This window comes from Manis javanica, chromosome 3 (assembly GCF_040802235.1).
Source record: "Manis javanica isolate MJ-LG chromosome 3, MJ_LKY, whole genome shotgun sequence".
NCBI classification, from domain to species: domain Eukaryota; kingdom Metazoa; phylum Chordata; class Mammalia; order Pholidota; family Manidae; genus Manis; species Manis javanica.
The window spans coordinates 178,902,127-178,968,272 of NC_133158.1; the positions used below are offsets into that span (position 1 = coordinate 178,902,127).

General features: G+C 40.1%; 1 protein-coding gene and 1 long non-coding RNA gene across 8 annotated transcripts; one reads left to right on the forward strand and one right to left on the reverse strand.

The window, feature by feature from the left end:
• Positions 1-4,889: 4,889 nt before the first annotated feature.
• Positions 4,890-51,066, reverse strand: LOC118970945 (uncharacterized). Of its 6 annotated transcripts, none has more exons than XR_012129568.1 (5): positions 50,974-51,053; positions 24,925-25,114; positions 19,588-19,657; positions 6,232-9,172; positions 4,890-5,543 (listed from the first exon to the last, which is right to left on the reverse strand). It is a non-coding gene; the product is annotated as an uncharacterized lncRNA (long non-coding RNA). The 6 variants fall into 6 exon arrangements; XR_012129566.1 differs by lacking the exon at positions 50,974-51,053 and adding an exon at positions 50,344-50,474; XR_012129565.1 differs by lacking the exon at positions 50,974-51,053 and adding an exon at positions 50,344-50,428 and having other exon boundaries at positions 24,925-25,146.
• HIGD1A (HIG1 hypoxia inducible domain family member 1A) lies at positions 50,467-58,130 on the forward strand. Of its 2 annotated transcripts, none has more exons than XM_017641657.3 (4): positions 50,467-50,602; positions 55,557-55,671; positions 56,301-56,435; positions 57,128-58,130. In XM_017641657.3, exons 2-4 carry the CDS (start codon positions 55,575-55,577, stop codon positions 57,175-57,177), a joined length of 282 nt encoding a protein of 93 aa, XP_017497146.1. In that variant the 5' UTR covers positions 50,467-50,602; positions 55,557-55,574; the 3' UTR covers positions 57,178-58,130. The 2 variants fall into 2 exon arrangements, with proteins under 2 accessions (XP_017497146.1, XP_017497147.1); XM_017641658.3 differs by lacking the exon at positions 50,467-50,602 and adding an exon at positions 50,673-50,829.
• Positions 58,131-66,146: the final 8,016 nt, after the last annotated feature.

Sequence of the window (66,146 nt, forward strand, 5' to 3'; positions counted from 1 at the left end):
ATTGTGTGTTACAGTGTGTATACCTACCTACTGCCTGAGAATCTTTGTAGAAACCTAAAACCTTAAAGTTTTGCTAAGTTAAGAAGATATACTCTATGAGAGATTGTGCTGTAAAGCTCATGGTTACAGAAATTATAAAATGTGTTCATAAATTTGTCAATCTAAAGAATGTTAGTTTAACAGTTTACAATGGCCTGCTTCTCGGTGTTCACTGGAAATTAAAGTTTCTAATGGTTTTAAATTTTAATTAAAACTACTTAAAGTAATAAAACATTTCTCTATGCTAAAAAAATGTATGTTTTAATAAGAAAAAGTATAAAGAATGAAAAGTCTTCTGCATGCTAAAGAATGTGTTTTGTGATAAAGAAAGTAACTTTGTTCTCAAGTACAGCTATTTGTTTAAAGAGAGAAAACAGCGTGGTGCCTTTTGTTGTGGAAGACCCGCTCAGCCTGTTGCTTTGGGGGGGGAGGGTCAGGATGTTTAGAGAATAAGTGAGATAAACCCAGTCAAGCCGCAGGCAAGCCCAGGCTAATTCTCACCGGTTTATGTGCTTGGGACCATAGGGCAAATGAAGAATAAATTACTATATTCTTACAGATATAGTCGTGCCTAGTGAAATTAAAGCAAGTGAGTCTTGATATCAAGTGCACAGCAAAATTAGAATCTCGTTTCTAGTTAAACAGTTTTCTTTAACTGTTAGTCTGCTCTTAATGTTGAAAGATCAAAGCAGTTTCTCATGCTTAAAGTCTCAGTGAGTTGCCAGAATAAAAAAAAAAAAAAAGAAAGAAAAAAAAAATGAAATCGTAATATTAAAAGACTAAAAGCTAAAGTTTGTTAACAACTGTATAAGCTTTATTTGCCTTTGAAATATTTTGTTATTGAAAACGATTGCATGGCCTGAGAAATTGAATTATTTATTCTATATATTTTTATAAGTGGAAAAATCTCTAACCAACAAATGATTAAAGTTGTTACTGATTGTTTTCTTAATTTATCCTCCTAAGCAGAATGGTAACAAAGCTTTTTTCAGCTGATTAAATGCACTTAGTTAACAAACCAAAATTTATTCTTAAAAATTAAACTAGAATCTAGACAAGATTATGTTTCTCCCAGAAAAACAAGGTTCACTGTAAAAGTTTAAATGGACAAACGTGTGACCACTTTTGAGAAAGGTTGTAATAGATTTTTTTTGACAACCACCAGGTCTTCTTGTTTAATTTATATGCTGTATGTTTTTAAAAAAAACATGGGGGATGAAAGGAAAGGAGCGACACATAGCAGCAATTAACCGGAGAGTTCCGCTTTATTAGGGAAAGGTGCTAGGTTATATAGGAAGGGGCATGAATTGATTGAGGTGTCACTTCTACGGAGCTGGTGGCTGTTGTCTAGGTGCTGGGATTGGGAGGGGGGCGAGAAGTGATTGGGCTTCAGGTGGCGCCGGCGGAAACCAAGGACCCCCCCCCCCAAGAGAAGCCGGAAGTTTGCCATCTTACTAGTAGTAGTCCTTCAGAGGACTCTTCATATTTTTTAATGCAAATGATCTTAGAGCTTTTAATAGAATTTGCATAGCAGCTTATATCTACTATTAAAGAGTAAAACATTCTTGAAGCTTTCAGAGAAGACCTGTAGACTTAAGCACTTTCTCTGCTTTTTTTTGTATCTGGTCTTGGACACTTATGCTAAGTTCAAAAAAAAAGTGCTTTTACCTCTAGTTAACTCTGATATTTTCCAGAGGGCCCCTGGAACATGTCAGAAGAATTTTTTCTCATTAGAGAAAGTATTTGACTAATTTGGCTTATTTATCTGATATATATATATATATATTTATTTACCAGGAAAGCACTGTCAAAGAGAATGATGCTAAACTTTGTTACTAAATGTTTTGTATTACAGAAATATCAGAATTTCCTTATGTCAACTGTCTTACAGTAAGCTCTCATCAGATCTTTAACCATTGTCATTTGTAAGTCTTTTGTCATTTATAGTATTATCCCTAAACTGGTAAAGAACTAGATTTCAGCAGAACAGGTATTAGTTACATAAGATTACATAAACTAAAGAAAATGATTTTGTGTCTTTTTGTTTCAAATGTTGCTGATAAAGTGTTTTAACCTTGTTCTCTTAAACTGACAACAGTTTAGTAAATGACTATCTTTATGAGCAGAATTGAAACTTCCTTCTCTCTACCTGATCCCTCCAGAGTTTAAAAACTTTCAGTGACTGTTTTTGTATTCCATGGCAGTATGTTTATTTGCATGAGTTCAATAAGAATCTGCTTTCCTTGTGAGAAGACTACTTAAGAACACTGGTTATACTGCCAGGGCTTTGACTGGAATGTCATACCTGAGAGACATGTGCATGGACTCAGATGTGAACAACTTTAAGGAACTAAGATTGACTTTATAAAGCCAACAAAGCCCCTTGGAAGAACTGGCCTGGTACCTTGCTTACAGAGTTCCCAGCAGCCTTACCAGGTGAGTAAAGAAGGTCACTTCCTGGCAGGTTCAGAGACCTCGAGAAGAGAAGAATTCATCCAAATCTACAGGTACTGCAGGCAAAGCCTGATGGCAAGTCTAGCTTGGCTGTCTGGCCTCAAGAGGCCTTTAAAAGTTCAATCTGAAATTCCTTACAAAAAGTTCCAGCAAAGCATATTTAAAAGAGCCTGTGTAATCAATTGCTCTTCTTGCTGCACTTGTGCAAATGATCAAGCCAGCTGTTAATTATTTTCTTAACCTGGTTACTTCTAATAAAAATGAGGGTGATTTTAGAGAAAAGTATTGTTTCAATAACTGCAGCCTCCAGAATAGAAAATCCAACTCCAGATGTTGCTACATAACCTAATAACACAATTTGTTTTATCTTGCCTAGAAGCCACAAAACTGCAAATAGTAATAGAAGCACCAGCCTTCTGAAGCCCTCTCAACTGACCAGTAATAGAGACCTAGCTGCACCCTTTACTGCACCCCCTTCTCAGCACGAAGCAGCCCCTTTTCCCTAGCAGCAGCTAGAGTCCCTATCTGTAGAAGACAAAGACCGAGACTCACTTTATCCTCTGCAAGTAGGCAAAGAACCTGCATTGAGAGAGTTCCTAAAACTTACACCTCCCTCTACAACAAGACAGAAGTAATCAGCACCACCCCAGCTTATTCTAACAAGTAGTAGGCCCGCCAAACCGGAGTCACTCCATGTGTTACCTTTATCAAAGAACGCATTAGCACCGTGCAAATCATAGTGTTGAGACAGAACTATCAGAGTGTTAACCAAACAGATGACCCCTAATTTCATGATTGAAATAGATACAAGAAGAAGAGGGGAATGTAAGAATAGAAATAGGTTAGCATAAGCATAGCCATCTTAAAGGCCTAGAAGCCATTTTCTGAGTATGTGACTTAGAAAGAAAAACTGGAACTGGGTAAGGCCTTGAAAAACAAGTTAATCATGAGCACCGGGTGGTGGGCAGCTGTGACCCTTGGTCAGCTAACCTTGGTCAGTAAATCTTACATACCAAGCTTATCGTGTAGAACCTCCCTAACCATTGAGGAGTAGTCTTACCCTGCCCTTGCTTAACCCCAGGATATATGTCTTGCAAGAATAATGTATAGTTATAGAAAATTGCTATGAGTTAAGTGCTTTGAAATTGCTATATAAACCCTTGGCTCTGAGTGCTCGGGGTCCTTGTTGAGACCCGCTGCATCGGGCTGACTTGGACCCCAACTAGTTGGCTGAATAAAGACTTTGCTTGAATTTACATCTCTATGCCTGTGTAGTTTGTTCTCTGGGGAAGCCTCGGAAGCCTGGACCCTAACACTTTGACTTACAAAAATGACCATTTTATACTGCTCAAACTAAAATTTACACTCAAATACTTGTTGCAGGGTCTGCTGAGACAGTTATCTACCTACTCTATCCAAAGATTGTTCCTTCGAGGCAACACCCAGCCACCCCACCAGCACTGGGACAGTCAGTGGGAGGAAACTGTTGAACCAAGTCTGCGGGACAAACCCCTGGGGTCCAGAGAGGACCACTCTGCTTCCTCTGGTTCCACAAAACAGTGGGGCCCAGAGGGTTGGGGTTGGGAGGACAGAACAACACAGATGCTGCTCTACATGAGCACATGCTTCCCTAGATATTACATATTACAATGGGAAGTGTGGCCACAAAATGAGGAAACCATGAGAGATAAGGAAATGTGGAACTGAGGAATGCAATGGAATGTTTGGAAGCAGAAGACCTGGGTGTGGCCTGAAAGTCTGGAAAAAGGAATTGTGGATGAGATCAGGAAGCTGACTGTGAAAAGTCCCAGAGGCTTATTTGACCTGGTTCCAACCCTCCCTTCTAGAGAACTCAAGTCCCTCAGAGGTAAGAGAGAGCTCTGAGTATGTGAATAGGCTCAAGGACACTTTGGTTAAATCAGAGTCCCAAGCATAAACATGTCACTTTCACATCTCAAAGTGAGCCACCAAGCAAAATTAATCTACATCCGTGGCTCAGAGGCTATGGGGACCACCCCACTAACCAGCAGGACAGGAGTAGAACTTCGAGTAGAAGCCAGGCCCATTTCCACCCACAGTAGGATATGCATCTTACCTGGAGCTCCATCACACAATTTTCATAAAATAATAATTAACCTAACCGCAATGCATTTCAGTATTTTCTATTCTATCTTATATTTCCTAAATGCTGGACATGACCCATTAACTGATTTCACAACCCACTTTTGGGTGGCGACCCACAGTTTGAGTGTATCCTTCTGGGGTGGATCCAGAAATGAAAGGGTGTGGTATTTCTGGACTTCTCCTAAATACTGTCAGCCCCCACGTCCCATTCAGGACCACAGGGATTGCTGGGCTGTGCGAGGTGTTAAAAAAACAAAATTCAACCAACTAAATTTGAAGATCTAATTGGCTTTATTAAGTGTTTCATGGATCAAGCAGCATCCCACCTAGCAAGTAGAGTAATGCTCCGAAGGGCAACAGAAAGCTTTTTAAAGGCAAGACAAGGAAGTCATAAACAGCAAAAAGGGTTGTTTCAGAGGTCACCTCCATCTGGGGACAAAAGGGCCTTATTAGGTAGATTCCTTTGGGGAATGGAGAGGGCCCAGGTGACATTTTCTTATTGATGCTTACCAGAAAATTCCTGACTGACTACAATCTGCGGGAGGTTGAAACTGCAGCTAGGTGAGGTATTAAGCCCCAGTTTGGTGACTTTGCCTAACAGAAGTGACCCCAGGTTGGGCCTGTGTCTATCTTTTTAACGGTTCCCTCCCTTATGATCAGATTCTCAGCCTGATGGAGAGATGTGATCAGAATGTCAGGCGTCAGCACCACTGTCAGTTACTGCTCTGTAGCTGCAGCTTTTGTAGCTCCTCTTACGTGGTGGTGTCCATGGGTCATGACATTTGTGCTTTTACCTCTGTGATATTCACAGGTTAATTCAGATTCAATGAGAGCCTTAAGTCAGTCATTCTCTTCAATTCTCCTCTGAAGTTCCAGTATCAGGGAGGTCATCTGTTTGGTAGTTAGTTGTTTAACTGCATTTAAACCTTTTCAGAGAATACAACACATCAGAGATTATTATGGTAATTATAAAGCAGGATGATTCCAATGTTTGGAGTGCATTTCAGAGCAATGGTGCCCAAACCCAAACCAATCAAAATGAAATAAATCAAAGAAAGACACCTTTTTAAGCTAAGTGGCTTGTTCTGTGATCCTATTTAACCGAGTTTCAACTTCCCCAGAAGTGTTAATCCAGCTTCAGCAGGTGGTGTGGCCACAGCACAGACGATTCCCTTGCTCAGCTAAAAGATACTCAAGGGCTATACAGTCATCAAGAACAACTTTGGCCAGAGAGTCTGAGGATCTTTGTTGGGCAGCTATTGCTTCAGTAGCAAATTCTGCAGTAACTTCAGAAATTAGGAGAAGTTCCTGATCATATTCCCCTTACCTTTACCCCTAACCAGGGAAGCAGGGACCTACCTACCAAAAGAAACCATGAAAGCCTGTGGGAGGTTTTAAGCCCATGATATAAATGTAGGGGAATTTGCCAATGAGATACCTTATTTTGCTAGTAAAAAATTAGGGACACAGTTTTCTCCTAGCCTGAAATTAAAAACTGTTCTAAATTCCAGAGGTTACCACCCTTAGCAAGGGCTGAGGAGCTATGGATGAGAGTGTTATCTTTCCAGGCCAATGCTAGAGTAAAGGAAAGGAAAAGAAGAAGTAGTTTCACACCTAGTTGAAGTATAAAGTCTTGATCCATCATCTTGGGGTGAAGCAGTCTACACCAATGTCAGCTTCTCTTCCTCAATCTGATTCAGAGGTGGTCTCCTGTGTCTGTTCAAGACCAGGTGTCAATGTGAGCCGCATTTAGTTGTGAGATGTGTATCCGGGTTTCAATGCCCTCTAATTCTGCAACAGTGTCAGTGGTCAGGAGCACTCAGAAAGGTCCTTCCCAGGGTGACTCAAGAGCTCTCTTCCTCTGATGTTTCCAGTATACCCAGTAACCAGGCTCTAGTCTGTGACCAACTGGATCCTTTGAACTGGGTTGTGGTAAGGATTCTTTTACCTGCTGACGATATGCTTGGGCATAATATATTAGACACTTGCATTTTAGCATGATATACAACAAGGGACCAACAAAGGTTGTACACCAATAGACATTGTTCTGCTGCTAACTATCTCATATGGAGTGAGTTTATGTTTTCAAAAGCTGGTACTGTGAACAGTCAGCAAAACCAAAGGCAATACCTTAGTCAGGGAAGTCCAGTAGTTTTTGCAAGTTCAGAAACTTTAAGATTGAGGTCCAGAAGTTTGCGGGGCTTTCCTTAAAGCTTTTACGATTTGCACAGTGAAGTGAGGACCCCTATCATTGGAGATTACAGAAGGTACACCCTAAGTGGAAACATGTTCTAACAGTTTCTTTGTTACTGTGAGGGCACCAACTATGTAACAAGGGAAGGCTTCAACTCTCTGGAAAACAGAGTACAATAATAAGAACATTTTATAACCTATACTAAGTGGCAGTTGAAGTTCAGCTGCAGTTGTTCAAAGGGTCCAGTGAGAGGAGGTCTGAGGCCTCTGGAAAACAAAATGGTTTCTCCTTAAAGGCACTACGGTGAGTGAAGAAATGCAAAAACCAAAAGAAAAAAGGAGTCTGACAGGGATCCAGGAAGGGACCGCAGCCATCTTGGGGTTCCCATAGCCCTGACTGTTTAATTTGCAATCATTGTTTGCTCATCTTTCTCTGACTCTGGTGAAGATTGTTGCTACATCAGAGGAATATCAGGATGGCAAAAGTCTGGCAATAAAAGGCCAAATTTTGCAGAAGCTGAATGGACTTCATTTACATGTGCCATAATCTCTTTATAGATTTATTGGGTATTGAAGAGACTCGGTTTTCTTAAGAAATCAAAGACCTGATTAAGACAATGAGAAGCACAAGAAATTATTCTGATAAAACAAAAACACTAAGGACAAGGAAAACCCTTCACAATCTCTTAATATTAAGCAGACCAATAGTTCAAGAAAACTCTGTTCTTTCAAACAAGAAGTTCCAGTTTTACATAAGATCATTATTGATATTAAAGCTTACTTTTGACATTTAAATCATTTTTTTTTGAGAGGGCATCTCTCATTTATTGATCAAATGGTTAACAACAATAAAATTCAGTATAGGGGGGTCAATGCTCAATGTACAATCATTAATCCATCTCAAGCCCAATTCTCGTCAGTCTCCAATCTTCTGAAGCAAAACGAACAAGTTCTTACATGGTGAACGAATTCTTACATAGTGAATAAATTCTTACATGGTGAACAGTACAAGGGCATTCATCATAGAAACTTTCGGTTTTGATCACGCATTATGACCTATAAACAATCAGGTCAAATATGAATATTTGTTTGATTTTTGTACTTGATTTATATGTTGATCTCACATTTCTCCCTTTATTATTATTATTATTTTTATTTTTAATAAAAAGCTGAAGTGGTAGGTAGATGCAAGATAAAGGTAGAAAACATAGTTTAGTGCTGTAAGAGGGCAAATGTAGATGATCAGATGATCAGGTGTGTGCCTATGGACTAAGTATTAATCCAGGCTAGACAAGGGCAGCAAGACATCCACGGATGCAGAAGATTTCTCTCAAAGCAGGGGGGGTGAGGTTCTGAGCCTCACCTCTGTTGATCCCCAAATTCTCACCTGATGGCCCCCCTGCGACTGTGCCTGTCTTAGGTTGTTCCTCCCTTGAGGAATCTTACCAACCTCTGGCTAACCAGTCATCTTCCGGGGCCATACAGGGAAATGTAAAGTTGGTAAGTGAGAGAGAAGCCATATTGTTTGAAAAGGTTAGCTTTTTACTTCTTTGCAGATTTATGCCCTGTGGCTTCTATGCCCAGCACTTGTCTCGAGGTATCTTTACCACCTGGAGGAATTATGATACTCGGTAAATTCGATATGAGGCACGAATTCTATTTAAGGGTTGTAATTAGGAAGGAAGAAGAAAAGCTACAGAGGTAGCATATGGAAGAAAACATGGGAGGATTGATTATTTCTTTGACATATCTTCTTGGAGTACCTTAAGTATGTATAGGTTTTAAACTACTAACTAATTTGCACACACATATTAACATAATAGGAATACGGTGACATAAACAAAGCAAATCTATAATTACCATCCATCTCCAGTGAAGCCAAGAAAACCATTTAGGCACCCTAGGCATTTGTGAAAATTTGTCTATGATATGATGGATATTGTCCAACTGTACTTGAACAGTCTGAGAGAAATCAGACAAATTAAAGCAGCCCATTTCTCGGATCTGTTCACATCCCATATGTTCTTTTAACCGTAGATAGTCTATAGTCATAAGTTTTTGGAGTGCTACAACTTGCACCCCTCCCAACTCCTGGTTGAGTACCAACAGTACAGATCCGGTTAAATTCATTGTCTCACTGTATACACATGCCAGCCTAGACATCTCCCTCCTCATTCCTATGGCAAGTCCAGGAGATGGTGGGGTGGATGCAGCCACAACCGCAGCATCGTCCGGATCCCTGTGGAGGCTTTTTGATGATCATCCCCCGGCACAAGTCCTCCAGAGAGTGCTGATGCCGGAAGCTCCTCCTCATATCGTATCTTAGTTTATTTTCTGGGTATCCAAGCTAGGACTTGATCTTCTGCATAGAAACAAACAGATCCTTTGCCCACACTTTGACATGCCCTCCATACCAATGTGCAGAACTCATTGGAGGTCAGCACACAGTAACTGCTTTCTTTTTTTTTTTTATTAAGAGAAAGGAATATTATCAGAAAAGAGTACCTCCATAGCTGATCATCTGACACCCTTTAAGTGATCAACATTAAGGATATTAAAAGCATGCGTTGATCTTTGATTTACCAATAGTTTTATCCTATCAAGGAGTAATCCCCCTTTTCTTTCCTTCCTTCTTTTTTTTTTTAAATTTTAATCTACACTTACATGAAGAATACTAGGTTTACTATGCTCTCCCCTATATCAGGTCCCCCCTAACAACCACATTATGGTTACTGCCCATCAGGTTAGCAAAATCTTGTAGAGTCACTACTTGTCCTCTCTGTGTTGTGCAGCCCACCCTCCCCTTTCTCCCTCCCCCCATGCATGCTAATCTTAATACCCCCCTTCTTCCCCCGCCTTATCCCTCCCTGCCCACCCATCCTCCCCAGTTCCTTTTCCTTTGGTACCTGTTAGTCCATTTTTGGGTTCTGTAATTCCGCTGCTGTTTTGTTCCTTCAGTTTTTCCTCTGTTCTTATAATCCTCAGATGAGTGAAATCATTTGGTATTTCTCTTTCTCCGCTTGGCTTACTTAACTGAGCATAATACTCTCCAGCTCCATCCATGTTGCTGCAAATGGTTGGATTTTTCCACTTCTTATGGCTGAGTAGTATTCCATTGTGTATATGTACCACATCTTCTTTATCCACTCATCTTCCGATGGACATTTAGGTTGCTTCCAATTCTTGGCTACTGTAAATAGTGCTGCGATAAACATAGGGGTGCATCTGTCTTTCTCAAACTTGATTGCTGCGTTCTTAGGGTAAATTCCTAGGAGTGGAATTCCTGGGACAAATGGTAGGTCTGTTTTGAGCATTTTGATAAAACTCCACAATGCTTTCCACAATGGTTGAACTAATTTACATTCCCACCAGCAGTGTAGGAGGGTTCCCCTTTCTCCACAACCTCGCCAACATTTGCTGTTGTTTGTCTTTTGGATGGCAGCCATCCTTACTGGTGTGAGGTGATACCTCATTGTAGTTTTAATTTGCATTTCTCTGATAATTAGTGATGTGGAGCATCTTTTCATGTGTCTGTTGGCCATCTGTATTTCTTTTTTAGAGAACTATCTGTTCAGTTCCTCTGCCCATTTTTTAATTGGGTTATTTGTTTTTTGTTTGTTGAGGCGTGTGAACTCTTTATATATTCTGGACGTCAAGCCTTTATCGGATCTGTCATTTTCAAATATATTCTCCCATACTGTAGGGTTCCTTTTCGTTCTCTTGATAGTGTCTTTCGCTGTACAGAAGCTTTTCAGCTTAATGTAGTCCCACTTGCTCATTTTTGCTGTTGTTTTCCTTGCCCGGGGAGATATGTACAAGAAGAGGTCACTCATGTTTATGTCTAAGAGGTTTTTGCCTATGTTTTTTTCCAAGAGTTTAATGGTTTCATGACTTACATTCAGGTCTTTGATCCATTTTGAGTTTACCTTTGTATATGGGGTTAGACAATGGTCCTACATGTAGCTGTCCAGTTTTGCCAGCACCATCTGTTGAAGAGACTGTCATTTTGCCATTGTATGTCCATGGCTCCTTTATCAAATATTAATTGACCATATATGTTTGGGTTAATTTATGGAGTCTCTAATCTGTTCCACTGGTCTGTGGCTCTGTTCTTGTGACAGTACCAAATTGTCTTGATTACTATGGCTTTGTAGTAGAGCTTGAAGTTGGGGAGTGAGATCCCCCCTACTTTATTCTTCTTTTTCAGGATTGCTTTGGCTATTCAGGGTCTTTGGTGTTTCCATATGAATTATTGAATTATTTGTTCCAATTCATTGAAGAATGTTGCTGGTAATTTGAGAGGGATTGCATCAAATCTGTATATTGCTTTGGGCAGGATGGCCATTTTGACGATATTAATTTTTCCTAGCCATGAGCATGGGATGAGTTTCCATTTATTAGTGTCCCCTTTAATTTCTCTTAAGAGTGACTTGTAGTTTTCAGAGTATAAGTCTTTCACTTATTTGGTTAGGTTTATTCCTAGGTATTTTATTCTTTTTGATGCAATGGTGAATGGAATTGTTTTCCTGATTTTTCTTTCTATTGATTCATTGTTAGTGTATAGGAAAGCTACAGATTTCTGTGTGTTAGTTTTGTATCCTGCAACTTTGCTGTATTCCGATATCAGTTCTAGTAGTTTTGGAGTGGAGTCTCTAGGGTTTTTTATGTACAGTATCATATCATCTGCAAATAGTGACAGTTTAACTTCTTCTTTACCAATCTGGATTCCTTGTATTTCTTTGTTTTGTCTGATTGCCGTGGCTAGGACCTCCAGTACTATGTTAAATAACAGTGGGGAGAGTGGGCATCCCTGTCTTGTTCCCGATCTCAGAGGAAATGCTTTCAGCTTCTCGCTGTTCAGTATAATGCTGGCTGTGGGTTTATCATATATGGCCTTTATTATGTTGAGGTACTTGCCCTCTATTCCCATTTTGCTGAGAGTTTTTATCATGAATGGATGTTGAATTTTGTCAAATGCTTTTTCAGCATCTATGGAGATGATCATGTGGTTTTTGTCTTTCTTTTTGTTGATGTGGTGGATGATGTTGATGGATTTTCGAATGTTGTACCATCCTTGCATCCCTGGGATGAACCCCACTTGGACATGGTGTATGATACTTTTGATATACTGTTGAATTCTGTTTGCTAATATTTTATTGAGTATTTTTGCATCTACATTCATCAGGGATATTGGTCTGTAATTTTCTTTTTTGGTGGGGTCTTTGCCTGGTTTTGGTATTAGGGTGATGTTGGCTTCATAGAATGAGTTTGGGAGTATTCCCTCTTCTTCTATTTTTTGGAACACTTTAAGGAGAATGGGGATTATGTCTTCTCTGTGTGTCTGATAAAATTCCGAGGTAAATCCGTCCAGCCCCAGGGTTTTGTTCTTGGGTAGTTTTTTGATTACCATTTCAATTTCTTTGCTCATAATTGGTTTGTTTAACTTTTGTGTTTCTTCCTTGGTCAGTCTTGGGAGGTTGTATTTTTCTAGGAAGTTGTCCATTTCTTCTAGGTTTTCCAGCTTGTTGGCATATAGGTTTTCATAGTAGTCTTTAATAATTCTTTGTATTTCTGTGGAGTCTGTCGTGATTTTTCCATTCTCATTTCTGATTATGTTGATTTGTGTTGATTCTCTTTTTCTCTTAATAAGTTGGGCTAGAGGCTTATCTATTTTGTTTATTTTCTCAAGAACCAGCTCTTGGTTTCGTTGATTTTTGCTATTGTTTTATTCTTCTCAATTTTGTTTATTTCTTCTCTGATCTTTATTATGTCCCTCCTTCTGCTGACTTTAGGCCTCATTTGTTCTTCTTTTTCCAGTTTTAATAATTGTGATGTTAGACTATTCATTTGGGATTGTTCTTCCTTCTTCAAGTGTGCCTGGATTGCTATATACTTTCCTCTTAAGACTGCTTTCGCTGCATCCCACAGAAGTTGGGGCTTAGTGTTGTTGTTGTCATTTGTTTCTATATATTCCTTGATCTCTATTTTGATTTGTTCATTGATCCATTGATTATTTAGTAGCATGTTGTTAAGCCTCCATGTGTTTGTGAGCCTTTTTGTTTTCTTTGTAGAATTTATTTCTACTTTCATACCTTTGTGGTCTGAAAAATTGGTTGGTAGAATTTCAATATTGTGGAATTTACTGAGGCTCTTTTTGTGAGCTAGTATGTGGTCTATTCTGGAGAATGTTCCATGTGCACTTGAGAAGAATGTATATCCTGTTGCTTTTGGATGTAAAGTTCTATAGATGTCTATTAGGTCCATCTGTTCTAGTGTGTTGTTCAGTGCCTGTGTGTCTTTACTTATTTTCTGCCCGGTGGATCTATCCTTTGGGGTGAGTGGTGTGTTGAAGTCTCCTACAATGAATGCATTGCAGTCTATTTCCCTCTTTAGTTCTGTTAGTATTTGCTTCACATATGCTGGTGCTCCTGTATTGGGTGTATATATATTTAGAATGGTTATATCCTCTTGTTGGACTAAGCCCTTTATCATTATGTAGTGGCCTTCTTTATCTCTTGTTACTTTCTTTGTTTTGAAGTCTATTTTGTCTGATATTAGTACTGCAACCCCTGCTTTCTTCTCACTGTTGTTTGCCTGAAATATGTTTTTCCATCCCTTGACTTTTAGTCTATGCTTATCTTTGGGTTTAAGGTGAGTTTCTTGTAAGCAGCATATAGATGGGTCTTGCTTTTTTATCCATTCTATTACTCTATGTCTTTTGATTGGTGCATTAAGTCCATTTACATTTAGGGTGACTATTGAAAGATATGTACTTATTGCCATTGCAGGCTTTAGATTCGTGGTTACCAAAGGTTCAAGGTTAGCTTCTTTAGTATCTTACTGCCTAACTTAGCTCGCTTATTGAGCTGTTATATACACTGTCTGGAGAGTCTTTTCTTCTCTCCCTTCTTATTCCTCCTCCTCCATTCTTCATATGTTGTGTGTTTTGTTCTGTGCTCTTTTTAGGGGTGCTCCCATCTAGAGCAGTCCCTGTAGGATGCCCTGTAGAGGTGGTTTGTGGGAAGCAAATTCCCTCAGCTTTTGCTTGTCTGGGAATTGTTTGATCCCACCATCATATTTAAATGATAGTCGTGCTGGATACAGTATCCTTGGTTCAAGGCCCTTCTGTTTCATTGCATTAAGTATATCATGCCATTCTCTTCTGGCCTGTAGGGTTTCTGTTGAGAAGTCTGATGTTAGCCTGATTGGTTTTCCTTTATAGGTGACCTTTTTCTCTCTAGCTGCCTTTAAAACTCTTTCCTTGTCCTTGATCCTTGCCATTTTAATTATTATGTGTCTTGGTGTTGTCCTCCTTGGATCCTTTCTGTTGGGGGTTCTGTATAATTCCATGGTCTGTTCGATTATTTCCTCCCCCAGTTTGGGGAAGTTTTCAGCAATTATTTCTTCAAAGACACTTTCTATCCCTTTTCCTCTTTCTTCCTCTTCTGGTATCCCTATAATACGAATGTTTTTCCTTTTGTATTGGTCACATATTTCTCTTAGTGTTGTTTCATTCCTGGAGATCCTTTTATCTCTCTCTATGTCAGCTTCTATACGTTCCTGTTCTCTGGCTTCTATTCCTTCCATGGCCTCTTGCATCTTATCCATTCTGCTTATAAATCCTTCCAGGGATTGTTTCACTTCTGTGATCTCTTTCCTGACATCTGTGATCTCCTTCCGGACTTCATCCCACTGCTCTTGCATTTTTCTCTGCATCTCATCCCATTGCTCTTGCATTTTTTTCTGCATCTCTGTCAGCATGTTCATGATTTTTATTTTGAATTCTTTTTCAGGAGGACTAGTTAGGTCTGTCTCCTTCTCAGGTGTTGTCTCTGTGATCTTTGTCTGCCTGTAGTTTTGCCTTTTCATGGTGATAGAGATAGTTTGCAGAGCTGGTACAAGTGACCGCTGGAAGAGCTTCCCTTCTTGTTGGTTTGTAGCCTTTTCCTGGGAGAATAGCGACCTCTAGTGGCTTGTGCTGGGCAGCTGTGCGCAGACAGGGCTTCTGCTTCCTGCCCAGTTGCTTTGGGGTTTATCTCCGCTGTTGCTGTGGGCTTGGCCTGGCTGGGGCTGTTCCTCCAAAATGGTGGAGCCCCGTTGGAGGGGGAGCAGCCAGGAGACTATTTATCTCCGTAAGGGGCCTCTGTGCTCCCTGCTGCCCAGGGGGTTAGAGTGTCCAGAGATCCCCAGATTCCCTGCTTCTGGTCTAAGTGACCTGTCCTGCCCCTTTAAGATTTCCAAAAAGCACTCTCCAAACCAAAACAACAACAGCAACAATGAGAGAGGGAACAGAAAGAAAGTGAAAAAAAAAAGGAAAAAAAAGGAAAAAACAAGCGATTATTTTTTTTTTTTTTTTTTGTCCTCAGGTGCCGGTCCCAGGCACCCGCTCACTGTTCCTGCTGCCCTGTCTCCCTAGCACCAGGGTCCCTGTCCTTTCAAGGCTTCCAAAAAGCACCCACCCACCGGTCCCGCAGGGAAGGAACGCTCAATATTCTTTGTCCTCAGGCACTGGTCCCACGCACCCGCTCACCAGTCCCGCCGCCCTGCCTCCCTAGCACCGGGGTCCCTGTCCCTTCAAGGCTTCCAAAAAGCACTCGGCAAAAAGAGAGAAAAAAAAGGGGAAAAACGCGCGATTTCTTCCGTCCTCAGGTGCTGGTCTCAGGCACCCACCCACCGGTCCCACAGGGAAAAATGCGGGATATTCTTTGTCCTCAGGTGCCGGTCCCAGGCACCCGCTCACCAGTCCCGCCGCCCTGCCTCCCTAGCACCGGGGTCCCTGTCCCTTTTAGGCTTCCAAAAAGCACTCGCAGAAAAGAGAAAAAAAAAAGGGGAAAAACGCACGATTTCCTCTGTCCTTAAGTGCCGGTCTCAGGCACCCGCCCACCGGTCCCGCAGGGAAAAACGGGGGATATTCTTTGTCCTCAGGCGCCGGTCCCAGCCACCCGCTCACCAGTCCCGCCACCGTGCCTCCCTAGCACTGGGGTCCCCGTCCCTTCAAGGCTTCCAAAAAGCGCTCGCCAAAAAGAGAAAAAAAAAAAAAAAAGGGGAAAAACGCGCGACCTCCTCCGTCCTCAGGCACCGGTCTCAGGCACCCGCCCCCAGGTCTCGCAGGGAGAAACGCGGGATATTCTTTGTCCTCCGGCGCCGTTCCCAGGCACCTCCTCACCGGTCCCGCCACCCTGCCTCCCCAGCAACGGGGGCCCGTCCCTCTAAGGCTTCCAAAAAGCGCTCGCCAAAAAAAAAAAAAAAAAAAAAAACCGCTCCGGTTTCTCTCCACCCGCCGGGAGCCGGGGGGAGGGGCGCTCGGGTCCCGCCGGGCTGGGGCTTGTATCTTACCCCCTTCACAAGGCGCTGGGTTCTTGCAGGTGTGGATGTGGTCTGGATGTTGTCCTGTGTCCTGTGGTCTCTATTTTAGGAAGATTTTTCTTTGTTATATTTTCATAGCTCTATGTGTTTTTGGGAGGAGATTTCCACTGCTCTACTCACGCCGCCATCTTGGCTCCCTACTGAGGCTCTTTTTGTGAGCTAGTATGTGGTCTATTCTGGAGAATGTTCCATGTGCACTTGAGAAGAACGTATATCCTGTTGCTTTTGGATGTAGAGTTCTATAGATGTCTATTAGGTCCATCTGTTCTAGTGTGTTGTTCAGTGCCTGTGTGTCCTTACTTATTTTCTGCCCGGTGGATCTATCCTTTGGGGTGAGTGGTGTGTTGAAGTCTCCTAAAATGAATGCATTGCAGTCTATTTCCATCTTTAGTTCTGTTAGTATTTGCTTCACATATGCTGGTGCTCCTGTATTGGGTGCATATATATTTAGAATGGTTATATCCTCTTGTTGGACTGAGCCCTTTATCATTATGTAGTATCCTTCTTTATCTCTCGTTACTTTCTTTGTTTTGAAGTCTATTTTGTCTGATATTAGTACTGCAACCCCTGCTTTCGTCTCACTGTTGTTTGCCTGAAATACGTTTTTCCATCCCTTGACTTTTAGTCTATGCTTGTCTTTGGGTTTAAGGTGAGTTTCTTGTAAGCAGCATATAGATGGGTCTTGCTTTTTTATCCATTCTATTACTCTGTGTCTTTTGATTGGTGCATTAAATCCATTTACATTTAGGGTGACTATTGAGAGATATGTACTTATTGCCATTGCAGGCTTTAGATTCGTGGTTACCAAAGGTTCAAGGTTAGCTTCTTTAGTATCTTACTGCCTAACTTAGCTCACTTATTGAGCTGTTATATACACTGTCTGGAGATTCTTTTCTTCTCTCCCTTCTTATTCCTCCTCCTCCATTCTTCATATGTTGTGTGTTTTGTTCTGTGCTCTTTTTAGGAGTGCTCCCATCTAGAGCAGTCCCTGTAGGATGCCCTGTAGAGGTGGTTTGTGGGAAGCAAATTCCCTCAGCTTTTGCTTGTCTGGGAATTGTTTAATCCCGCCATCATATTTAAATGATAGTCGTGCTGGATACAGTATCCTTGGTTCAAGGCCCTTCTGTTTCATTGCATTAAGTATATCATGTCATTCTCTTCTGGCCTGTAGGGTTTCTGTCGAGAAGTCTGATGTTAGCCTGATGGGTTTTCCTTTATAGGTGACCTTTTTCTCTCTAGCTGCCTTTAAAACTCTTTCCTTGTCCTTGATCCTTGCCATTTTAATTACTATGTGTCTTGGTGATGTCCTCCTTGTATCCTTTCTGTTGGGAGTTCTGTGTAATTCCATGGTCTGTTCGATTATTTCCTCCCCCAGTTTGGGGAAGTTTTCAGCAATTATTTCTTCAAAGAGACTTTTTATCTCTTTTCCTCTTTCTTCTTCTGGTATCCCTATAATACGAATATTATAACTTCTATGTCAGCTTCTATACGTTCCTGTTCTCTGGCTTCTATTCCTTCAGTGGCCTCTTGCATCTTATCCATTCTGCTTATAAATCCTTCCAGGGATTGTTTCAGTTCTGTGATCTCCTTCCTGACATCTGTGATCTCCCTGCAGACTTCATCCCATTGCTCTTGCATTTTTCTCTGCATCTCTGTCAGCATGTTCATGATTTTTATTTTGAATTTTTTTTCAGGAGGACTGGTTAGGTCTGTCTCCTTCTCAGGTGTTGTCTCTGTGATCTTTGTCTGCCTGTAGTTTTGCGTTTTCATGGTGATAGAGATAGTTTGCAGAGCTGGTACAAGTGACCGCTGTAAGAGCTTCCCTTCTTGTTGGTTTGTGGCCTTCCTCTCCTGGGAGAATAGCGACCTCTAGTGGCTTGTGCTGGGCAGCTGTGTGCAGACAGGGCTTCTGCTTCCTGCCCGGTTGGTATGGGGTTTATCTCCGCTGTTGCTGTGGGCGTGGCCTCGCTGGAGCTGCTCCTCCAAAATGGTGGAGCCCCGTTGGAGGGGGAGCAGCCTAGAGGCTATTTATCTCCGTAAGGGGCCTCTGTGCTCCCTGCTGCCCAGGGGGTTAGAGTGCCCAGAGATCCCCAGATTCCCTGCCTCTGGTCTAAGTGACCTGTCCTGCCCCTTTAAGACTTCCAAAAAGCACTCTCCAAACCAAACCAACAACAGCAACAATGAGAGAGGGTACAGAAAAAAAAAAAAAGGAAAAAACACGCAATTTTTTTTTGTCCTCAGGCACCGGTCCCAGGCACCCGCTCACTGGTCCTGCTGCCCTGCCTCCCTAGCACCAGGGTCCCTGTCCCTTCAAGGCTTCCAAAAAGCACCTGCCCACCGGTCCCGCAGGGAAAAACGCGCGATATTCTTTGTCCTCAGGCGCTGGTCCCAGGCACCCGCTCACCAGTCCCGCCACCCTGCCTCCCTAGCACCGGGGTCCCTGTCCCTTTAAGGCTTCCAAAAAGCACTCGCCAAAAAGAGAAAAAAAAAGGAAAAATGCGCGATTTCCTCCGTCCTCAGGTGCCGGTCTCAGGCACCCGCCCATCAGTCCTGCAGGGAAAAACGCACGATATTCTTTGTCCTCAGGCACCGGTCCCAGGCACCCACTCACTGGTCCTGCTGCTCTGCCTCCCTAGCACCAGGCTCCCTGTCCCTTTAATGCTTCCAAAAAGCACTGGCCGAAAAGAGAAAAAAAAAAAAAAAAAAGGGGAAAAACGCGCGATTTCCTCCGTCCTCAGGTGCCGGTCTCAGGCACCTGCCCTCCAGTCCCGCAGGGAAAAACGTGGGATATTCTTTGTCCTCAGGCGCCGGTCCCAGGCACCCGCTCACCTGTCCTGCTGCTCTGCCTCCCTAGCACCAGGCTCCCTGTCCCTTTAATGCTTCCAAAAAGCACTGGCCGAAAAGAGAAAAAAAAAAAAAAAAAGGGGAAAAACGCGCGATTTCCTCCGTCCTCAGGTGCCGGTCTCAGGCACCTGCCCTCCAGTCCCGCAGGGAAAAACGTGGGATATTCTTTGTCCTCAGGCGCCGGTCCCAGGCACCCGCTCACCTGTCCTGCTGCTCTGCCTCCCTAGCACCGGGGTCCCTGTCCCTTTAAGGCTTCCAAAAAGCACTCGCCAAAAAGAGAAAAAAAAAGGGGGAAAAACGCGCGATCAGGCGCCAGTCTCAGGCACCCGCCCACCGGTCCCGTAGGAAAAAACGTGCGATATTCTTTGTCCTCAGGCGCCGGTCCCAGGCACCCGCTCACCGGTCCCGCCACCCTGCCTCCCTAGCACTGGGGTCCCTGTCCCTTTAAGGCTTCCAAAAAGCACTCGCCAAAAAAAAAAAAAAAAAAACCACTCCGGTTTCTTTCCACCCGCCGAGAGCTGGGGGGAGGGGCGCTCGGGTCCCGCCGGGCCGGGGCTTGTATCTTACCCCCTTCGCAAGGCTCTGGGTTCTTGCAGGTGTGGATGTGGTCTGGATGTTGTCCTGTGTCCTCTGGTCTCTATTTTAGGAAGATTTTTCTTTGTTATATTTTCATAGCTCTATGTGTTTTTGGGAGATTTCCAATGCTCTACTCACGCCGCCATCCTCGCTCCGCCCCTCACATTTAAATCATTTTTAAATAAATTAATTTTAATTTTCACCAGCTTGATCACACATTAACATTCCTTTTCAACAAACTAACAGCTTTCTTCCTACATTGAGATTTTGTCCTAAATTGTCCCTCTTTAAAAAACCATCCTCCACCTGTGGGACAAAATTACTCTTTTCACTTCAATGAAAAATGTGTTTTGATTCTTCACACCTTCTTTTACCAAAATGACACATCCTACTTTTCTTCTTGCAGAGATGTTTCCCTTATTTCTAGTGGCTTTAATAACATTTATGAGAATTCTTAATTTTTAGAAACCTTAATTTCTAGTGAAAATTAAGTAGTAAGCAATTGTGAACTGTCTGTTGCACCAGTATTCTTTATAATGGCAAATTTATTACTACATTTCATAATTTCTAGGAACTTGCTTCTTCATAGTACAGTCTTTCAATTAAGTACAAAACATGTTTACAAATAGACCAAATTTATCTTTAGTTTCTCTGTAATAAGGAGACAAAAGTATGTAAATTTAGATTTGCCTAGTAATTATATCTTATTTGGAAATGATTTAGATATTCAATGAACTCCCATCACTTAATTTAACTTAGCAAAATTTTAAGGTTTCAGGTTATCAAAAAGATTTTGGATGCTATTTTTAAGTAAAGATCTTTACTATACCAAGTTATTATTGACAAATTTTGTAACAGTGGTTAAGATGAGCTTATTCTTAGTCACCTTGGATAGAATATAAAGGATACTTAATGCTGGTAATGCTAAAGACATGTCTAATTTTATTAAACCAACAAACCTAAGCTCATTTTTACTTACTGAAAATTATCCTAGATCACATGCACTTGAAAAACATTTGGGTTAATTTCTATTACATTTCTGAGATTTAGAAATGTTCAATTTATAAGCACTTATTTTTAAACCAATTAAATAGAGCTTTTTACAAATTAACTTTAGCAATACCATCTGGAGGTAGAAAATGCCACACATATAAAACACACACACACACACACACACACACACACACACAAATACACACATTCAGATAAATTCCAGTTTTAAATTATTGCCATGAATTTGGTATAATACAAAATTCACTAGTTATGAAAGAAGTTGGATCCAGGTTTGTTTTTCTGGTAAATGGAGTAAGATAGGGTTACCCATCTAACATGACTAAAGCTCTTTCTAATGGTGGAGAAGACACTTAAGATTTGTGTTTTTCCTTGACAAGTCAAGTTCTAAATGACATATCTGCTTTTGAAATTCAAGGTAGACATTTACATCTCCAAGGCATACATGCACACACACACACACAAAAAAAAAAAAAAAAAAAAAAAAAAACCTGCAAGTTCCTCCCAGAGGACTTTTGTTCCTTTAGCCAGAGTTTTTACAGTATCAACAAGCCTTTTGAGATAAACAAGGGTTGGGGATTGGTAAAAGAATCCATGGGCTTTGAATTGTTACTGGAGCCACACCTCCAATCCTGTAAAGACTATAGTTGTAAAACAAGAACAGCTGTTTTAATTCCAGAAAGAATTGGGTTGCCACCTAAATGATATCAAAGGACAGACCCACCCATCACCTATGTTAGAATATTTTTCTTCCCCTTTGGGTACATTTAACTTGTGGGAAAGTCCTTTAAAAATTCCTATAAGGCTTTTAATATCAGCTTCCAATTTGGAAGTTATTAAATCCTTTCAAACATCATCTCGGGTTTCAGCCAGGACAAACAATAAAATTTCTTGGCAGTACTGAACAACCTCATGACCCAAAAGGCATCCTCAAAAACAGTGAAAAAGATACTTCTTCACAAGATCTGGAGTTACTACTAAAGATAGCCTGATAACCTACATGTCTGAGGCAGGCAGAAAGCTGATGCAAGTTCTTGGGATATAATATGAGCAAGCAAGAAGGCAATAGTTAGTTACTCCTGGGAGAGAAAAGATCAATAATCAATTGGTCTGGATTAGGAAATATTGGGGAGGAAGAATATTCCTCTACCCTTCAAGGTTCTTCTAGCTGGTCTAAGAATCAAATTCACATGAGACATATTGACAGCTGAAAAGAAAACCAAAATTTAATTACATACAACAGGGAATCCATAGACATTAAATTCTAGACAGTCAGGGACAGTGACATATGTATGTCATCCTGAACTAAGGCGAGAGGGTAGGGAAGGAAGGCAATCCACTGGAATATGAAAGAGTAAATGTTTGGTAAACAAATACTTGATGGGCCATACAGAAACAATAGGATAGAGACCAATTTTAACAGATATAGCCACATCCCTCTCTGTCTACCACACCTACTTCATATTATAAAACATTGTTGTCTGTGGTGACAGCTCTCATCCTGGAGGAATCCCTCCCTCTAAATTCTTTTTATGCAGTTGCAGGTGTGTGTGTGTGTGTGTGTGTGTGAGTGTGTGTGTGTGTGTCTTTCTTTCTGCATCTTGATTGTTTTCAGCTGACATAAACTATGTGCCAAAGTGGTATTCTTGGGTCAGCCTGCTCTGCTCATGGCTCCTACAGAAGGGACAATGGAAATTTTATTTTTCTCTCTGTACTTGCCTCTATTTACAAAAACTTGAGGATCCTCCCTGAGATTAAGAAATTTTTTCAACTGTGGCCCTTAGTTCTGCCTTTGACCAAGGAGTGAAAGATACCTGAAGAGGATCTCCTGTAGCCCTGGGTAGTTTTTATCTTAAAAGGTAACTGTTTAATAGTAGTTGGCATGGAAGAGCCCAGAATGAAAACTCCTTCTTCCACAGGCTAGAGTGTCTATGATTTGAACTTCCCACCCTTGCCAATGAGAGGAGCACCTGGGTTTTCCTACTGGCATGTCTAAGCAGGGCAAAAAGGAAAAGGGGAGTAATGGGGTTTGAATGATATCAGTGGTCAAACATCAAAAATGGAGTCACACTCTTCATTACAGGTTATTACAAGTAGCACTGCTATGAACATTCTTGTATAAGCCTTTGGCAAACATGCATTTCTCCTGGGTTAATCTCCAGGAATACAATTGCTGGGTGTATTGACTTTGGTAAATACTGCCAAACAGTTTCTCAAAGTGATTGTATCAAATTACATTCTCTCCAATGTTTATGTCTGTACTGCAGCTCGTTTATCCCCCCTGCATTTGAGGGATATTCAGTTTGTTTCCAATTTTTTTGTGATTATAAATATTAATGTGCAGATTTGTGGTAAGCATAGGTTTTCATTTCACTTGGGTAAACATTATGAATGGGATGGTTAGGTTTTATGGTAAGTGTATGCTTAACCGTGTAAGCAAGCAGGCCAGCTGCTTTCTGAAAGTGACTATATTACTTTGCCGTAGCAAGTCCTGTTCCAACTCCAGGGGCCTTTTGAGTTCTGATTCTCCACATTCTCATAAATACTCAGTGCAGTCAGTCTTTCATTTTAGTCTGTTCAGTAAGTGTGAAGTAGGTTTTAATTCATTGTTTTGATTTCCATTTCCTTATTGAACATATTTTCATGTGCTTACATGCCATACAAATATATTGTTCGGTGAAGTGTCTCTCCAAATCCTTTGCTCCATTTTTTAAAACACTGGGCTGTTTGTTTTCTTACTATTGAGTAAATAGGGCTCTTTGTATATAATTTTGGATATATAAAGATGTAAGTCCTGGATATAAGTCCTTTATCAGCTATATGATTTGCAACTACTTTCTCCTAGCCTGTGATTTCTGACTTGTGATCTGTGAGTTTTCACTACTTTAACATTGGAAGAGCAGAAGTTCTTAATTTTGGTGAAGTTCAAACAATTAACTTTTTTCTTTTATGAATTGTGTTTTTTGTGTCTTATCTAAGAAATCTTTGCTTGCTCTAAGGTCACAAATATTTTCTTCTAGAAATTTTATAATTTGGGGTTTTACATTTAGGCCTTAGGGGGGGTTCTGATAATGTACATTTTTAAAAGTCACAGCTTATGTCCAGTAAAACAGTGAAGGTATATAAAGACAGTCATAATTCCTGTGCATATAGTCGAACATTATGGATTTCTGTAACTCAAAGCTTATCTTTCAGAATAAATGACATGAAGCTCTGGGAACAATGGGGCTGCTTTCCTCTTTGTATCCTACCTTTGATAGGTGTGCTGTCAACTATCTATTTAGTAGGCTATAAATATACCCTTCCATGCTATAAATAATTTCACATAGTCTTGGCTTTGTCTCTCTGCTCCTTTAGAGGCTCATTTGTTTGGCCTTTCAAAAAGTTAAAAGTTGGGAAGCAGGTTTGCTTAATGAAACTGACAAGCAAACCCTCAGTAGTATAACAAATACATGAGAGTTCATCTTGAAATCAGAATAATTTGTAATCAATAACTTTAAAATTGTCTACAAATGTCCAGGTCCACCTCAACAAACTGACAGATTATTCTTCTCTTACAGAGTGAAGAACATTGGATATCTCTTTATTTTTATGAGTATCTTTTTTTATCTACCTTGAGTCACAGTTAAAGTTAATGAGCTATTTATTTCTTTACAGAGGCAAGAGACACCTCCTTGATTTGTGGAGCACCAGTGGCATCCCTGGTTGCATTTGGCCTTGTTCTAGAGTTCCCACAGGTTTCACAATGGGCCTTCAAGCTCAAAAATCCCAGTTCCAGGATTTGAGCTAGATAAAGGACATAACTTTCCTCAAGGTGAAGGAGTTCTCTATATTCCAACACACATGCAATGTCAGAGAGAGTTCACATCTTAGAGAGTCTTTAGGTGGGGAAATCTTTATAGCGCTTAGCACATTGTGTCCCAAAGGTGGGACATGCAGCAGAGAACACAACAGACAATGCCAAAGTCTGTTGTACACCAACTATTGTGTGGGTATGTGTAACCCTCTGCAAAAGACATTTGAAGGAGAGCTATGGTGGACAGGGGCAGGGAAGATGGACCTCCCTGATATGCAGACTGTAAACTATGGAGTTAAGCAAGGTGAAGACTTAAGAATATTATAGTATTATTAGCCCAGCAATCTCCCATTTCACAAATGAGACCTAAGATTATTTGTCTTGCATCCCCACACAGTCCTATATAACTTCTTTGTGGTCTTCACTCAGCCCAACTTGAATGCCATCCAGTAACCCCATCTTTTCCAGGTTAAAGATGCCACAAGGCTTTGGTGGTCACTATGAATCATATCCAGATTTACCGTGCTTGCTCTTGGTTTTGAGGTAATTGTGACTTGCGACGCTTGGATCCTTGAGGATGGTCTGGAAACCCACAGTCATCGGGATGGTCAAGAGCTACTTTCCACTTGTGTTTTCTTGAAATTCCCTGTCATAGTTCTAGTATCCTGCTGGAACATATGTGCCGGATGGAATGGAGGGTGGTCTGGCCCGCTGCAAAGGAGCACCCAGGATGTAAGTAAGTACTACAAGAGAACAACAGATTATAAGGAAGTTCTCAGGGTTTGAGCCACACTACTGGAATACCATCCAGTGTTGGTAAAGCCTGAGTCCTGAGGTCTGGTAGATTGTAGAATTGCAGCATTAGAGTCCATTTGGATTCTTGGAAGGGCTTCAGGCCACATAAAGCCTGCTTGTTGCAAAGTTTTATTTAGTTTTGTTTACCACCATAGTTTTGCTTCTCTCACCAGTGCTTTGGAGGATGGAAGGGATGTGTGGTTTGTAATTTATACACGTTGGAAAAGTCGTCCCATAAGGTGAGAATATTACTGAGTTTAGATATGAATCTAAATATGAATCTATGTTTTCCTGGAGAGGAACACATTTTTGGAGATCATTTGACTGTGGTAGCACCTGCCTTCCAGTAGGGGTCGTCTCGGGCTGCCCACAAAATAAGCCTAACTTAGACCCAGGGATGGCTCCTAACCTCACATCTCTTAAGAGGGTGCTTCCCCACATTACCAGTGGCAGAAGAAAAGCAGGGCACACAAGGAAAAACCACTAAGTTAAAAAATCCAGGTGTGTGCCTAACATTTTTTATTCTCTCATGCTCCTTCATCCAGTTGTGTGCTAAGCTGTCAGGGAGAGTAAGGAGGGACCTGGGGATCACAGGTGGCCCATCTTGGTGGAAGCTATAAATAGATAAGACAGGATGGCAACCTGCTAGTGTCCAGGCAGCCTTTTCTATATTGGGGTCCCATCCTGTGTGGCTCTGTGGTTGTTCCTACATGGGGAAGGGAGGAGGGGTCAGGGACCAGGGTGCTTGTAACTGTATGTATGCGGTGGACTGCTTCACCGCATTTCCTTTTGTGTACTTCAACTGCTTTAACTTAGTAAACAGAGCTTTCCTGGGTAGAAATTCATACTTATAAATCCAATGCAGCAATAAACTTATAAATATTCGGCATCTAGAGATCTCCAGGTTGTTTCAATATTATGACTAGTTCAGTAAGATTTCACCTTAAAATAAAAAATCTATATTGCTCCAACATTTCAAATCACGCTGTCATTCTATCAGACAAAACCCCCATTCCTGTGACAAATATGTAAAACATCAAATATGCAAAGCCACTTTCTTAACACAAAAAAATATTAATACCAATGGATCTTTTCTCTTAAATATTTCTATGTTTTATTCTAAAGCTTCCCGGGTTAAAAAATGTTTACCACCTGAGGAAGGCAGTTAACATACCAGTGACCTGAAACTACTTACTAGCACTTGGGCTGGGAGGCTAAGAACCTTGTTTTAGATCCCATGGGAAGCACTAAACTCTATATATGATTATGTTAATGATTCATAATGTCAAGAGGGTAATAACTGGTTGAACATATACAATATCTGATATTTGCTTTAAAATACTCCACAAAAAAAGAAAATACATACTTTAATACATAAATAGGGGAATGATTACCTAGACACTTCCCTAGCTTCATTTTGTTACATATTTTTTCTCCTTAAAAGTATGTGGTTTTTAGCCAAGTTGGATACTTGATTGAATTTTGAAATCTTTATATAAATGTACATGTTGATATGTAAATACCTTTACATTAAAAAGTAAAGATATGTAAATATCTCTCGAGATCCTTGAATTTGATGTTACATAGTAATGTCTTTTGCATTTAATTTTAAGACATGAAGACCTGAGGGAATTGTGCCTTCTTTCATATTCATAGGACTATATAAATCCTGAGGATCTTAAAAATTAAATGCAATTGGACTTTGGATATTTTACATGGCTACATCTGATTCAAGGTCTGGACTTCTAGGTTCATTCTACTAATAATCCTTTTGAGTCAGAAAATGTCTCCTAGCTGCTATATTTAAGTTTCTGTATTCTTCATGATATCAATAAACAAGTTAATATCAACATGATTAACAAGCTCAATAGTTATGCAAAGCGTTACTAATAGAATTCTTGAATCTGTGAAGACCTCCTATTTATATTGAAAAATCTTGATTCCTAAAATACACATAATTAATTTGTATCTTAATACAAGAAAATGACTTAAAAATACAATATTAATTGTATCAATAAAACTCCAGAATAAAGCCCAATATTTTTTATGCAGTTTCTTTTGTTTTAACTCTCTCCCACAGTGTCATTGCCATTAAGTGTGTGTGATCAAACATGTTCTAGAACTGCACTGCTCAATATAAGTAGCCACTAGCTCTATGTGGCTGCTGAGTGCTTGAAATGTGACTAGTCTGAGCTGAGAAGTGCTGCAAGTATGAAGCACACACCAGATTTTGAGACAGTATACAAAAGAATGTAAATATCTCACTAATATTTAATATTGATTATATCTTGACAATATTTTTGACATTTTGGTTTAAATAAAAATGTATTATTAAAATTAATTTCACCTGTTTCTCTTTACTTTTTTAATGTGGCTATTAGAAAATTTTTAATTCCATAAGTGGCTCACATTTGTGGCTCACCATCTATTTCCATTGCCCAGTACCGGTCTTGAGTCACCCAGTCATGCATTCTGTGTGTGCTGATAAGAGTTCCTTCATTGGATAGATGGACTGGTGCAGTTTTTTTCAATTTGAGGGCATTAGATTTCTAACAATGGATGGTCCTGAGGTCTTAAAAGGTGGAGGCTTTCTGCTATTGGACTGTTCTTAGTGCCAATGATACTAGAGGGAAAGAGAGAATCTGCTCTTTTACTCCAGAAATCTCAGTCTCCAAGGTTTTGTTAAGAGTTTTATTTCACTACCATTAAACCATACAACGATTTAATGCCAATTCTAAGTATAAAATTAATAATATGATTTCTGGCTTATTAATAAGCCAGTTCTAAATCATTATGTATAATTTCCAGTGATATTAGGAACCATGTATTTTCACATGCTCAGTTGATTTTGAATTTATGAAGACTTTGACCTAATAGTATTAAAAAGAAAAACAGGCCCAACATGGTGTCACTTCTGCTAGGCCAAGTATCACACCTGGGCTTAATACAGACAGTCTTAGCCTCTCCCAGGAATGGGATTTTAAACCAATCAATCAGGAATTTCCTAACCATTGGTGAAATAATCTGCATAAAGTCCCCTGCTCTTCCTCCTAAGTGAGGGTGACCTTTCCTGAAACAATCCCTAATCTTTTCTATAACTTGTCACACTCTCCTGCCTATAAAAACCTTCCATGATGTACACTCCTGCGAGCATCTGTGCTTGGTCGAGGGGATGCTGCCCAGTCATGAATTACTTAATAAAGCCAATTAAATCTCCAAATAGACTGGTTAAATTTTGTTTTTTAACGCTAGTAAAATCAGCATCATGACCCACAGAAGGACAGTCAGGAGACAGTAACCACAGTCATTTGAATAGGGAAAGTTTAATATAAAGAATTTTAACTTTAAAGGGAACTAACCACTATGAGAGAATAAAAGAGAACTTGAAAAAATACCTTAAGGCAGAGGGAGTGTATTCAAAGAAGGAACTAAACTTGGAAGTGGAGGGAGCTCCTCCATGAGGTTGGGACCCAGACCTCACTGGAGAGGGTGTGACTGCTGCCAATGGATGGCAGAAGTTCACCGGGTTGCCCGGGGCCAGAGCTGTACAGTCAGCCGTTGAGGCTGGCAAGCAGGAAACTATGGGCGCTGGCTGACAGGCAGAACTAACCCAACAGCTGGGGTACAGTAGGCAGAAGTTAAGAGGGCAGGAAAGCACCTGCGCTTGTGGATGAAATTTACCCTCGAGCACCCCCTACTGATAAAGCTTCACATTGAGGCTGCTGGCAAAGAAGGAACGTTCCATCAGGAGCAAGGAGGCATTAAGTGACAATTGGCACACCTCCTCTAAAGGTAGGAGGGCCTGATCTTCTGCCATCTGAGGCCTTTTAAAGGTACATAAAACACCTCCTAGAAGAGAATTTTACCAATATTCTTAGTGAGGTTTTGTAATTTCTCCCAGTGGCAATTAAGGGCTTAGCTTTTTACTTTATAAGATCTCTGACTCAGTCTGGCCAGGATGAGAGTTCACTTTTTTTTTTTGCCTTAAACATTTCAGGAAGTAGTGGTCCCAAGATCAGTACCAGAAGTTTTGGGTCACTGCTGGTACACCAATCCCAAATTATAAGGAAGAGGGGCCAAGAAGTTTAAAATTAACTGACTTGGGGAAAGCTGGGCTTTCCCTCCAGCCAGATGACATCAAAAGGACACTAATCTAGCCTGAGGGGAAACAGAATGCACATGATATTGAGGGATCTGAGAGGAGAGGGGTACAACAGAGGCGAGACAGTCAAATGGGTAGAAAAACAGATTTCTGATACTTGCCTGAAGCAACAAGGCCTTTCTAAGCCAGCCCAGGGTCAGAACTTGGATACATTAATACCAGTATGCTGTGGAAGGCGGCGAGAGACTTGGAGGAGGACACAGAAGACACTAAGGGGTCTCACCGAGTGGGCACTTATTTCATCCCGCATTACATCTCTACTCTTCCTGGGGTCTGTACTGCTCCTTATCTTGGTGACTATGCCAAATTGTTGCAGGGCAGGGTAGAGACAAAATTTAAAAGCATTATTTTGTCATTTGTAGGGACTGCATCACAGAAGGAAGGGGGGAGCGCTCACTCACCAGAGATCAGAGACCAGCACTTGCAATTCTTTACCTATGAAAACTGCACTCTTCCTGTGATACAAAATGGATTCAGTTTAAGACTCCCTCCATAATTGCCTGTGGTCATGGGAGGAGGAGAATGTTCCTGCCTCGGGACATCCCAGCAGGAAAGATGAGACCTCATCCTGTTCATCAGGGGAGAAAAACTGGGCCTTGTTTTAAGTTCACAAACTTCAAAAAAACTTTTAAAGGGGAACTGAAAACAAATATCTTGAAAAGAGGTCCCAGTATTTGTCTAGTAAAATATTAGAGATTTATGAAAGGGTCACAGAGTTTGTTAGCTCAGAGTTTAAATTTTAGAGAATGCAACCTGAAACTGGATTTTCTGTTGAGAATAGGGTCTTGAAAGATCAGCCTCTGCCCTCCAACTCCTCCTGCCTCTCTGTAAATTCCCTGCAACACTTCACAGTTGAGAGACATCCCCTTCAAATTTCCACCATGTCTCCTGTGTCCCCTGTTGGCTGGCGCTCGAAGAAGAAAGTGACATGGTGGGGGCCGGAACAAGGGGCTGGTAGCCAAGAGGCCCTTCTAGTGCCAGCTCTGAAAAAAATGAGCTGCTGCAATAAGGGTGAATCATTTCTCCTCTCTGGACCTTGGCATCCCTCTCTATAAAGTTAGAGTTGTTCCAACTCCAGGGCCTTTTGTCAGAAAAATCAAAGAATGAGAGAGTTGACAGAACTGGGATTTGGGATAAAGGTGAAGGGAATGAGCAGCAGAGGCAAAAGCCCTCAGCCTGATTTCCTGGTGTCAGCCCTGGAGCAGATGACTCACTCTGGCCTGCCCAGAACTGCCCATGATTCTCTGCCCACCACTCCCATTCTCTCCTCTGACCTCCTTGGGCAGAGAATTCCTGATAAGTCATATCCAGATTGCCTTAGTCATCAACTCAATAATGACTATTGCTTAGTGCACAAAGAGTCTTGAGGATGACTTATTTGCACCTAGTGACCTAATCTTGCTTAAAAGCTGTAAGAGTCTTAACACATCTATGTAGGCACATGGACAGCAATTTTCCTCTGCCTTGTCCAAAGACAAGGTTTGCAGCCTTCCAGGCACTTTTGTTGCCAGGCAGTCCCATCTGGGGAGGTATCTCCCTGCACTCTAAGTGAAACCTCAACCCGGGAGGTCCTGGACTCTGATAAAGAGAAAGAATTCATGAACAGGTTCAACAAGTACAAGTAAAAAGGAATTTGGTAAAGGGAAAGTAAAAACAGGTATCAAAGTTGAGTAGTGCCAGGAAGAGTGGCTTATTTATTTGTGCAGTTATGCATGTGGTGAAAAGCAAGAAAGATCAGATGAAGGAAAGGAAATTTCATTTAACTCTTGCTTGGCATAGGACAAATCCCTTGCCAACTCCTAAAACCAGGGTCACCTGGTATCTAATGTCCACTTGGATGTGTGTGGTGTGGGAATTACATCCCTACCACCCGAGAGTTATGGGAGCCTCAGAACACTGGATGGATTAAGTTATGATCTTAGAACTTTCCAAAATAAAGCAAAGGAGACATTCAGGCAGGCTGCTAAAGAACATGACTATATGGCTGCAGTCCCGTCCAGGTCACCCAGGCAACAAGAACATGCAAGACTCCGCAATGAGAGGTCTCTGCAGCTGCTTTCCTACATCTGAAAACAGGGGAGAGAAAAGACTTGAGCTTAAGGCATGAATGAAATAACAAAGTAACAAATATACTTAGCACCAGTGATGGAAAGGGGTCTCCTATAAACTTCCCAACAGGCTTGGAAAGATTCACAGACAAAATGCAACAGGCTAAGCAGCAAGAAGGTTTTATTTAAAGCAAAGTACACTCTCAAAGAAAGTGGAGTGTAGTCAAACTCAAAGGAGAGGTGCGCTTTAAAGATTTAAGTTTTGGGTTTTTATAAAACCTTTTGGGTAGGGGTCGGTATAAGGCATGATATATACAAATGGTTAATAATTAATTACTTTGAAGTTTTATCTTAAGAATAGGCTTGTCATGTTGATTTATATCAGCATTTTTTATCCATCAAAACTGACACATTGGTTCATTAGCACTGTAGGTCTGTTCTCTGTCCTGACTATGCTCGGGAGGTTTGTTCTCTGTCCTGGCTATGCTCTGGAGGTTTGTTCCCTAGACGAAGGGAGAACAACATGTTAATGGCTGAGTTAAGGAATAAACTAGGCCTGGAGATTCAAGATGGCGGTGTGAAAGGTGAGACAGAGAACTCCTAAAACGACAGACAGTGTGAAAATACAGTTAATACACCTAACCCTAAAACAACAACAGGAAAAAAGGCAGCACCAGACTACATATAGACCTCATGAAAAGAGCAGACTTCTCGAAACAGGGTAATGTACCAAAGCCTTGATCCGGCGGGACCCAAGGCCTTCCCCCACCCAAGCTCACCGGTGGGAGCAAGAGAAACGGAGCGGGGAGTGGGTGGAAGCCTGGGACTATGGAACACCCAGCCCTGGAGGTCTGCTTTGGGAGCAGAAACCTACATTGTGTGGTGCTTTGGAGGATTGGGAGCTGGGACAGGCAGAGTACTTGAGAGACAGATTCTGGCCATTTGTGGAGGAAAGGATCCACACCTGGCCGCTCTGGAACAAGGGAAAGGCAGGCTGTCTGAGAGGCTTCCTAGCAGCTGAAGGGGTGAGGCAGAGCTTGCTGCGCGGGAGAATGGATAGGGGGACAAGGATGTCTGGGCGTGCTCTGCCCAGCAGATTGGGAACTTTGAGGAGTTTCAGATGCTCCATTCCCTGGCTGGCTACTCAGCTCTGAGGCCCCCCACTGTGATTCACAGCCTGCTGCATCTTCCTACTGGCCTAACAGTACCGGCTCGCAAACCGGCAGTCACTGTGCAGGCATCAGGCCAGTCAAAGGTAGGCCCCACCTAAAACAGCTAAAAACACAAAGCACAGAGGCTTACACCTGTGTGCTTGGACCACTGGCTCTGACACTGGAGACAGGCACGGCAGATGGGAATCAGGAATCCTCCCCCCGGGCACCAGCTTCGCTCCCCTATGACCCTCAACCTCACTCTAGGGGCTGAGCAGCTCCAGAGACTGGACTTCTGGCCACTAGAGGAAACCACACAGAAATATAAAACATCAAAAGAACATGGTTCAGACCAAAATCTCACAAACCCCAGAAAAAGGGTCAAATGAAACTGAACTCACCAATCTTACTAAAAGAATGTTCAAAATAAAAATTATAAACATGTTTACGGAAGAACAGAAAAGTATTCAAGAGGTCAGGAATGAATTTAAGATGGAGATTCAATCATTAAGAAATTCTGTATCTGAAATTAAACATACAATGGAGGGACTTAAATGCAGATTAGATGTAGTAGAAGAGACTGTAAGTGGAACAGAAATTAGAGAAGAGGAATACAAAGAAGCTGAGGCACAGAGAGAAAAAAGAATCTCTAAGAGTGAAAGAATACTGAGAGAACTGTGTGACCAATCCAAACTGAACAATGTTTGCACAATAGGGGTACCAGAAGAAGAGAGAGAAAAAGTGATAGAAAGTGTCACTGAGGAGGTAATTGCTGAAAACTTCCCCAATCTGGAGAAGGAGATAGTCTCTCAAGTCATGGAGATGTACAGACCACCCAACACAAGGGACCCAAGGAAGACAACATCAAGACATATAATAATTAAAGTGGCAAAGGTCACAAATAAAGACAGACTTTTAAAAGCAGCAGAGAGAGAAAAAAGATCACATACAAAGGAAAACCCATCAGGCTATCAGATTTCTCAACAGAAATCTTACAGGCCAGAAGGGAGTGGCATGATATATTTAATGCAAAGAAGCAGAAGTGCCTTGAATCAAGAATACTCTACCCGGCAAGCTTATCATTTAATTTGAAGGAGGGACTAAACACTTTTCAGATAAGCAAAAGCTGAGAGAATTTACCTCCCACAAACAAACTTTTTTGTTTGGAGGGACTCCTATAGATGGAAGTATTCCTAAGGTTACGTAGATGTCACCCAAGGGATAGACAAACAGTACAGAATATGATTTGTAACATACAAAGAATTGGGGAGGAAGAAAAGGAGAAAAAAAAAGGAATCTTTAGGTTGTGTTTGTAATAGCATACGAGGTGAAGTAAATTAGACTGTTAGATAGTAAGGGAATTACCCTTGAAACTTTGGTAACCACGAATCTAAAGCCTGCAATGGCAATAAGTACATACTTATTGATAACCACCCTAAATGTAAATGGTCTGAATGCACCAATCAAAAGACGTAGAGTCACTGAATGGATAAAAAAACAAGACCCATCTATATGCTGCCTCACATCAAACCCAAAGACATACACAGATTGAAAGTAAAGGGATGGAAAAAGATATCTCATGCAACTAATAGGGAGAAAAAAGCAGGAGTTGCACTATTTGTATCAGACATAATAAACTTCAAAACAAAGAAACTAACAAGACACAAAGAAGGACATTACATAATGATAAAGGGATCAGTCCAACAAGAGGATATAACTATTATAAATATCTATGTACCCAACTCAGGATCACCTACATATGTGAAACAAATACTAACAGAATTAAAAGGGGAAATAGAATGCAATGTATTCATTTTGGGAGACTTCGACACAGCACTCACTCCAAAGGATAGATCCACCAGACAGAAAATAAGTAAGGACACAGAGGCACTGAACAACACACTAGAACAGATGGACCTGATAGACATCTATAGAACTCTACATCCAAAAGCAACAGGATACACATTCTTTTCAAGTGCACATGGAATATTTTCAGGAATAGATGATGTACTAGGCCACAAAAAGAGACTCAGTAAATTCAAAAAGATTGAAGTTGTACCAACAAGCTTCTCAAATCACAAAGGTATGAAACTAGAAATAAATCACACAAAGAAAATGAAAAAGTCCACAAACACACAGAGGCTTAATAACATGGTCCTAAATAATCAATGGATCAATGACCAAATAAAAACAGAGATCAAGCAATATATGGAGAAAAATGACAACAATAATTCAACACTGCAAAATCTGTGGGATGCTGCGAAGGCCATGCTAAGAGGGAAATATATTGTAATACAGGCCTACCTCAGGAAAGAAGAACAATCCCAAATGAACAGTCTAAACTCACAATTAATGAAATTAGAAAAGGAAGAACACATGAGGCCCAAAGTCTGTAGAACGAGGGATATAAAAAAGATTAAAGCAGAAATAAATAAAATCAAGAAGAACAAAACAATAGAAAGAATCAATGAAAGCAGGAGCTGGTTCTTCGAGAAAATAAATTAGATAAATCCCTAGTCAGACTTCTCAAGAAAAAAAGAGAGTCTACCCACATAAACAGAATCAGAAATGAGAACGGAAAAATCACTATGGACACAACAGAAATACAAATAATTATGAGAGAATACTATGAAAAATTATATGGTAACACACTGGATAACCTGGAAGAAATGCACAACTTTCTAGAAAAATACAACCTTCCAACGCTGACCCAGGAAGAAACAGAAAGTCTGAATAGACCAATTACCCACAAAGAAATTGAAATGGTAATCAAAAAATTACCCAAGAGCAAACCCCCTGAACCAGATGGATTCAACGCTGAATTTTATCAGATATTTAGAGAAGACATAATACCCATTCCTTTCAAAGTTTTCCAAAACATAGAAGAGGAAGGAATACTTCCAAACTCATTCTATGAAGCCAGCATCACTCTAATACCAAAACGAGGCAAAGACACCACCAAAAAAGAAAATTACAGACCAATATCTCTGATGAACATAGATGCAAAAATACTCAACAAAATATTAGCAAACCAAATTCAAAAATAAAACAAGAGGATCATACACCATGATCAAGGGGGATTCATCTCAGGGATGCAAGGATGGTAAAACATACGAAAATCCATCAACATCATCCACTACATCAACAAAAAGAAGGACAGAATCCACATGATCATTTCCATAGATGCTGAAAAAGCATTCAACAAAATTCAACATCCATTCATGATAAAAACTCTCAACAAAATGGACATAGAGGGTAAGTACCTCAACATAATAAAGGCCATATATGACAAACCCATAATAAAGGTCATATATGACAAGCCAACATCGTACTTAACAGCGAGAAGCTGAAAGCTTTCCCTTTAAGATTGGGAACAAGACAGGAATGCCCACTCTCCCCACTGTTATTCAACATAGTACTGGAGGTCCTAGCCATGGCAATCAGGCAAAACAAAGAAATACAAGGAATCCAGATTGGTAAAGAAGTCAAACTGTCACTATTTGCAGATGACATGATATTGTACATAAAAAGCCCTAAAGAATCCACTCCAAAACTACTAGAACTAATATTTGAGCTCAGCAAAGTTGCAGGATACAAAATTCATACACAGACATCTGTTGCTTTCCTATACACTAACAATGAACTAACAGCAAGAGAAATCAGGAAAACAATTCCATTCACAATTGCATCAAAAAGAATGAAATACCTAGGAATAAACCTAACCAAAGAAGTGAAAGACCTATACCCTGAAAACTACAAGACATGTTTAAGAGAAATTAAAGGGGACACTAACAAACGGAAACAAACTCATTCCATGCTCTTGGCTAGGAAGAATAAATATTGTCAAAATGGCCATCCTGCCTAAAGCAATCTAGAGATTCAATGCAATGTCTATCAAAATATCAACAACATTCTTCAACAAACTGGAACAAATAGTTTTAAAATTCATATGGAACCACCAAAGACCCCGAATAGCCAAAGCAATCATGAGAAGGAAGAATAAAGCATGGGGCATCTCGCTTCCCAACTTCAAGCTCTACTACAAAGCCACAGTAATCAAGAAAATTTGGTACTAGCACAAAAACAAAGCCATAGACCAGTGGAACAGAACAGAGACTCCAGGTATTAACCCAAACATATATGGTCAACTAATATATGATAACAGAGCCATGGACATACAATAGGGAAATGACAGCCTCTCCAACGGCTGGTGTTGGCAAAACTGGACAGCTACATGTAAGAGAATGAAACGGGATCACTGTCTAACCCCATACACAAAAGTAAATTCAAAGTGGATCAAAGATCTAAATCTAAGTCAAGAAACCATAAAATCTTAGGAAAAAAACATAGGCAAAAATCTCTTGGACATAAACATGGGTGACTTCTTCATGAACATATCTCCCTGGGCAAAGGAAACAAAAGGAAAAATGAACAAGTGGGACTATATCAAGCTAAAAAGCTTTTGTACAGCAAAGGACACCACCAATAGAACAAAAAGGCATCCTAAAGTATGGGAGAGAATATTCATAAATGACAGATTCAATAAAGGGTTGACACCAAAAATATATAAAGAGCTCATGCACCTCAACAAAAAAGCAAATAATCCAATTAAAAAGTGGGCAGAGGACCTGAACAGACACTTCTCCAAAGAAGAAATTCAGATGGCCAACAGACACATGAAAAGATGCTCCACATCCCTAGTCATCAGAGAAATGCAATTTAAAACCACAATATCACCTCACACCAGTAAGGATCACCACCATCCAAAAGGCAAACAACAACAAATGTTGGCGAGGTTATGGAGAAAAGGGAGCCCTCCTACACTGCTGGAGGGAATGTAAATTAGTTCAACTATTGTGGAAAGCAGTATTATGGAGGTTCCTCAAAAAACTCAAAATAGAAATACCATTTGATCCAGGAATTCCACTCCTAGGAAATTACCGAAAGAAAACAAGATCCCAGTTTCAAAAAGACATATGCACCCCTATGTTTATCACAGCACTATTTACAATGGAAGCAACCTAAGTGTCCATCAGTAAATGAATGGATAAAGATGTGGCTCATATACACAATGGAATGTTATTCAGCCATAAGAAGAAAACAAATCCTACCATTTGCAACAACATGGATGGAGCTAGAGGGTATTATGCTCAGTGAAATAAGCCAGGTGGAGAAAGACAAGTATAAAATGATTTCACTCATATGTGGAGTGTAAGAGCAAAGAAAAAATTGAAGGAACAAAACAGCAGCAGAATCACAGAACCCAAGAATGGACTAACAGTTACCAAAGGAAAAGGGACTGGGGAGGATGGGTGGGAAGGGAGGGATATGAGGGAGGGAAAGAAAGGGGGCATTACAATTAGCATGTATAATGTAGGGGGGTCTCGGGGAGGGCTGTGCAACAGAGAAGACAAGTAGTGATTCTACAGCATATTACTACCCTGATGGACAGTGACTGTAATGGGGTTTATGGGGGGCACTTGGTAATGGGAGGAGTCTAGTAACCATAATGTTGCTCATGTAGTTGTAAATTAATAATAGAAAAATAAAAATAAATAAAAAGAATAAACTAGGACTTGTTCATAGGCAAGAAAAATTAATCATGATGCATGCATGTGCCATGTCCCTGCTTTACTTCACTTTGCAGTGATCAAATAGTATATCTCACACATTCCAACCTCTGTAGCCCTCTCAGTGACCCTCACATTTTCTTCCCTTCTCTCCATCCAAAGCTTGCCCATTCTTCCATCCCACTCAAGTCTGTTATTTATAATCACCAGACCTACTCTGTATATTCTCTAATTCTGCACGAATAGGTGGCTTGACATTCCTTCTCTTAGAAGTGTCCTGTCTAGTAGTATTCTGACTCGCTGTCAATAAAGGTGACCATGATGATTGTATTAAAGATATCACTCATTTAGTTTATAACTGTGGGCCAGCCTTTGTATCATCCTCCTGTTTTATTTAATGTGTACCACCAAAATTGCAGGTATTGTACTTCAAAGTATAATTTTACTTCCTAATATATTTCTATTTTGAGAGGTTACTGGAGAAAAGAGTTTACATTCTGGCTTGAAAATCTTCATCAGACTGTATTCCTGACAAGAAATCTCCAAGGATACTGATTAGCCCCAGAAATCATCAGTGTTACCCTGAATTAGATAAAGTACCCAGCTGGTATGTGGGATGAATTCAACTCTCCTTATCTCATTCCTTTTTATCTTTCCAGAAATTTCCTATACAAGTAGGCTCTAGGAGAGTAATAGGCCTCAGAAAGTAATTCGCCTTTGTTCCCTCAGAAGTACTCTTTCAGGATGAAGTTGATCTGACTTTCCTTACATGATATCCAAATGCAATTTAAGTATCCTTTGACCTATCCTCCTGGGATTGAAGATTTTGATGAGGGCTCTTTCCTTTCCTTGTTGACTTTATACGTATTCTTTCAGGTTTATTGATTATTTTATGGAAAAGATTGAAGAGTGTATTGCAGCTAACGAGCAGTTTGATTTTCTTAGTGCCTGAAGTTGACAAACAGCCATTACCAAATCCTAACCAGGGAGTGTAGGGCCTTCTTCCTGTGAGTAAGGGTGTCCAAGAGTCTGGATCAGCAGCTTCCAGAGGAGTCTACACTGACTGAAAGCTGATAATCAGGAGACCGAGACCTATGGGTTGTTCTAACAGTACAACTCTACAAGTCCCTTTCCCATGCGTGGAAAGAGAGACAAAGTGGACAAGCCCAAACTCCTAGAGCCCTCATCTTGGTACTTGGTAAGATCCTGTATTACAGATTTCTCATGTAGATATATTGTCTTAACTAAGCTTCAGGTCCCCAGAGGCAGGATGCACTGCCTTTCTTCTCCTGCTCCAGTCTCTACAGTACATAGCCTAGGGCTCAATATTTAAAGTGTTCAACAAACACCAAATTTTTTCATCCTTTCAATGGCATGCTTTAAAGTTACTACTAGAAGTTAGGTTTCAGAGATATGGAAATACAGTTAAGACAAAGAAACCTGTAACATCAGAGTACGGAACGACGGACTTGTAATAAAAACTATACCATAGTTATGAGTATTGGCATACCCATATAGCACAGTTATGGGTGATGGAAGTTCAAATGAGGAAACTGTATGTTTTAGCTGTTAAAATGGATTAAGAAAGACTTGACTGATGAAATCCTTTGGACCTGGGACTCAAAGGATGAAAGAATTTACGAGGTGAAAAGTGAATACCTAAGAACTTGGATAAGTAGAACACTCCACTCAATAACACATTATTATTCTCAAGAGCACATGGAGCATTCTCCAGGCAAACCATATGTTAGGCTGTAAAACAAGTCTCAATAAATTTAAAAGAAATGAAATGACACAAAGTATGTTCTCTGACTACAATGAAATTAAATCAGTAACAGAAGGAAATGTGGGGAATTCACAATTTTTATATGAAAACTAAACAACACCCTCCTAAATAACCAATGGGTCAAAGAAGAAATCACAGGGAAAACTATAAACACTTCGAGATTAAGCAAAAACAAAGCACAGTAAAAAAAATGTTTAATTAATTAATTTTTATTAAGATATCACTGATATACACTCTTATGAAGGTTTCACATGAGCAACATTGTGGTTGCTACATTCACCCATATTATCGAGTCCCCCCCCATACTCTACTGCAGTTACTGTCCATCAGTGTAGTAAGATGCCACAAAGTCACTACTTCTCTGTGCTACACTGTCTTCCCCATGACCCCCCCACCGCCACACACCAAAAGCACATAAAATTTATAGGATGCAGCAAGTGCAATATTTAGAAGGAAAAGTAAAGCTGTAAATGCCTGTTAAAAAAGGAAAAAAGACCTCAAATCAATGAATTAATCTTCCTTCTTAAGATCCTAGAAAAAGTAGTGCCAATTAAACCCAAAGCAAGCAGAAGGAAAGACAAAATAAATATTAAGAGTGGAAATGAGTGAAAGAGAATAGAAATAGAATAGAAAAAAAATTTTTTAAGTAGATTTTTGAAAAGATCAACAAAATTGACAAACCTGTAGCTAGACTGACTAGGGGAAAAAAGGGAGAAGACTGAAATTATGAAAATTAGGAGTAAAAGAGGGATTATAAAAAGGATGATAAAAAGGAAGTAAAAAGGTTTATAAGGGATACTGTGAACAACCATATGCCAAGCCATTAGGTAACTTAGATAAAATGCACTCATTTCTAGAAAGATACTACCAAAACTGTTAGAAGGAAATAAAAAGTCTGAATAGATTTATTGTAAGTAAAGGGATTGAATTTTTAATCAGAAAACTTCCCACAAGAAAAAAAAAAAAAAGAACCAGATGACCTCACTGGTGAATTCAATCAAACATTTAAAGAACAATTACAACCAATCCTCTCAAAATCTACCAAAAAACAGCAGAGGAGGAACACTGCCCAACTCATTCTATGAAGCCATGATTACCTGATACCAAAACCCAACAGAGACATTACAGGAAAACTGTAGACCAATATCCTTTGTAGATATGGTCATACACACACAAACTCAACAAAATACTAGCAAACCAAATACAACAACATATAAAAAGGATTAATTGGCATGCATGGGGGGGAGGGAGAAAGGGGAGGGTGGGCTGCACAGCGCAGAGAGGACAAGTAGTGACTCTACCACATTTTGCTGAGCTGATGGACAGTGACCGTAATGGGGTTGTTGGGGGGGACCTGATATAGGGGAGAGCATAGTAAACATAGTATTCTTCATGTAAGGGTAGATTAAAAATTTTAAAAAAAAAAAAAAAAGAAAGAAAGAAAGAAAAGGGGATTACTCGTTAACAGGATAAAACTATTGGTAAATGAAAGATCAACGCATGCTTTAAATATCCTTAATGTTGATCACTTAAAGGGTGTCAGATGATCAGCTATGGAGGTACTCTTTTCTGATAATATTCCTTTCTCTTAATTAAAAAAAAAAAAAAAAAAAGCAGTTACTGTGTGCTGACCTCCAATGAGTTCTGCACAGTGGTATAGAGGGCATGTCAAAGTGTGGGCAAAGGGTCTGTTTGTTTCTACGCAGAAGATCAAGGCCTAGCTTGGATACCCAGAAAATGAAATAAGATACGATATGAGGAGGAGCTTCCGGCATCAGCACTCTCTGGAGGACTCGTGCCGGGGGATGATCATCAAAAAGCCTCCACAGGGATCCGGACGATGCTGCGGTTGTGGCTGCATCCAGCCCACCGTCTCCTGGACTTGCCATAAGAAGGAGGAGGGAGATGTCTAGGCTGGCATGTGCATACAGTGAGACAACGAATTTGACTGGATCTGTACTGTTGGAACTCAACCAGGAGTTGGGAGGGGTGCAAGTTGTAGCACTCCAAAATCTTATGGCTATAGACTATCTATGGTTAAAAGAACATATGGGATGTGAACAGATCCCAGAAATGGGCTGCTTTAATTTGTCTGATGGTTCAAGTACAGTTGGAAAATATCCATCATATTATAGATAAATTTTCACAAATGCCTAGGGTGCCTAAATGGTTTTCTTGGCTTCACTGGAGATGGCTGGTAATTATAGATTTGCTTTGTTTATGTCACCGTATTCCTATTATGTTAATATGTGTGTGCAAATTAGTTAGTAGTTTAAAACCTATACATACTTAAGGTACTATACAAGAAGATATGTCAAAGAAATAATCAATCCTCCCAAGTTTCCTTCATATGCTACATCTATAGCTTTTCTTCTTCCTTCCTAATTACAAACCTTAAATAGAATTCGTGCCTCATATCGAATTTACCGAGTATCATAATTCCTCCAGGTGGTAAAGATACCTCGAGACAAGTGCTGGGCATAGAAGCCACAGGGCATAAATCTGCAAAGAAGTAAAAAGCTAACCTTTGCAAACAATATGGCTTCTCTCTCACTTACCAACTTTACATTTCCCTGTATGGCCCCGGAAGATGACTGGTTAGCCAGAGGTTGGTAAGATTCCTCAAGGGAGGAACAACCTAAGACAGGCACAGTCGCAGGGGGGCCATCAGGTGAGAATTTGGGGATCAACAGAGGTGAGGCTCAGAACCTCACCCCCCCTGCTTTGAGAGAAATCTTCTGCATCCGTGGATGTCTTGCTGCCCTTGTCTAGCCTGGATTAATACTTAGTCCATAGGCACACACCTGATCATCTGATCATCTACATTTGCCTTCTTACAGCACTAAACTATGTTTTCTACCTTTATCTTGCATCTACCTACCACTTCAGCATTTTATTAAAAATAAAAATAATAATAATAATAGGAGAAATGTGGGATCAACATATAAATCAAGTACAAAAATCAAATGAATATTCATATTTGACCTGATGGTTTATAGGTCATATTGCATGATCAAAACCGAAAGTTTCTGTGATGAATGCCCTTGTACTGTTCACCATGTAAGAATTTATTCACTCTGTAAGAATTCGTTCACCATGTAAGAACTTGTTCGTTATGCTTCAGAAGATTGGAGACTGACGAGAATTAGGCTTGAGATGGATTAATGATTGTACATTGAGCATTGACCCCCCTATACTGAATTTTATTGTTGTTAACAACCATTTGATCAATAAATATGAGAGATGCCCTCTCAAAAAAAAAAAAAAAAAAAAAAAAAAAGGATTATACACCATGATCAATTGGGATTTTTTCCCAGGAATGCAGCATTGGTTCAACATTCTTAAGTCAACCAATATAATATACCATGTTGCCAGAATACAGGACAAAAACTACTTGATCATTTTAGTAAATTTGGAAAAAGCATTTGATGATCTTCAATATCCTATCATAATAAAAATATGTAATAAACTGAATAGACATTTTTCCAAAGAAATATCAAATGGGCAATGAGCACATGAAAATATATTCAACATTGTTAGCCAAGGAAATGCAAATCAAAACCATGGTAAGATACCACTTCACTCCCACTAACATAGCTATAATCAAAAAGATGGACCATAACATATGTCAGTAAGGATATGGAGAAATCCAAACTCTCATACACTGCTGCTGGGAATAAAACAGCTACTTTGTAGAAAAATTTGAGAACAACTTCCTTAAAAAGTTAAACACAGAGTTACTATATGATCCAACTAGGTATATACTCAAGAAAATTGAAAAAATAACATGTACATGACTGTTTACATTAACTTTATTCATAATAAACAAAAAGCAATCCAAATGTTCATCAATTGATGAATAAATAAAATGTGGTAGATCCACGTGGTGAAATATTATTTAGCCATCAAAAAAGGAATGAACTATTTATATATGTTATAACATAGAACGTTGGAAACACTGTGCTAAGTGAAACCAGATACAAATTCTACATATTACAAGATTCCATTTTTACAAAATGTCCAGAATAGGCAAACCCATAAAGAAAATAGATTAGTAGTTGCTTATTGGTGGGTGGAGGCGGCAATAGGGAGTGATATAAATGGGTGCTGCCCGTATTTGGCATGATAAAAATGTTCTGGACATGATGATGGTTACACAACTTAATGAATTTATTTAAAAAAACACTAAATTATACACTTTAAAAGGGTGAACTTTGTGATATGTGTATTATATCTCTATGTTTTAAAACTCAGATAAATCATGGACTCAGAATCAGTGTGATATACTTAGTACAGAACAAAGTGGGACTGTTTACCTCTTTTTGGTTGTTAGCTGCAGTAATGTTAAGGGAGAAAAGCAGAGCATAAAATTCAATAGGTTTTATTCATTCTGTAAGATTTTGGAATCCTTGCTCTCCAATGAAACTATGCCAGTTGTTCCAGAGCATACAAAGCTGAACGATGCTCAGCTCTTCTCCAAGGGTCATAGAAGCTTATGAAGTGGCTTGCAGGAGGACACAGTAGAATAAAAGCCTAAAGAGCACTGGTTCTGTGTGTCTGCTCAAATTGGGCATGTCAGAGCAGGCCACCAGACTTCCAGGTCTGGGTACCCAAACAGGCCTCTGGAAAGAAAATAACCAGTGAGATGAAGGCTGACAGGCTGCCCAGAAGAAAGACACTTGAATAAATTATAGAAGAAATCATATCTCCCATTGGTCTCCCAGATAAGAGTGAGAGAGAGCAGTTGTGCATGCTTCTGTCTGGGCTCTTTGACTAAGGAGGGGGAAAGACTGGGCCAGATTACAGTGACTCTTGACCTAGCTCAGTATAAATTCCTCTAGATAAGGGGCAGGGGAGGGGGTGCTGCAAAAAACAGAAAAATTCAAACATAGGAGCTATCACACAATGTTTTATCAGAAATTAAGAAATAAGAGGAAGGGGTAAAAGCACAGCCTGTGTGGGAGTTGGTCCTGCTTCCCACTTCAGTAAAGTGAGGAAGAGAGGCACCATGTGGACTGTGTGGGGCCTGGTGGAAAAATGGGGCCTAGCTCAGTACAAATGATAGGAGAAGGACAGCGTCACACACTAACACCGGCGTGAGCATGGTGGCTGACTCATGTCATGGAACAGCAGTGAGGAAGAGACAGAGCAAAGACCACAGGGATGGGAAGGGACATCTGTATGGGACATGGGGGCGCAGCAGGAAGACCCTAGCTTTCCTAACTGGGGCAGCCTGGAGTCATAACTATTCCGTTACTATTTTTTCCTTTAGCTGTGCCTTCTTGACTCTTCCACTCTGAATTTGTGGGCCCTGGGAAATGCTAGAAATGACCAAGGAAAATACAGATTGCTGGGGAAAGGGAGTGTGTTTCAAAAGAGGAAGAGGTAGCATCAGCCTAAAGAAAGATTTTATGCACAAAGGGAAGGGCATATGAAATTGAAAGGACATGAAGAGTTTAAAAAATTGTTTTCTGGTAACAATGAAATAGTTTAATAAACACATAAAAATGAAAACCACAAATTCTACTCAGATAAAGCCACCATTAACATTTGAGTATATCTTTCCTAATTTTATCTATATTGATAAATATCTACATCTACCTACAAATATAGATATATAGCTATGAAAGTGCATGTTTGTGCACACATTTTTCAAAACAAAAGTTGTAATGGATAAGGATCCTGACAGGGGAAACAGAAGGTAAGAGAGAAAGCAGGCACAGGCAGGGAAAGGAGAGCAGAGAGAGTCAATGCAGCATACCAGAAAGAGCATGAGCTGCCCAGGACTGGATCCAAACCCTGCCTCTGCCTCTATGGAAACCCAAGCAAGTTACTTAACCGTACTGAACCTCAGCCTCCTCATGTAAAATAGGGATAATAATATAGTGCTGTTTTATTGATCAAAGACACTTTGTATGTCAAGTACATACAATGTGACTAGCGAACGGTAGGCACTGAGCACAGGCTGCTGCTGTTTCACAGCAGGCCATTTGGGTAGCTCTATGTGTCTCTCCTTGCTTCTGGGGTAAGACATTACTAGCTACGGACCAGGTCAGGCACAACTCACTATAGCCCATGGATCACAAGCATTCCAGATCCCAGCTAAGAACAAATTAGCCAGAAGTGTTTACAGGTCTTTTAAACTATTGGTGAACTGCCCTTGAGCAACAGCCCACCCAATTTCTAAAGAAATCACAATCTATACAGTACATTTAACACTTAGCCATCTCACTGCCTGTGATTTCCCTCTGATCAGCCATATTCTACCAGGCAACAGGCCAAGGTTACTGGCTCCTTTTTATGGTTATTTAAATATTCATCAATCTTGAAAAATTCTTCTGACCCTCATAGAGCAAAGTAGCAGAAGGACTCTGACAGCTAGCACCTAAACTGCTGGTTCACTGAGTGAACTTGGGTCAGGCAGATTATCTTTCTGTTGTGGTTTTCCCTCAAACAGGGCAGGCAGGTTCCTGTGCCTAAGCAAAAGCATCGTATTATCTACTTTTCTCCCAGAGCTATGAAAGTAACTGTCCATCCATTCCGGCAAAGGAGACTATTATCCTGTCCATACTTTGAGTTGGACCTAATTTAGATGTCAGCTACATTTATGAGCCCTTAATTCATTAAGCCATCAAGACCACAGATGGTGCCTCACAATCAGTATAACGGCACAATGACTTGGGGAGCCTGGATATCAGTCAGTAAAAACCTATTTGCAGTGCCACTGAGTATGGTAGTACCTCCCAGATGAAGTACCTCATTCTCACAGAACCAGCAGACTGTAAATAGCCTTAAATCGCTGGGAGAAATAGTGAGGGAAAGCAAAGGGGCAACCAGTATCCAACATGGGGGAAGGGGGAGGGTTCTGAAAGGGAAACTCTAAACCGCAGGTGATCAAGAGAACTGAGAAGGCAAAGGAGGCCACAGCCCCCACCCAGGGACTGTAGCCCCAGTAGCTGATATGCAGTCAGTATCACTGTATTCAGGTACCCGCCTCTGCACAGAAACAGCTTTGAGTCATTCAACCAGTATTTACTGCAGGCCTATGTGTAGGACATCAGTAGGTACTGTGTGGGTGATACAAAGATACATGAGGCAGGGGTCTGCTGCCAGGGTACATGTAACCCAATATTCACATGTAACCACTATTTAGTATCACACCAAGTACCAGGAACCAGCTAGGGAGCCCAGATGAAAATCATATTTATCCTTTCTGATGCAGTGTTCACTGTGGTAAACAGAAAGCTTTTGCTTCCAATGATCAATACTGTTTTTGTGTGATCTAGTCCCATTCTTGTACAAATACAGAATTTTTTAAGTCAATCTTTGTAGTTAGACAATATAATCTTATTTTTTAATTAGCATATAAAATATAAAATTGAATATTAAGACCAAATTCTACTTATTCTCTACTGAAAGACATATCTAGTAACAAAATACATGGGATATAAAATTACCTAAATTTTAAGAAGAGATGGTAGTGTTGTTAATCCCAAATCCAAATGTCTTCAAAACAAGGCAAAGAGGCAGGAAGTCTTCAAACTCAGATGGGCTTCAGCTAAGTTAGGGAAACTCTGTGCCCCGCCACCCCACCTGCCCATCTTCCCTGCTCCCTCCAAAGAACTAAGAGGAAGAACAACAACAAATTTGAGGGGCTACAATGAAACCACTTCTTACTCACAACCTCACAGCATTTTGTTTGGAAATACTGTCAGTGATAACGGTCTTGTGTCAAGCCTAAAATGATGCAAATGTATTTCCTTATTTGATCTGTTAAGTGCTTTCATGTATAAATTATCCTCTCAACATCACTGCATACGGGAATCAGGCTAATCTGGGCATGTGGTCAGCACTACGTGATGGTAAGTGCAGGCACAGTTTCATCTCCATCATAGGTCTTCCCCTGGAATTTCCCAGGACTGGCCCCTGGTCATTCAGTTCTCTGCTCAGATGGCACTGGCTGGATATGGAGAAAGGAGGGAGTATGTCAGGAATTTATCCAGGTTTCATGTTTGGTTAATGGGATGGACAGTTGTTCTGCCAACGAACTCAAAGGATTTAGAAGGCAGGTTTATAAGGAGCAGGAGAGAGATGATTAACTCAGTTCTTGTGGAATCTGGAATACCGAGTAGAAATATCCAACACACAACTGAATATATAGTTCTGGAGCTGAGGCAAGTATGGCAGAGAACATCAGTATGCAGATTAAGTAAACCAGGAAGATCCATGAGATCACCCCACAAGGAGGGACGAGAGTAAGAAGGAAATAAGCAGCACAGAATCCTAGAAAACACCAACAGTCAAGGAAGAGAGGAAGTGAAAATAACTAAGAAAGAATGGCCAGATTCTTAGGAGAACCAAAAGAAAGGTATTCAAGGGAAAATTCATGGTACCAGATATGACAGAGGAGTCAAATCTGATATGGGCTGAGAAAATGAGTCATGTCCACTGAATTGTGAGGAGGGTCTACAATGTCCCAGGCACTGTTCTTGGTGTCTTATGCAAGGTTATTTTAGATCGGATAATGTAACTCTATATAAGGTACTTACTAAGACCCCCATTTTGTTGATGGAAAAGCTGAGGTTCTAAGAGGCTCAACAACTTGTTCAAAGACATCGCTGAAAAGCACTGTCAGCATTTAAATCCAAGTCTCTTAACTTCATGCATGTAGCAATCCTGGGTCCCCAGGCCAGTCCCCCTTCTACTTCACATGTTTTTCTCCTTGGTACTTGAAAAGAATACTGCTGCCCCAAAACAACAGTAACAAATAATTCTGAATGCATCAGTGGAAAAATCAACTCAAGACTAAAATATTTAAAGTATAATTTTGTTCACTACAGAAAGTAGCACTACATAAACACACAAATCCTACTACTACATTGGTTACTAATGGAAAAATATTTTGCATGACTGATTGAAACTGATGACAGAAAAGGAGGAGACTGTGTAAGCAAGAGATGAAAAGATGCCTGGTAGCTTCTTGTTTCTTCTCTACTGCAGTACTGGTCATAAGCATCCTGTATTTATGATTTTTTTTTGTAAATCTGTAAACTAAAGACTTTTAAAAATGCAAAGTACACACACACACACACACACACACAAACCCAGAAATACAATGATGAATACATACGGCACTTACTATGTGCCAGGCAATGCTGAGGTTTTGCATATTATTTAACCCGCCCAAGGGCCAGATTAGGTAGGTCCTATTATTGTAAAGTGAAAAAACCAAGGCATAGGATGGTTAAGTTAACTTGTTCAATATCACATAGCTAGGAAGCAGCAAAGCAAATTCCAGAGTCTCTGGTCTTAAACACTACTATACTGTGTTTAAAAGAAGGCAAGACTTCCCTCCCTCTGGCAAGTTTTAAGACTGCATTTTAGAACTGTTCTTCCAAAGGGCAGAGAGATGGACTAGGTACCTTCGAATTCAATGTTCTGGAATATATATAAATTGTGAAAAAGAAAAACTATCTTAACCCTGAGCAAAACATGATGATCCGATATGATTATCAGCTGCTGCTTCTGGAGAAAGAAAAAAGCATTTTTTTATACAACACTTGATAAAATTAACTAAGCAGTTCAGGGAGGGCCCAATTACTTTTTGCCAAGAATCCTTTGTTTGCTTAAAATCATCTACCTTTCAAAGGGAAGTTTCAAAAAGAACTTTAAAATGTGTTATTAATACGCCTGGGAAGTTTGTTTTTGTTGAAAACAGCTTAAGTACTATTCCATGACCCTGCAAAGAGTAAAATACAGAGTTGTAACATATTATGCGTAGTCCTTCAAGGCAATCCTCTAACACGGAATTTTACGAGGTCTAGACCCTATTCCTTGGGGACTGGTCTGTAAGGACTACTCTGTTTTTGTATTTGATTAAGATATTCTAATTTAGTCACAGATATATTCCCCACGGTACAGTCACTGATGTTTTGCATCAATTCGTCAGATAATTAATGATTATCCACCCACCACACTACGAACAAATTAGGGGCTCTGTCCCCGTAAGTTCACTGTCAGAAGGGGTCTCTGGCGCTTTCCACAGACGGAACTCCCTTCCCTGTCTGGGTTGATATCACAACTCTAGAGACCCCGTGTTTGCAATTAATGGCTGCCCCTCACTGGAGTGTAAAATCCATGGAGGCCCCGCGGCGCACTTTCGTGGCAAATAACCGCCATGATCGAGGATTCCGTCACACCATCGCCATCGCGGCCCCTGGGGGAGCGAACACCTCCCCCTCTCACCCGCAGCCTCCAAGGATCTGGCCGCGGTCGAAAGCTCTCGTTCCCGGCCCGCAATCGGAACCCGCCGTTTGAGGTTCTCGCAGCCGCTACCGGAAGGAAATTAAGGGAGAGAGACCTGCGTCCTCGGCAGGCCCGGGACTCGGGGCAGCTCGAGAGTTCCCGCGCGAACCCCGGATCGCTCACCTGTGATAAGATTCCGATGGGAGAACCGGGGCTGCGGAGCCAAAGCTGGCACGCGTCACTTCAGCCAATCCGGGGCCCGTCCGGGGCCGCCCCACCCACCACGCACACGCACGCCCCACCCGTCGGCGCAGATCCCGGCCGTCCGGCCGCTGGCCTGTGATTGGCTGGGGCCGGCAGCGGGCAGGCGAGAAGTCGGTCGGAGTGCGCGCGTGGGCCAGAGTCAGAAGCCGGTTGGAGCTGGGAGGCCCTGTGGCTGTGGGTAAGTGGGGCGTGAGGCGTATTCGGAGGGGGCCCGCCCGACCGTGGGGCGGGAAGAAGTGGGAGCAGCGCTACCCTAAGCCGAGAGCACTTTGGGAATGTTGGGGTCTCGGGGCCAGGGGTGCGGTGCTTGGGACGAAGCAAGGAGCTGAAACTGGCGGAGCTGAGGCCGGCCCTCGCGGTCAGGGCCTGTCGGGGACCCAAAGGCAAGGCCTGACTCCCTGTCAGGTGAGGGAATGCAGAACCAAAAGGGAGGTGAAACAAAGTCATTGCTGAGAGGGGAGACTCGCGGATGGGGCAGTAACGTGGAGGGGGCTGGGGACGACTTCAGGGAGTTGGTAGCCCGGATGGTACCCGGAGAGTGGAGCCTACCTGAGAGCCGGGCCGGGAGGTGGGTGAGGACGGCCTGGGAGGGCGCGCGCCCCTGACATGGAGGCCTGACGAGGTCGCAGGGAGAGAGGGGGGGAGGATGGCTGAAAGGCTGAGGAGGGCGTAAAGCCACATGACCTTACAGACGTCGGCTTACGTTCCTAACCCGGTGTTTCCTCCCGCCTTTGGCGACCGGCTCCTGTCCTAGGAAGGAAAAACGACCTCGGGCCCAGTATAAGGCCGCTGTGACGGAATTTGCATCAGTTAATGATAAGTAAACCGAGCAGCATGTGTTTAGAATTGGGAGCAGTTGAAGTGATTGGGCAGTGTTATTCGCCTTTCTCTCATTACCGGTGTGGGAAGCGGCTACAGCGATTTCCCTCTTGGGGTAATAATCCCTACGGAAGGAATCCATGCTTCCCGAAGTACCCGGGCACTTTTCGAGTATGACCGGCTTGGATTGAAGAGTTCTGACAGATTGAAGCGGTACCAGGCCCCAGCGTGAAGTGTGTTTGAGTAGTCTAGACCAGGGCATCTCTTATTTCCATGTGCACCTTGGAGGGCCTGGCTTCTTAAAACACAAGATTCCATGGGCCATGCCCAGGCTATCTGAATCAGAATCTCCAGGGCGGGCCCTTTGTAGCCCATTTTAAGCAAGCTGACAGATGACTGATGCGAAATCTGAAATCATTGTCGTTAGATAGTAGTTCCTGTGCCAAAATACCCGGGCGAAGACTCTTCAGTCTGTTACATAATGTTGGGCAGATCATTTTCCCTTACGGGAACTCTTATGGGTTCCCATGCATTTGGAAAAGCCTTCAGTAGTATCTTACTAAATTACAGAATAATTCGCCTTTCCCAAACTGCCTTTGAATATCTGGTTATTGGTGTTTCTTTTTGCACCTGTTCAATTTGACAAACGTCTGGGTCCGTTGCAGTGGGTGGCTGAGAAAATTATAATAAAGGATAATCTAGAAGTAGTGCTAGTGAAAAAAAATTTTCAGATCACAATTGAAATTGTTAGATGAGTTAAGTCACTGTAGAAGGAAGTTCCATTAATTTTAGGCATGACTTACGTATTTTTTTACAATTGAAAGAGGTGCTGGCTTTTGTTAAGGAATGGATCTTAATATTTTCAGATTAAATATGTACCAGTATTATAAGGTTAATGATTTGGCAATACATTGTCCATCAGAAGAACCCTAGACCATGTATCAGAAGATCTAGGTTTCTAGGCCTGTACTGCCAGGGGTGTATTCCTGGTGTTGAGCAATTCATACAACTCTTCATAACCCTTTTTCCATTTGTAAAGTAAAGCTGTTGGTGTGGATTAATTATATCGATTGTATTCTCAAATTATATGATTTGCAGTTATTGACCCTGATACTTCTTAAGTTAACCCTTTTCAGTTAGCTGGCTATAAATCATTTGTACTTGGGAAACTTCCAGGTAGTAACTAGGAAGAGGATTACCAAAATCTTATATTTGGAGAATGTTATAAATATATACTACGTTAGAGTTGATAAGATGCTATAAAAATATAATTTGTGAAAAAATATAGCTGTGATGTAAGTGTTGGGCTTTTAGGCATCACAGATAGATTATCATTAGTCACTTAAAACAAATAATGACTACCTGGTTCGCCCCACACTCTGATGCTCCAGGGACTACTGTCTGAAAGCCAGAGCAAATGTCCAACCCTTACAGACTTTGGAGTCTGTATCATAGCTGAGGAATGGAGATCAATGGATTTTCTTCTGGTTATTTTACATACAGGAGGGAGAGCCATCCCCCTCCCTCCTGAAAGAAAGGAGAAAAAAACTTGCTCCATTGAATTGACCTGTTAGACAATTATAGTGATCCAGATATGAGAGTTTAGAGGAAAAACTACCAATTTCTTGCTTTTAAAATGCAATTTCCAAGTGACTTTTTAGTTTAGGAATAATCAGGCAAAGCAAGAAAGGAGGCTTTTTTATCTGCAAAGGAAGATGCTAGTTTTTAAAAGTGGATTGTAGTATATATTAGTTTTGTCTCCTGTGGTTGCAAGGAACCAAGACCTATTTGGGTTATCATTTCTTTTTTTATAGCTACAATATAAGAATTTAAAAAGAAATAAACACTGAGGCACATACAGTTTGGCTTTTTCTTTTTTACTTAACTGCTTGAACTCTACAAATGTGTTTGTTATTGTTTTCACTACTATTCCTAAATAAATTACCTGAGAATAATTTTAATTGTTGAAAAATACCAATTTTAAATTTATCCAGCAAACATTTTGTAGTACACTTACTATATGCAAAGCATCGTATAGGGCAATAGGAGTAGATATAAGCAGGGCAGCAGTAGCCTCCTAACTTCAAGGATTCTAACAGGATAAACAGTGAAACAGGTATTTATAAGAAAATTATTATGGAGAAAGCATGGGGTAGTATGGGGCTAGTAACCAATGCACCATAAACTTGGAGAGTCCAAGAAGGCTTTCCAGAAAAGGCCAATTAAGATAAGAACCTGAAAAATGGAGTTAGCTGGGAAAGTGAAAAAGATGGAAGGGAAAAAAGTGTTTAAGCAGAGGAAGCAGCTTGTGCAAAGGCTTAGAGGTGAGGTATAGAGAGAATCTATAAATTTAATGGATTAGAATATGGGGTTGGTTGGCAAGGAAGGTGGAAGGAGCATTTAGGATAAAACAACTATGCCTTTGAGAAGTTTATGATTAGCTATGAAGGCAACTAATAAACATACTTTAGCCCAAAGTAAATACAATGTCTAATCTCTATCTGGTCCATTTATGGAGTTTCTTGGTATTTCTGAGTGAAACTTTCCAAACTTTAGCTAAAAGACATCACACTGTAAATTCAGTTTTCATCATTCTGTGAAATGCTGTTGGCAAGTAATCACACTCTGTTCTGTCCCCCTTTTAAAAAAGTTTTTTGATTTTGAACGATTATTTTCAGTGTTTATGTTTTATCTCTGCAAATATATAATGAGCATCCTGAACCTTGAGTTTGCTTAACCTTGTATGTAATAAAAGATCAATAAATAGTGGTTTATTCAACTATCAGGTAATATAGTACAAAAAAAAAGAGAAAGTCTAGTTCTAATCTGAGTTTTCTCCCATGTGCTGTGTGATACTGTACGATTAAGGTTTTCTTCTCTGTCAGATGGTAGAATTGGACCCTAGGGATGGGGACTTGGCAGGATGATTTCACTTTTCAAACTAAGCGCTAAGTGCTACCTCTAGAGCTGTATTTTCTTTGAGGGCCTTTACTACCAACACCCCTTGAATAGCAAAGTGTTGAATGAGAGTTATTGTAACCAAAGGGAGTATGATGCATATAAAAAGCACAGAAGTGAAGTAAGATTTTATATGGGTGGTGGGATGGGTATTGACTTTTGCATTTATTGTAATTGACAATAGCCAAAGACTTGTGAACTTACATACTATGCTTGAATGCTTGACTCCCTTATTTTATCTATAGATAAAGTTGATAGGTAACTCAGATAACCTCAGTGAAGAAGGAAGTGTATAATAGTTACTGTGACTAAGGTAAAGTTGGATTTGTTACTAGCTCAGTGTGATGAAATGCCTATTAAATAGCTTTGTGTACAAAGACTGAAAGGGGAGAACAGAAACTTTGGTCCCTATGATAATGGAAATGAATCTTTTTTCCCCTCCCCCCTTATTCATATAACAATCAGACCACTATATTGCCTTTTTGGTACCACTTAACTGGAATAAGGTTATAAAAGAAGAGAATTTTAGGAGGCAAGCCCAAGGAATGTAAGATGTATAGAGGAAGGTAGACCTGAAGCTTAGAAGATATTCATTCATTAAGAAGACCCTGGAGGTGGTTGTTTTGTGCTGCAGTGATGTTAAAATGATGACTCTAAGTAATAGAAAACTAAAAGGCTATTACTGTGTTCAATTGAACATAAATTATGTTTAAAAGGAGGCATTTCTCTAGCAGTAGGAAAATAGAAGCTTTGTCCTTAAAAGGAGTAAATAATGAGCTAAGTGGAAATTGTGACTAAATGTAATCTTTTCCCCAAAGACAACCACCATCAATAAGAGATTACTGTGCTAGATTGAAACTATTAACAAGTGAGAACTGAAGTCATGTAGCATGTTGGAGTAAATGTCAGTTGCAGTTGAACACAGTTGAAACATTACACTTAGCAAACTACTTCAAAGTGCTTGGTGCTTTAACATGATATTGAAGGGTCAATGAGGAGTATCATTTTGGTTTGAATAATTTAAAGTTGTTAAGTTGAAGTTAAGGATGAAGATAGCCAGAAAATTAATAGCTACTATTTGAATTGATAAAAGTAACTTCAATTTTTAGAAAATTTCACTGTTATTAACAGTGTGGTTCTAAGAGGGAATTCGTTGCATGGGAGAAACATCAAAACGGGGAATAAATGCATGTAGCACTCCCTAAAGATGTCTTTGAGTTAAAAATACAGCTAATTTCATAAAATATTTTTTAAAGTTCATGGATTACATATACCAGGTTTCTATGAAAATTAAGATTATTTTAAATACATCTAGATGCTTTTAATTGCAGAACCTCACAGAAATTTTCTTTCAGGAACATTCTTCAACCACTATGTCAGGTGGCACAGATGTTTCTCTTTCTTCATATGATGAAGATCAGGGATCTAAACTTATCCGAAAAGCTAGAGAGGCACCATTTGTCCCCATTGGTGAGTTTGACTTTGATGTTCTAATAATCAGTCTATTGTAAGCTTTACCAATAAAAGTGTGGTCAGCTCGTTCATCCATCACATCCTGACATCTATTTTCAAGTATTTTTTCAGACATTGTTGAAATATGCTGAGATTGGCGTGGTACAACTCATTATAAAAGTTATTCTGTGAGTATTCAGTCTACTTGTTAATTGACTCTTACTTCAGTGAATGTGTTGTGGGACTCCAACACCACCTTCAGTCTCAGTGACTTGCTAGAAAAACTCACAAGACAAAAAGCTGCTATACTCACAGTTTCGGTTTATTACAGTCTGTTATATTAACTGATTCCTTTGAGAGAGGGAAATACAGGGAGGAAGAGTTCTCCTGACATGGTGAAGGAACTCATCTACTGGCTCCACAAGCCCACATGTTGAGGATGATCTTAACTTCCAGTTCTGTTTGCTCCCAGTTACCGGTTTTTGGTTTTGACAGGGAAAATTTAAAAACTCAATTTGTGTGTTAGCTAATAATGGTCTCATAAAGCATCCTTCTAAAAATAGTAGGAAGTATATTTATTGATGGTAAAATCATCTTGATTTCTTTTCCCTATGCATCTCACATACTCTAGACTATTTGTCTTCCAGGAATGGCAGGTTTTGCTACAATCGTTGCATATGGATTATACAAATTGAAGAGCAGGGGAAATACTAAAATGTCTGTTCACCTGATCCATATGCGTGTGGCAGCCCAAGGCTTTGTTGTGGGAGCAATGACTCTTGGTAGGTTCCTACAGGAAATTTTCAAGTTTGTGGTTCCCCATTAATGGATTCCTTTGTAAATAAAACAAGGCAGATACTTTTAGCTGACTTTGAAGCTATTTGCAGATATGACTTATATTTAGTTTATTGTAAAAATTGAATTACTAAAAGTAGTTCATGTAGTGAAATAGTTTTACTGCCCATGCTATATCTTATTAAAGGTTTTAAAGACTGACCTGTCCATCACTGAGTTTATAATTTCATTTATGAGTCTAGACCTGTAAATAGGGTTGGTAATAAGGGCCATTATCTGGGAGAGACATGATTGTATTTTATTGAGTTTTTGAAGGTGATTTTGTAAATGAAGGTATTACATACTTTTACAGGCTTTATGATTTATTAGCTATATCTAATATTATGTAGCAAGAATGACTCCTTTTAAAGTTGTTAGAAAAATATTGATTGTTCTTTAAGACAGATATTTTAATAGTCTGAGCTAGTCATTACAAGCCTTGAGTTACTTGGGAAGCTGTGTAAAAAGAATTTTAGAAACTTAAACTGTTTTAAGAAGAAAAGAGTAAGCAGCCTAGGTCTTGCTCCCCTTGTAAATATTACATGCTAGTAAGGTGCTACCTTTAGCTATTTTCTGAACTGCTTTTAACTTTCTTAATATTGAAGAAAATAAATGTTTAACAAGCATTCTTTTTCTCTAGGTATGGGCTATTCCATGTATAAGGAATTCTGGGCAAAACCTAAACCTTAGAAGAAGAGATGCTGTCTTGGTCTTACTGGCGGTGCTTGCTTTGGTTAGACATCTCATTTTGAGGTTATATATGTATGTTGAAAATAAATCATTTGAGTGGGTCAGACAATAACATCATAATTTCAATATTAACTTTCTTTCTTGCAAGCTTGATTGCCTGGTGTCCACATTACTGTGGCTATTTCACTAAGTAGGTCATTTATGGGAGTCAAATTTAGCACAAAAAAACCATGTCACTTTTAAATGCACTTGATACTGGTAAAATGTCCACCTTCTTAAGCCCTCAGATGAAATCAGTTCTAAAGAGGACAACAGTCTGCAGAATATCATTTGCTTTTGCTGTTCTGTAGGAATCCTGTTTACCCCAGTTAGTTTAACTTCTTTCTGCCTGCCTTGTAGATTGAGTACTTCAGTTTTTAACTGTTGGTTGGCTCTTAAAGAGCCCTTTCAGAATTGCACATAGAATGAAACATCATAAGCCTCCCCACAACTGAAAGTGTGTGTGTGTTTAAACCAGACCTAAAAGGCTGATTTTAGCAGTAGTATTTATTTCAGAATTATATCAGTAAACATGAGAATAACTTAATTATGGATCCCAGTTTAGCCCTTTTGTAATTGCAGAGTTATATTTTGCTGCTGTTACATTAGAACACTTTTAAAATATCATCTTGAAATAGAAATGTGTATTTTAACTACAAATGCAAAGGTAAATGAAAAACACTTTTCAAAATTGTACAGTATGTTTATTTTCTCTGTAATAATCATAAACAGATTTCCTATAATGGACGTGATTAATGATTGATGAGTGAGCTGGTTTGGTCAGACATTATACACAAACTTCAGAATACTGCAGAGTGTTTTATTGTACTTGTGAAATTCTCTTGTCTAACCTGAATTTACATTCCATGGTGATAACATGGTAAAGGTAGTGTTATTAAAGTAAGTGAACACATCATGTCTTGTATTTGTTTCAATTTGGAATAACAAATCGTTCCTCAAGTAGCACAAAAATTAAGTTTCAAGAAAAGAAAATTTTTATACCTTTGGTAGGAATGACAGTTAAAGAATATTTACCAAATAGAAATAATGCTAACATTTACTGAGAATTTCTGTGTGTCCCACAGTGTTCTAAGCACGTTCATTTATAATGTCATTTATGTTTTCCTAATGACCCTAAAAGGCAGGAACTATGACCCTCTTCACAGAAGAGCAAACTGAGACATTAACAGTTTAAGTAACCAGCTCAGGTCACATGATTAGAGAAGGTTGAGGGTTTGGAACTGGAACCTGGGCAGTCAAATGGTATATGCCAACAGGTGACAGAGACTTGAAATGTTGGCCCATGTGAAATTAATGCTGAAGTGGCAGCAGTTATAAATTAATAAGATTAGACAAGAGGTTACAACATGGTCTTGACTCACCACTGACTGTGTAACCTGGACTGAATCACGATTTTCTCAATCTTAGTTTGAAATGAGAGGTTAGACTAAGTAATTTCTATGGCCATATCTAGCTTTATAGATCATTAAATGAGCCTATAAGAAAGTGCTTTTAAAATAAAAGCTATTACTAGAAGCTATTTTCTCAGCTTCAAATAAACATCATATAGGGGATGCTTATAGGCAGGCCTAAAAACTTTCATGAAGAATAACAAATTTGAAAAGAAGTTAAGAAAACTGTCATTCTAATAGATGAGTACACTATTAATTTTGTTAAACTAAAATAACAATTTGAGAGAAATTGATCTAGACAAATGCCAGAGGACATAATAAGAGTGAAGTGTTGAAATGGTAGGGAGCATTACTTGACCAAGAGGTGGGTTTGTTTGAAGAAAAGAATGGTAAATTAGGGCAGGTGAATAAGCTGACATCAGACACTGGAAGTTCTTAAAAGTGACTCAAGTGGGTGTGGTACTATTTTTTATTGAATTAGATCTACGTTGATGGCTTCACCTACTAAACAAGTAGCCATGATTTCCTCAGCTGTAAAATGGAGACAGTGGCTTAGGCTTGTTAGGAAGATTAAAGGCCATGGTGAATGTAAATGGCTTAGCATAGCAAGTGTTGCATTAACAAACAGTAAGTTATGGCTGTTACCATTGTTACTGTTAAGCTTGGGAATGCAGCCCAGAAGATGCCTGCCTGGCTCTGCCTTCTCACAACTTAGTCTAGCAGGAAGGGCTGGAATTAAGTGATTGCAAAAAACATGAATATTAGGTATAAGATTCAGCACAAACATCTAGCCAGGGAACCTAACCCAGGCTGGAGTCAGAAGGTAACCCTGAGGAATAACGTTCCACTGTAAGGAGATGGTATGTTTATTTTTCACTGAGAGTTAAATTCCTTGGCTTAATGTTGCATGTTTTGGGAGCATTGATATGTGATTGCCTCCATGCCTTTCTCCTCCACTATAATGTTTGAGGACATGATGATCCTTTTCATCCAAAGCACCTGGCATTACTGCCTAGCTCATATGTATGTTCATTAAATATTTCTTGAATTAGAATAAATAGGTTTTGTTTTTCCCATTCAGGATCCTGCCGTCCCCAGAAAAAAGACATTTACCTGGTTCTAGTTAACAAGCAGTAGTGACACCTGGGGCTAAGAGTTGAAATTGGACTCCACACTTAACAAAAATCCCCCAAAGTACTCTCCACTGTGTATCACAGAGTCAGAATGTTGGAATAGAGGGTTGGTTGTGAGGCTGCCATTTGCCTCACAATGAGGAATGCTGCTCACAGTTCTGGAACTTGAAATTTAGGCCCAATCCCCTTGTACATCTACAATATGGCCCATTAGAGCATAACCCCTAGGCCAGAACAAAGCTGAGTGAACAAGGTATTTTGAAGTTATGTCTTAACAGTGGAACCACCAATTGTTATTTATATACTTGACCCTGTTTGAAAGCTCTTCAAATGGAATGGAGAAATTTGAGAAAGGAAAGCGAGTGTGCACCAGCCTCAACTGGATTGCCACTTTCTCAGTGAATGATTTACTTATGGAGGATTGGGTTAAAGATAGTGGCATGAGAGGTGAGACAGAGGCCTCCCAAAACCACATATAATATGAAAAAATAGTTAATATAACTAATCCTGGAAGAGCAACAGGAAAGAAGGCTGTGCCAGACTCATATACCTGGAGAAAAGAACAGACCTCACAGAACAGGGTAACGTACCAGAGCTGTGATCTGGCTGGGACCAGAGCCCTTCCCCCACCCCAGCTAATCAGCAGGAAGAAGAGAAACAGAGTGAGAGGAGGTGGAGGCTTAGGACTGCTAAACAACCAGCCCTGGAGATCTGCTGTGGGAGCACGAATCTACACTGCATGATGCTCAGGAGATTAGTGGGGTTGGAAAGCTAAGACAGGTGGGATACTTGGAGAGATTGAGATTCCAGCCACTTGTGGAAAACAGATCCACATCTAGCCACTCTGACACAAAAGAAAGGCAGGCACTCTGAGAGACTTCCTAACAGCAAGAGGGCTGCTACAGGGGCAAGGGTTGCACAGAGCTTGCTGCTCAGGAGAAAGGACATGTGGACAAAATTGGGCACACTGCACACCAGGTTGGGAACTTTCAGGACCATTAGGCACTCCATCCCGCAGGCTGGCTATGCAGCTCTGAGGCCCCCCACTGTGATACACAGCCTGCTGCACTTTCCTCTGGGTCGGCACTGGCCCGCAAATTGGTAGCCCCTGCCCCAGTATCAGGCCACCCAGAGGGAGACCTTGCCTATGGCAGCTACAAACACAAAGCACAGAGGCTTACACTGTTTCTGGCAGTGGAGGCAGCCACATCAGCCAGGAAGCAGGAAACAGCTCTTTCCTCCCCCAGGCAGCAGCACTGCTCTCCTGCAATGCCTGACATCACTCCAGGGGCTGAGCAGCTCCAGAGAGTAGAACTTCTGGGCACTAGAGGGTGCCACTTACAAAGATGAAACATCAAAGGAAGCTGGTTGAAACCAAAATTCCACAAACAGCAGAAAAAGGGCCAAGCGAAACAATTCATCAATCTTTCTGTAAGGGATTTCAAAATAAAAATCATAAACATGCTCATGGAGGTAAAGAAAAATATTCAAAAACCCAGGGAAAAATTCAGGACTGAGATTGAATCATTAAGGAATACAATATCTGAAGTGAAACATACAATGGAGGGATTTAAAAGATAGTATGAAGTAGAGAAGATGGTATATTGAATCGAAATTAGAGAACAGGATTACAAAGAAGCTGAGGCAGAGAGAGAGAAATGGGTCTCTAGGAATGAAAGAATATTGACAGAATTGTGTGACCAATCTGAATGGAACAGTATTTGCATTATAGGGGTACCAGAAGAAGAAGAGAGAGAAAAAGGAATAGAAAGTGTCATTCAGGAGATAAACTTCCCCAATCTGGGGAAGGAGATAGTCTCTCCCCATGGAGGTGCACAGACCTCCCAACACAAGAGACCCAAGGAAGACAACACCAAGACATAATAATTAAAATGGCAAAGATCAAGGATAAGGGCAGAATATTAAAAGCAGCCAGAGAGAAAAAAAGTTCCCATACAAAGGAAAACCCATCAGGCTATCATCAGACTTCTCAACAGAAACCTTACAGGCCAGAAAGGAGTGGCTTGGTATATTTAACACAATGAAACAGAAGAGCCTCAAACCAAGAATGTTCTACCAAGCAAGATTATCATTTAAATTGAAGGGGGGATTAAACAATTTCCAGATAAGCAAAAGCTGAAAGAATTTACCTCCCACCATCTCTACAGTATATTTTGGAGGGACTGCAATAGATTAGGAACACTAAGGCTAAATAGCTGTCACCAGGGGAAATAAAACCAAAGTAAAGAAGGAACAATTACTAAGCAGATGCAAAATCAAATCAACTACCCAAAGTCAGTCAATTGACAGACAAGGAGTACAGAATATGCTACCTAATACATAAAGAATGGAGGAGGGAAAAAAAGGAACCTTTAGATTGTGTTTCTAATAGAATAGAATACTAAGTGAGTTAAATTAGACTTAGATAGTAAGGAAGTAACCTTGAACCTTTGGTAATCTCAAATTGAAAGCCTGCAATACAGTAAGTACATACTTATCGATGATTACCCTAATATGCACCAATCAAAAGACACAGTCACTGAATGGATAAAAAAATAACCATCTATATGCTGCCTATAAGAGACTCATTTAAATCCAAAGCATACACAGACTAAAAGTGAAGGGATGGAAAAACATATTTCATGCCAACAATAGGGAGAAAAAAGCAGGAGTTGCAGTACTTGTATCAGAGAAAATAGATTTCAAAACAAAGTCACAAGACAAAGAAGGACATTACAAAATGATATGGGGGTCAGACTAAAAAGAGGATAAATACATTATAAATATCTATGCACCCAACACAGGAGGACCTACATGTGTGAAACAAATACTAACAGAATTAAAAGGGGAAATAGAATGCAATGCATTCATTTTAGGAGACTTCAACACACCACTCACTCCAAAGGAGAGATCAACCAGACAGAAAGTAAGTAAGGAGACAAAGGCACTGAACAACACATTAGAGCAGTTGGACATAACAGACATCTACAGAACACTCCACCCCAAAGCAGCAGGATACACATTCTTCTCAAGTGCACATGGAACGTTTTCAAAAATAGATCATATACTAGGTCACAAAAAGAGCCTCAGTAAATTCAAAAAGATTGAAATTGTACCAACAAGCTTCTCAGACCACAAAGGTATGAAAGTAGAAATAAATTACACAAAACAAGCAAAAAACCCACAACCACATGGAGGCTTAATAACAGGCTCCTAAATAATCAATGGATCAAAGACCAAATAAAAACAGAGATCAAGCAATATGGGGAGAAAAATGACAACGATAATTCAACACCGTAAATCTGTGGGACACAGTGAAGGTCATGCTAAGAGGGAAGTATATTGCCATACAGGCCTACCTCAGGAAAGAAAAACAATCCCATGTGAACAGTCTAAACTCACAATTAACAAAACTACAAGAACAACTAAGGCTCAAAGTCAATAGAAGGAGGGACATAAAGATTAGAGCAGAAATAAATAAAATCAAGAATAAAACAATAGAAAGAATCAATTAAAGCAGGAGTTGGTTCTTTGAGAACATAAAATAAACCCCTAACCAGACTTATCAAGAAAGAGAGTCTACACACATAAGCAGAATCAGAAATGAGAAAGGAAAAATCACTATGAACACCACAGAAATACAAAAAATTATGAGAGAATACTATGAAAATTTATATGCTAACAAACTGGATAACCTAGAAGAAATGCACAATTTTCTAGAAAAATACAACCTTCCAAGGCTGACCCAGGAAGAAAAATCTGAACAGACCAGTTACCAACAACAAAATTGAACTGGAAATCAAAAACTACCTAAGAACAAAACCTCTGGACCGATGGCTTCACCACTGAATTTTATCAAACATTTGTTGGAGACCTAATACCCATCCTCTTTAAATTTTTCCAAAAAGTAGAAGACTAGGGAATATTTCCAAACTCATTCTATGAGACCAGCATCATCCTATTACCAAAACCAGGCAAAGACACCACAAAGAAAGAAAATTACAGACAAACATCCCTGATGAACATAGATGCAAAAATACTCAACAAATTATTAGCAAACCGAATTCAAAAATACATCAAAAAGATCATCCATCATGATAAGTGGGATTCATCCCAGGGACACAAGGATGGTACAACATTCGAAAATCCATCACCATCATCCACTACATCAACAACAACGACGAAAAGGACAAAAACCACGTGATCATCTCCATAGATGCTGAAAAAGCATTTGACAAAATTCAACATCCATTCATGATAAAAACTCAACAAAATGGGTATAGAGGGCAAGTACCTCAACATAATAAAGGTGATATATGACAAACCCACAGCCAGCATTATGCTTAACAGCGTTATGACAAACCCACAGCCAACATTATGCTTAACAGCGAGATGCTGACAGCTTTTTCTTTAAGATCAGGAACAAGACAAGGATGCCCACTTTCCCCACTTCTATTCAACGTAGTACTGGAGGTCCTAGCCACAGCTATCAGACAACACAAAGAAATAAAAGGCATCCAGATTGGCAAGGAAGAAGTCAAACTGTCCTGTTTGCAGATGACATGATATTGTACATAAAAAACCCTAAAAAAATCCACTCCAAAACTGCTAGATCTAATATCTGAATTCAGCAAAGTTGTGGGATACAAAATTAATACTCAGAAATCTGTTGCATTCCTATACACTAACGATGAACTAGCAGAAAGAGAAATCAGGAAAACAATTCTATTCACAATTGCATCAAAAAGAATAAAATACCTAGGAATAAACCTAACCAAGGAAGTGAAAGACTTATACTCTGAAAACTACAAGACACTCGTGAGAGAAATTAAAGAAGATACCAATAAATGGAAACACATCTCGTGCTAATGGATAGGAAGAATTAATATTGTCAAAATGGCCATCCTGCCTAAAGCAATCTGCAGATTCAGTGCAATCCCTATCAAAATAACAACAGCTTTCTTCAATGAACAAGAGCAAATAGTTCTAAAATTCATATGGAACCACAGAAGATCCCAAATAGCCAAAGCAATCCTGAGAAGGAAGAATAAAGTGGCAGAGATTATACTCCCTGACTTCAAGCTCTACTGCAAAGCCACAGTAATCAAGACAATTTGGTACTGACACAAGAACAGACCCATAGACCAATGAAACAGACTAGAGAGCCGAGATATAAACCTAAGCCTATATGCTCAATTAATATATGATAAAGGAGCCATGGATATACAATGGGGAAATGACAGTGTCTTCAACAGCTGGTGTTGGCAAAACTGGACAGCTACATGAAAGAACATGAAACTGGATTACTGTCTAACCCCATATACAAGAGTAAACCCAAAATGGATCAAAGACATGATGTACCTCATGAAACCATAAAACTCTTAGAAGAAAAACATAGGCAAAAATCTTTTGAATATAAACACGAGCAACTTCTTCCTGAACGCATCTTCTCAGGCAAGGGAAACAAAAGCAAAAATGAATTAAATGGGATGACATCAAACTAAAAATCTTCTGTACAGCATAGGACACCAGCAGCAGAACAAAAATGCATCCTACAGTATGGGAGAATACATTTGTAAATGACATATCTGACAAGGGATTAACATCCAAAATACATAAAGAACTCACACACCTTAACACCCAAAAGGCAAATAACCCTACTAAAAAATAGGCAGAGGATGTGAACAGACACTTCTCCAAAGAAGAAATTCAGATGGCTAACAGGCACACGAAAAGATGCTCCACATCACTAGTCATCAGGGAAATGCAAATTAAAACCACAGTGACGTAGCATCTCACTCCAGTTAGGATGGCCAACATCGAAAAGACTAGAAACAACAAATGCTGGTGAAGATGTGGAGAAAGGGGAACCCTCCTACACTGCTGGTGGGAACATAAATTAGTTCAACCATTGTGGAAGGGAGTATGGAAGTTCCTCAGAAAACTAAAAATAGAAATACTATTTGATCTAGGAATTCTACCCCTAGCAATTTACCCTAAGAATGTAGCAACCGCGTTTGAAAAAGACATATGCACCCCTATGTTTATCGCAGCACTATTTACAATAGTCGAGAAATAGAAACAACCCAAGTGTCCATCAGTAGATGAATGGATGAAGAAGTGGTACATATATACAATGGAATACTACTCAGCCATAAGAAAAAGAAATCCTACCATTTGCTACAACATGGATGGAGCTAGAGGGTATTATGCTTAATGAAAAAAGTAAGGGAGAGAAAGATAAATACCAAATGATTTCCCTCATATGTGGAGTATAACAACAAAGCAAAACAAGGAACAAAACAGCAGACTCACAGACTCCATGAAGTAACTAGTGGTTACCAAAGGGGAAGAGTGCAAGCGGGCCAGTGAGGAGGGAGGGAGT

What these genes read in the sequence shown, in the direction of transcription:
- HIGD1A (XM_017641657.3), top strand. Translation starts at nt 55,575, where the DNA reads ATGTCAGGTGGCACAGATGTTTCTCTTTCTTCATATGATGAAGATCAG. An exon ending in GGCACCATTTGTCCCCATTG is followed by an intron (nt 55,672 to 56,300) that starts GTGAGTTTGACT and finishes TTTGTCTTCCAG; the next exon opens with GAATGGCAGGTTTTGCTACA. An exon ending in TGTGGGAGCAATGACTCTTG is followed by an intron (nt 56,436 to 57,127) that starts GTAGGTTCCTAC and finishes CTTTTTCTCTAG; the next exon opens with GTATGGGCTATTCCATGTAT.